This window comes from Vicia villosa, unplaced genomic scaffold, assembly GCF_029867415.1.
Source record: "Vicia villosa cultivar HV-30 ecotype Madison, WI unplaced genomic scaffold, Vvil1.0 ctg.000073F_1_1, whole genome shotgun sequence".
NCBI classification, from domain to species: domain Eukaryota; kingdom Viridiplantae; phylum Streptophyta; class Magnoliopsida; order Fabales; family Fabaceae; genus Vicia; species Vicia villosa.
Window position 1 is genome coordinate 1,524,061 of NW_026704997.1, and position 72,089 is coordinate 1,596,149.

The 72,089-nt window shown below is 33.4% G+C and overlaps 3 protein-coding genes, 2 long non-coding RNA genes and 1 pseudogene across 8 annotated transcripts; 3 read left to right on the top strand and 3 right to left on the bottom strand.

The window, feature by feature from the left end:
• The first annotated feature begins 8,515 nt into the window (after window positions 1-8,515).
• LOC131623501 (dolichyl-diphosphooligosaccharide--protein glycosyltransferase 48 kDa subunit-like) lies at window positions 8,516-12,384 on the top strand. The gene is made up of 13 exons (XM_058894508.1): window positions 8,516-8,831; window positions 9,013-9,149; window positions 9,319-9,444; window positions 9,666-9,719; window positions 9,827-9,940; window positions 10,321-10,376; window positions 10,478-10,519; window positions 10,734-10,809; window positions 10,924-10,995; window positions 11,090-11,215; window positions 11,305-11,409; window positions 11,987-12,070; window positions 12,189-12,384. Exons 1-13 carry the CDS (start codon window positions 8,570-8,572, stop codon window positions 12,234-12,236), a joined length of 1,302 nt encoding a protein of 433 aa, XP_058750491.1. The 5' UTR covers window positions 8,516-8,569; the 3' UTR covers window positions 12,237-12,384.
• Window positions 12,385-30,305: 17,921 nt separating this feature from the next.
• LOC131623538 (uncharacterized) lies at window positions 30,306-33,594 on the top strand. 3 transcript variants are annotated; one of them, XR_009290253.1, is made up of 7 exons: window positions 30,306-30,712; window positions 31,192-31,337; window positions 31,440-31,632; window positions 31,735-31,797; window positions 32,232-32,311; window positions 32,431-32,506; window positions 33,147-33,591. It is a non-coding gene; the product is annotated as an uncharacterized LOC131623538 (long non-coding RNA). The 3 variants fall into 3 exon arrangements; XR_009290252.1 differs by having other exon boundaries at window positions 30,306-30,704; XR_009290251.1 differs by having other exon boundaries at window positions 30,308-30,447; window positions 30,545-31,337; window positions 33,147-33,594.
• Window positions 33,595-33,881: 287 nt separating this feature from the next.
• Window positions 33,882-34,673, bottom strand: LOC131623537 (putative lipid-transfer protein DIR1). Its single transcript, XM_058894550.1, has one exon. It carries the CDS (start codon window positions 34,603-34,605, stop codon window positions 34,291-34,293), a length of 315 nt encoding a protein of 104 aa, XP_058750533.1. The 5' UTR covers window positions 34,606-34,673; the 3' UTR covers window positions 33,882-34,290.
• Window positions 34,674-54,211: 19,538 nt separating this feature from the next.
• Window positions 54,212-54,535, bottom strand: LOC131623557 (putative lipid-transfer protein DIR1). The gene has a single exon (XM_058894570.1). The coding sequence runs from the start codon at window positions 54,533-54,535 to the stop codon at window positions 54,212-54,214; it is 324 nt and encodes a 107-aa protein (XP_058750553.1).
• Window positions 54,536-59,639: 5,104 nt separating this feature from the next.
• LOC131623539 (uncharacterized) lies at window positions 59,640-64,170 on the bottom strand. 2 transcript variants are annotated; one of them, XR_009290255.1, is made up of 9 exons: window positions 64,033-64,170; window positions 63,569-63,654; window positions 63,380-63,451; window positions 62,369-62,561; window positions 62,079-62,264; window positions 61,242-61,614; window positions 60,560-60,631; window positions 60,388-60,484; window positions 59,640-60,026 (listed from the first exon to the last, which is right to left on the bottom strand). It is a non-coding gene; the product is annotated as an uncharacterized LOC131623539 (long non-coding RNA). The 2 variants fall into 2 exon arrangements; XR_009290254.1 differs by having other exon boundaries at window positions 60,388-60,631.
• A 3,936-nt stretch (window positions 64,171-68,106) lies between these two features.
• LOC131623559 (UPF0496 protein At4g34320-like) overlaps window positions 68,107-72,089 on the top strand; it is a 9,336-nt pseudogene continuing 5,353 nt past the window's right edge.

Consider the following 72,089-nt stretch of genomic DNA (forward strand, 5'->3'; position numbering starts at 1 on the left):
TTGGAAGAAGGTGGGAGTTGGAAGGACCACTTACCATTGGTGGAGTTCGCATATAACAATAGTTACCATGCTAGTTTGGGCATGGCTCCCTATGAAGCCCTGTATGGGAGAAAATGTCGATCGCCGATATGTTGGGCCGAAGTAGGGGAGAGAAGTATTCTTGGACTAGAAATTATACAAGAGACCACTGAGAAAGTTAAGGTAATTCAAGATAACCTTAATAAAGCCCAAGACCGACAGAAGAACTATGCGGACAAGAGAAGGAGGCCTCTAGAATTTGAAGTGGGAGATCACGTGTATTTGAAGGTCACCCCGAGGTTAAAGTTGGGAGGACCATTCAAAACGCGTAAACTCAGTCCAAGATACATGGGACCGTATCAGATTATGAGTCGGGTAGGTGAAGTGGCCTATCAGTTGGCTTTACCACCTTCACTATCTGGACTGCACGATGTGTTTCTTGTATCTCAGCTCCGAAGGTTCGTGCCTGATGCTTTCCATCCTATCCTTCCGGATTCTGTTGCGGTAGAACTAGATCTTTCCTATGATCCACAACCTTGTCGTATCTTAAAGCATGCTAGCAAATCTCTACGGAGTAAGGAGATACCTCTTGTGAAAGTATTGTGGGATGAGACGCGTCCCGAGGAAGCTACGTGGGAGCTCGAGTCAGAGATGCGGGAATCTTAGCCTCACTTGTTCTGGTAAGTTTGAATTCGAGGATGAATTCTATTTAAGGGAGGGAAAATGTAATACCCGGTATCGTATTTCCATCCACTAATCGATATTAATTCATTTTAGTATAGAAAGTGGACAAATATGATACATGTTACTATCATGGGCTTATTTGGAGAATAAGTCAATTTGAAGTAATAAGAGGGCAATATGGTCTTTTCCCCACTTAAATAGACTTTAAGTCTTGTTTGGTTCCTTACCCTTTTACTTGGCACAACCAGATTTTTTTGAATAAAATTGGAGAAAGAAAGAAAACTTGAAAGTGAAAAGAGGAGGGTGAACCAAGAACATCTTCAAGCCTTGCATGAACCAAGATCCAACCTCAAGCTCTTATTTTCGTCCCCAATCTCCATCCAGCTTCATCATCTTCATCTTCTAGGTGAGTCCCTTAGATAGAGACTGTGGGAAAAAATTCTAAGGGTTTATGACATTTTGGGGTTAAGGGTTTTTGAGAGTACATGCACTATAATCCTTACTTATGTATGTTTTAGACTCTTTTCAGTAACTTTTTCGTGTATGCACTATTACCATCTCTTATTATTCAATCAAGGATGGTTGCATGTGGAGATTTGGGGTTTGGGGACCCTAAATGAGTTTCTGATTTTTCTGTGCGTAATAGAGTTCGCTGTAGCGAATAAGTCTGGGAGTTGACTTGATTTATTCGCTAGGGCTCGCTACTGTTCGTTGTAGCAAATCGGGGCTTCGCTAGCAGTTCGCCGTAGCGAACTCACTTGTGTTGAAGAAGGTTTGCTTTTGTTTGAGTTCGCTGTAGCGAACAGAAGTTCGTTGTAGCGAACTAGTCTGATACAGAATTTGTATTTCATCCCTAATGAGTGCAGTTTCTTTCCGTATCAGGAACCGAAAGCCTCTTATGATTCGTATGATATCCTGACATATGTCTTAAGTATTAGTTAAATTATTCATGAATACTTGCTCATGCCTAATGATATAGTTATGATGTGATACAATTATTATGTAGTGAATCATGAATGATTGTTTTGACCCATTGTTTCAGTTAAACATTCAAGATTGTTTCTTTGTGTGTTTAGACGCTTGCTATGCGTGTGGTATGCCAGAATCAAATTGGGCCACTACTAGGTGGTAAGACACCATTGTGTATGGACTAGTTTCCAATAATATCATTGCAAGTGTGCCCGTGAGAGTCTTTTGTGACGTGTCTCACCTGGAGAATACACCTGGCGTTCTTGGTATGATAACACACCTGAGCTACCATTGTGAGTGTGCCTTTGAGAGTCTTTATGGCGTGTCTCACTTGGAGAATACACCTGGCGTGCTTGATATGGTGGAGTTGTGATGCCAATTAGGCGAAATCACTTGGATAACTCACCTCTAGTGGTGCCACATAGGCTACACCACTAGGCTCCTAACCGGATGGGCTTGTACAGTCAATTAGGCGTATTCGCACTTGCGGGAACCATATTGCGTATGTATGGTGATAAGGCTGTGACACCATGTAGGCAATGTCACCGTTGTAACTCGTCTCGGATAGAACACCGTATAGGATCTGTCTGTTTCATCTAGCGATGGTCTTGTGCGAGTCTTCTTGACGACATGTACTTGGTGACTCACCGAGGGTGTGTGTGCAGCCTTGGTAGTTTGGTTGTTATCACTTCTGGATTCCCCGTACATTGGGTATGGGTTTGCATACGTGTTTGTGGCACTAATTATGTACTTGTGATATGATGACTCCTATGGTGGACGTATTGTCGCTACCGCGAAAAAATGGAATCAGAGTCGCCACTAATATATTTATCCCATCGAGGGAAAGGAATACCAGGAAACCTAACTCAGAATAAGAACAAAGGTCTTTCGACCAGAGAACAGGGCACGGGAGTCGGTTACGCAAGGGGAAGGTGCTAGCACCCCTCACGCCCATCGTACTCGATGGTATCCACCTATGTTTGTTTCTATCTAAAGGGTGTATCTATGTCTAAACCTAAATGCGAATGAATGCAAAAGAAACACAGGGAAAAAAGGAATTATTTACAAGTGTGCTCGCTTAGGCCCCGCGACCCAATGCCTACGTATCCCTTACAAGGAATCAGAGCGACCGTAGTTCGGCTCAAGATTTTCTATGTTTTGGTGTTTTTTAGGTGAACAGAGGTTAAAGTCGCACTCCACGATGCTCGACCTTTGGAGACTTACACGCCTAATTATGGAATGGATTCAACATGTTCTTAAGAATGCCACGAGGGCGAGAGATAGAAGAGAGTTTGAGCGTTTCGAGGAAATCCCTAAAGCAAGGGAAACTCGAGTTACTCTTTGGTTTGTGTCTTTTAGAATTTGGGAACTTACGCTCGAATGATTCCCTTAAGCAAGGGAGATCCAAGCACTCGAATGATTCCCTTAAGCAAGGGAGTTCAAGCTTCCATCCCCTACTTAATGATTTTCACTTTTTTATTAATGTTTTTTAAGTGTTTTCTTTGTATTTTTTAAAGGGATTTTATTTTGAATATTTTTAGATGTTTTAGTGTTGTAAAAGAAAAAGAACGAGAATGGGGGAGACTAGCCTAATTTCTAAGCCTAATTGTTATCCTAAGTCTAATTCTAATGTTAACATAGTGACTAAATTCTAAAGGGAGCATTAAAACGATATTAACAAAATAGGCCAAAAATATGGCCAAAAACAAGTAACAAAAATCACATGACAATTTCACAAAGATGACATGAAAGTGATACAAAAGCATAAAGAGAAGCAATTCAAGTATTAGTACAAAGTTAGTCTAAAAAATACTACTATTTTTATGGGTTTTTATTGTCAACAAGGGAAATCTAATTCGAACCTAAATATACTAAAATCTATTAATCCTAAAACTAACATTTTTATTGTTTTCTATGTCATTTTTTATTGCCTAAAAATCTAACAAAAATTATGACTCTAAATGTTATTATTACCTAAAAATCTAATGAGAAAATTATGATTTTATGTGCTTTTTATTATCTAAAAAAAAGTATTGTAAAAACTAATTAAAACCTAAAGTCTTGCATGAAAATAATAGGGATCCAGGGGGTGCATATTGAATTAGAGGCGTGACTAGAAATCTGGACGCAGGGCCCAATAGGTTGGCCCAAACAGACTGTTTTTGTTTGATTCAGTTTTTAGCAAGATAACATGGGCCAAAGGGGTGTGCTACAGTAGAATGGCCCAAGGTTATGGTATCAGATTTTTGTATCAGAAATGGGGGCGTGATAGGCCATTGGGAATGTGACTCGACCCAGGAGAATTGACTATGATCCAAACACTTATTCAATTGTTATCAAAATTTTTTTTATTTCACCAAAAAAAAGAATTAAATTAAAACTAAAAAAACAAAAAACAAAAAGGGGATTTAGGGTTCTACGTTAGTGACTATTGAACTTAAAACCTATCTCCTCCTCCTCTCTCATGTAACGGCGGCGGAGCCTCCCTCAAATCCTTCATCTCCGATCAGAAGTTCACAGCGCCGCCGTGATAAACGAACTCCGATGACCCCTCCTATCCGTCTCTATTCCCATACTCACCTTGCTCCCCTTAATTCCCTATCAATTCTTCTGATCAGAACCGAAAATAAAAACCCTAGGTCTAACAAAATGCGAAATCGAGAGGCAATGGGTGCAAATTCAATCTTGCGACCTTAGGATTTTCATTCAGCATGGCAAAATGCACATCATAGCATTGAAGGTTGAACAATGACGCGCGAGCATGAAGGAGAAGGAGACTTACCGGTACCAGAGTTTCTTGAATATGCTCAAATGGAAAAGAAAATACCAGGCAAATCCAGGTAATCGTCCCTTGCTCCTCTATTCTCCTTCTACGTCCTTCTTCTCCTTCTTTTTTTTGTAATTTCTGTGCTGTGATGTTTGTTTCGGCGGAGGATTGAGTGATTGTGAGGTCAAGCTCAAGCACATTGAAGCTCTGAGGATGAGCTTCAATGGCTCTGAGAATCGAGTGTATGGTGAGGTGAGGGATGAAGTTGCAGAGGTCGTATGGTGTGTGTGGAGATTGAGTGTGAACAAGAATGGTGGAGAGAAGGATGACGAGGATGAATGGAGTATGAAGAAGATGAAGGAGATGATTCAGAGAGTGTGAATTGGTGGAAGAAGATTGTTACTGAGTGAATTGGGGAGAGAGTGAAGATGAATGGTGAATGGAGGAAATGGTTGAAGAATCTGAATTATGGACGAAGAAGAGATTATATAGGTGAAGGTGATCGAATCTGGTGCGTAGGATTGGTGAGAAACGGTTAGAGAATCTAAGGGTGGAGATTGAGCGGTTATAAGTTTGTTAAAGGCTGTTATGGGGTTTTTTTCTGTTAGCAAGTTATAGGAGTGTCTCAAAGTTAGTTAGGGGAGGGAAATTCTGTTTTGGAAGTTTGAGTCAGTTTGGTAGTTATGAAAGTCAGTTATGTTGTGAAACTGAATTAGTTAGGTGGTTGGTTAGGTTTTTGTAACTGAATTTTCTCCTCTGTTTCTTATATGCAGGGTTTTGTTTGGTTCAGCTGAGTTAGTTTGAATTTCTGAACTGGTTTCTTGTTGATGCAGAATTTTTGGTATGTGAATGTTTGGCTTTGTATGTGGATATATGTGCTGCTGACTTTATAGATTAAACCGAACCTGGATTGTCCTTTTTTCTTGAAGGGCTTGGTTTGACTTTGGTTATGCAAGTTGACTGGAAATGGTTTATGTGTAGGCGCGGGTCTGAACTGATACGATGATTCGAATCAAATGGCTCTATTGGAAGGGGAATATGGCTGCCAATTGTCATAACAGTTAGTCATTGCTACTTGAACTGTAATTTTCTGTTAGGAATGTCAGGGGTCAGAATGTTAGAACTTAGGTTTGAATTGGATTTGAACGTAATCGGATGAATGACTTGTTAGGACTACTACTGAACTGTATGTTGTTTGTTTTTTTTATATTGTATGTACAGGGCTTCAATAGGTTTTCTGATATGGCACACTGCAAGTGGCTAGATGTGATTGGTGGGACGAAACGAGCTGAATGAGGTATTGCCGGTATAACAAAGGTAATTTGTGTAGAACACAGCTTGGATATTGATTTATGTGGTTTATGAATGTGGTTAAATGGACTGTTAGGTTATTTTTGTATGATGGGAAAATACAGTTTGAATTTGAATGTGGCTTTTGTATATTGGCAAAGTCTGAATAAGTCTGAACTTGTAATTAAAATGTGAATAGTTGTCTTGAATTTTTGTGTTGGTGTGTGAGCTGACTTTATGTACATGTTATGTTACTGTAGGTATGCTGGTTATGGGTTTACCGTTGGGTTAGTGAAGTTGGGAAGTAGTTTATTAGGTGGTTAGAACTGTTAGTTTAAAGAAAAGGTTAGTGTATTGTGTATGTCTTGGTACGATCTTTTCGCAACAGGTTCCATCTTAATGAAATATGGTGGCAACAAGTGTATGTGATGTCTATGGACTAATTGAAATGTGTATGTGATTTAAACTGATGAGCTGAATGATGTAGTATCTATTTTTGAATAGTTTCTTTCTCATTTTCTGAACTGGTACAGGGCTTTAGGATGGTGTAAACTGAATGTGGTTTGGGATTCAGAAAGGTTACAGCATCGTGCTTCGTCTCTTTTTCGCTTTTAATTTTCTGTACATTGATGTGAATTGTTTTCTTCTTTTTTGACTGAGCTGCTGTTATATGGCTCTTTGTCTTTAGTTAAATGTCAGACCTGTCTTGCTTTTGGTAACACCCTGTAGGTGTATGAATTATGGATAGTCATCCTTTGATGTTGCTGAATGGTATGACTTATGGCGTGCACTTGATATGAATGGCCTTTGGTCTGAACTGCAGCTATGCTTTTCTTTTGAATGTATATAATGTTTGTGCGTGGGTTTGATGGTGGATTATTTGTAGATTTTCTTGTGCACTGCAGTGTGTTAAATGTTAGAATTCATGGCTGCTAGTTTAAGTATGTATGGGATGGCTAGTGATAAAAACTGAGCTCATTCATTTTCTTTGTATTTTGATGATGATGCAGGGATTTTTCTTTGTATTGCAGGCCATGATTCAGTTCGGTGATGATGGTTGAATTGGTTTGGAAGGCATATCGAGGGGCTGTTATGTATGTGTGTATGTTACAGGTGACATGAAGATGAGCAAAGATGAAAAAGGCTCTTGAAAGAAACAAATCCAATGGGATCGAATTGAGTTGGTTAATGTCTGAATTTGAGTCAAAAAGTGTATTTTTTGTGTGTAATTTTCATGGTTTTGTAATGTGTAATGAAGGATGATATGGTGTGAAACTTTGTAATGGATTTGGCTATGGAACTTTTGATGTTTTCATGTAAATGTTGACTCTTGTACTTTCCAAATGACATTTCTTAATTTCTTGCACTTGAAGTATCAATCCAATATCACAGTCAATCCAATATGCTTAGACACACATCTTTACCGTGAATTCCAACTTCTGCCTTGAACTCCATTAACTTGATCTATAAGAACTTTAATCCAAGTTCGAAGCTTTTGAATGGAGCCTGATTGAGCGATTTGAACCACAAGTGGTAATGCAACCACACCTCGGATGACAGACAACCCATATACTGAATAAGACCTCAATCCAAGAACCAAGAAAGCCTCAGTCGAACAAGTCGGCATGGTGCAGAAACCGAAACCACATGGAACCCTATATCCTTCCATAACCACTGATCCTATACCCAATTATTGGTGAATGATGCATGAGTGTTAAATGACCTAACGGAGGGATGTAAATGAAATGCAAAGCTTAAGCTAGTTAGGAATAAAATAGGTGGGCAAATTTTGGGGTGCAACACGTATCACGTGTTTTCTCCGTGCTTGTACCAGATGTGAGGATAAACCCCGAATCAATGGTGGATTCAGTTTTGCTATATATGTGCCCTTTTTGATCCGAGTGGACCTTTAGGATAGACGGACTCACTGAGATTTAGTAATCTTATCCCATTCCAATTCTTATTTTTTTCAGGTGGTTCGAGGCCAGATCGTGGTAAGGGCAAGATGAATTAGTCCTTTGGCGACTCTTAGATGGATGTTTATCTTTTGTTCTATCTTCGTGCCTTCTTATTAGCTATATTTTGGATATTGTACTATACTTGATGTAGTATTTTGGCCATGATACATTCGGCTTTTGTACCTTGTATTGATGATGTACTCTCATTTCCGCTTTGATATTTTGTTATGATGTCTTTATGTACCTTTAAAAACAGCTTCACGCATATTATTCTAGACATGTATGAGTGGGGTGTTACAACTATACCTTCTACTAAAATATAAAAGCACGACACCAATTCTAAATTGGTTCAGTATTGATTGACACTAGACTTGGTAGGGAAGACCACAATTTGATTCCCCGACAACTGCGGTCGGGAGAGACTGAAACCACTTAATGCTAAAACTGATCTCCGAATTGAATTAATTGGTCCAATAAACTAGATTCTGATAGTGAAAACAAAAACAAAATAAAAAATCATGACACTAAGGTAAATGTGTCATAGAGTGGAAGATCAAGCACTTCCATGAAAAATAAAATAAAATTTAAAGCTTGATAGAGATTTATTTATAAAATACACAATTTAGATTTACAATCTATTTCTAAATTTCAGGGTGTATAATCTAAATTACAGAGTCTAATTAACAATTTTCCAAAACCTAATAAATTAAATTGGGCCATAAACTAAGTCCAGCCCAAATCAAATAACAAACAGGGTTAAAACTGCAAATAATCATTTTTCAGGGTACAAAACCTAATTAAAGAAAATATCAAAAAACGAAGAAGAAGACTTTACTGATAAAATAGACTCTGAACCAGAGTCACAGTGTTGCATTGCTCTCAAATGGCGAAGCTCATCTTCCTCTTTCTCACTCTCATTCCAATTCTATGCTCTTCCTTCTCCCCTGATAAACCCTCAGATCGTCGCATCCTTGTCTTAGTCGATGATTTTGCAGTCAAATCTTCACATTCTCTATACTTCAAATCTCTCCAATCTCGCGGTTTCGATCTCGATTTCAAGCTCGCTGATGACCCCAAAATCGCACTCCAAAGATACGGACAGTATCTTTACGACGGATTAGTCTTGTTTTCCCCAACAATTGAACGTTAGTTTTGCAATTTTTAGTTTCCCCCATTTTTAACTGTTTGTTAGATCTTAATCTTTGGTACTGTTTTAGAAATGGGTCTTTGTTAATTTTTGGTTTTAGCTTGTTTATGTTTTGAATTTTTGATTTTCGATTTTTGTAATGGAAATGTGTTTTTTTTTTTTTTTTTTGGGATTTGTAGGTTTTGGTGGATCTATTGATGCTGCTGCTATTTTGGATTTTGTTGATTCCGGTCATGATTTGATAGTTGCTGCTGATAATAATGCATCTGATTTAATCAGGGAAATTGCTACTGAGTGTGGAGTGGATTTTGATGAGGTGATTGTAGTTGAATGAGTTTTTGTACATTGACATTTCTCAGTTTTGTGTTTATGTTATGGTTGTTCAGTGTGCTTGGATGCTATTATTTGCATGTTAGTTTTGGTCATATATCTAAATAAATACTATCTCATTTCTTGTGTATTGTTATTTATTTTATTTTTTCTAGGATTATACTGCTGTGGTTGTAGATCATGCTGGATATGCAGTCTCCTCTACCGAAGGGGATCATACATTGATTGCTAGCGATGATTTCATTAAGTCTGACGTGATCTTGGGAAGCAAAAAAATTGAGGCAAGTTTGTTGTTAATTTACTTGTTAACTGCATTTCGCTCAATTAAGGGTCAAGGCATAGACATTTAGCTGATTTTATGAAGTTATTTTTGTTTATTTCCTTTTTCAATTTTTGTTCTTTGTTTTAAAGGGGTGGGAAGTGGCTTGTTAGTCACAGGAAAATGCTTCTTATACACTGCAATGTTTTTTTAATGATTTTCTCATTACATGCAATGCAACAGGCTCCGGTGCTTTTCCAGGGAATTGGGCATTCATTGAATCCTTCTAATAGCCTGGTAATAATGATTCCTAGTTTTAGTTCACATGCAATCATAAGACTTAATGGGTTGATAAGTTTACATTATTTCGGTTGTACTTCTTTCCTTAATGTGTTTCAATTCAGGTGTTGAAAGTTTTATCAGCATCTCCTACAGCTTTTTCTGCCAACCCAAAATCTAAGTTGACAAGTCCTCCATCACTACTTGGATCTTCAATCTCATTAGTTTCAGTTATTCAGGTATATCTCATTCTCCTAATGTGTATGTGTCATTGTATTGTTGTTATTCTCTTTTGTACTTTTCTTACTTAGTTGCTTATTGCTTTTGGGATATGCATGGAAAGTTAGGTTCTCGATGTTTTTTTTTTATAATTTTGTTTGAAATTATCCATTTAAGTTGTGCAATAGTATAAATGCAAAAATAAATATGTTTTTGAGCATCTGGTTCTGGTGTTAAGTATGAATAGAATATTTTCACCTTTATCTTGTGTTTCCATTTATTGGACACACTTTAACTTTACACATTTTACTCTTCATTGCACACTGTTATGATTTTTGAAGTGTTTGATTCTGAAACTAAGTTCTGATTCCTCATTTATTATTCTCCTTTTAATTGTCAGGCAAGAAACAATGCTAGGATATTGATCTCTGGCTCATTGAGCATGTTCAGCAACCGGTATGAAAGACTCACATGACCTTGTTATCCTGGATTTGATGATGCTAAATGTGAAAGCTCTGAAGCTCATTTTACTTTCAAATACTATGATTTTTTTGCAGATTTTTCAATTCAGGTGTGCAGAAGGCTGGCAGTCCAATCAAGTGAGTAAAGTGTTAAGCTTTTTCTTTTGCTGTCAAATATTTGTTCACTCACTGCCGGAGTATCTACCTTCTCTCTTATAGCTATTGTGGGTGTACAGTGTACTTACACTGCATCCAACCTACACTAGGAATATGCTTCTTACAGTTTAGAATATGATTTTTAGTGAAACATACAAAAGTTAAGTAATTTCTGTTTTTTGTTTTTGAATAACAGACACGACATGTCAGGTAATGAGCAGTTCTTGACTGAACTTAGCAAATGGGTTTTGCATGAAAGAGGTCACCTCAAGGTAAGATCAAAGTACTTCAGCCAATTTTGTTCTCAATGTTCACTTTTTTGATATTTGACATCATCATCATCACTACTGTTATTTAATATGCTGGTGCTTCATGTTGACATTTAGGCGGTGAATGTGCAACACCATAAAGTCGGTGAAACTAATGAATCATCAATCTACAGGATTAATGATGATTTGGTAATTTGAATATTATTTCATTCTGATTTATGCCGTGTTTTCTTTAATTGAAAATTTACTTTTGCTGATGCTTTTTTCTCAAATCTTTTTAAAGGAATACTCTGTTGAAATTTATGAGTGGTCTGGGACAACATGGGAACCTTATGTAGCTGATGATGTTCAAGTTCAATTTTACATGATGAGCCCCTATGTCTTGAAGAATTTATCAAATGACAAGAAGGTTCTTTTGAAATTTCTCTTGAACATAGGCTTATTTGGTCTGTAATAAACTCTTGATTGAAACTCACAGGATTGCATGTCCTCTTTCAGGGTCGTTATTTCACATCGTTTAAGGTTCCTGATGTCTACGGGGTTTTCCAGTTCAAAGTTGAGTATAATAGACTTGGATATACAAGCTTATCTTTAGCAAAACAGGTAATTGCGGATCCTCTAATATTTCAATATTCTTAAGATGTTGACTTATGGTACATGCTATCTATGTAATGTAGCCTAGATACTTCAAAAATGAAGAAGTATCGGTGTCCAACATGTATCCAATACCCATACACGTCTAATACTTCCCGATACGTATTTATAAATTATACAATAATATTTTATTCTTTTCGGTAATATTTTCACCAATTCTTCTCAAATACATCTGTAGTGCTTCTCAGAAACATCTTTGATACTTAGTTCTTACCAACTAAAGACATATTTATCTTCTGGATATGATCCATTTTCAATTTGTCATACTAACTATCAATGGCATGCTTTCCGTGTCACATTCATATCTCATTCTAGAAATAATATATACATCCCGTAGCTCGGTCATATTGTACTATGTATCCGGACTTAGATAGCTATGCACTATTTAATTGATTTGTCTATACATCGAATTCCAATATTTGGCAACATGTAGTTCTTGAAACATTTTACTTTTCAGGATTATATAGATTATAATTGGAAAAACACTATACAATTCATGATGGGTATTGTTTAACTTGCCTTGTAGATTCCTGTTCGTCCTTTCAGACACAACGAATACGAGAGATTTATCCCATCCGCCTATCCTTATTATGGGGCAGCATTTTCTATGGTAAGGATAATTTCTCTCTCAGTGGGAAGGGATATAATCAATGAAGTGAAATATGATCCTGAATTTCATCTTAAATACATTTCAACCCTTATGTATTAACCTTTGAATTGTGATGCAGATGGCAGGTTTCTTTGTCTTCAGTGCTGTTCATCTTTACAACAAGTAGATCATTGCATTGCACTGCACGAAGTTAATGTAGTTTGTAACATGGGAGCTGTACTTATATTGAGATTGAAAATTTTGATTAGGCAATGATAGAAATCATAAAACAGGTGTTTTTAACATTAATATAGACTTGTTACTCTTTAATATTATTATTCTGTCATTTGATTTAGTATTTTAGTTGTGAGCATCAATCACTGTGTAGCATTGAGGAACTGCTACGTTGTGATGCTTGCCGTTACCATGAAACCAAAATAGTCCCAAACACACGATCTTTGAAATAAATTGAGTTTGGAAATCTTAGTTTGTTTCCTATCACTGCAGCATGTTTTTCTCCATACTCAAGCATTAGCAACTAAAATCAATAATCTAGGCATAAGTCGTCATGGTGGCTAATTGATTTCTCATTCAAGGTTGTAATTGTACACTCTCCGGTCACTATTATAGTGAATATATATTAGTTATTTAATAAATAAATTTAAATAAAGTATATTCTTCCATTTGTTAATTTGATCTTACATGATGCAGCCGTTTCCCCGGCTTTCCTCACAATTGCACCAAACCAATTCATAAAACATGAAATGACATGAAAAACCATACTATAAAAAATCAGCGTCATAAATCTACAAGGGCTTTTGGCAGGAGTATTAAAGCTTCTATATTAATCTTAAGAAACCAAAAATAAAAGTGAACCAGTTTAGTATGTGAAAAATGCATTGACTAATAGACCCTCTCTTAAGTTAGGCCTGAAACATGAGTTGACACTATAATTCATCTTAGGTCAAGAAATGGATGACTTCCATTACACAGATATCAAACTTAAAAGAGAACTCAACCTGTCACCCCTAAAATTAAATCAGGCACTTCTCATATTTTCGTATTGATAAAAATGCTTTTGTTATTATTATTTATTCTTACTATGGACATGTAGTAAAAACAAAATTTCTGGTATTCATTGTGACATTATTGTCGAAAATAGTGTGTAAATCTCAATTTTCAGAGACGATTCACCGAAAATTTTGAAAAAACTGCTGTTCTAGAAAACCACATAAACATACCGAAAATTTTTGAAATTTTCAGGTAGTAATAAAATCTTTCAGAAATTTTGGATTTTTTCGGTAAATCAGAAATTTTGGATTTTTCGGTAAATCAGAAATTTTGCATATGCTTGAAATTGCCGGTATGACTGCAGATAATTTTTTACTTGTCTGGTCTAGAACCGACAGCTTCTTCTACAAATTCCTGTACATATTTTATAAAGTTCTTTACCACGGATGCCGTATGTTTTCTATACAAATGCGATTTTTAATTGTTTTCCCGTCTTATATGAAATTGATAGGTTTAATATTTATATGTTGTAATTGACAGATATTTAAGTCTGGATATGAAGTTTTAGCATGAGTACAGGCTACTGGTAAACATCATGGTATTATTGTTGTCATTGTTCAATCTGATTTTGCTAATGGAATGCTAGGGAGGAAGGATAAATTAATTATGAATTGTGAGAGAGGAGAAAATTAAAAAAAAGAAGGAATGCATCTGAAAGCAATAATTCTTCAGAAAGCCTTTATTGTATGGAATTTAAATGTCCTTTTAGGTTGAGATCTGTTCTAAGTGGTATCGGTTGGAAGGTGATGGTTAGGTGCGGGATGCACAATCATAAACTATCTGAGGATTTGGAAGGCCATGACATATTGAACCGTCTAAAAGATCATAAAAAAACTTTGTGAATGACATAATGAAGTACAATATGACTCCAATGTACATAGTTGTTGCTTTGAAAGACAAAGATCCAAAAAACCTCACGAGTGTTATTCAGGTATTTAAAGCTAGAGCTACATACAAAACAAGCAAGAGAGGTACATTGACAGAAATGCAGAAGTTGTTGAGCTTTATTCATAAAGAGAAATACATGTGTTGGACTAGAAATATGGATAACTCAGATGTTGTAGCTGATATCTTTTGGACACATCCTGATTCTGTGAAATTGTTGAATATGTTTCATTTGATGTTTATTTTTGATTGCACATACAAGACAAATAGGTGAGGATTTTTGATTGACAAATATGGTAAATGTTTAGTTATCAGTTTGATTATGTGCATTTTGATTGTGCAAGTATCAGATACCACTACTTGAGATTGTTGGTGCTACATCAACAAAGTTGACATTTTCAATTATCTTTGCTAATTGGGAACATGAAAGGGAGGAGAATTTCATATGGGGACTAGAGAAGCTCAAAGAGTTGTTCTCTGCTGAGACATTGCTACCGAAGGTTGTGATAACGGACCGAGAACTTGTATTGATGAATACCATGGAATCTGTGTTCCCAAATGCAACTCATCTGTTGTGTTCGTTTCATATTTCAAAAAATGTTAGTATGAAATATAAAGAGTACGTTAAATCAGAAAGACAAGAACATGTCATGGATCTATAGAACAACATCGTGTATTTAAATACAGAAACTGAGTTTGTCAAACACTTCAAGCACTTTGAGAATATTTGTGTTGTTATTCCTTTATTTGTTAATCATGTGAATGAAACATGACTGACACCTTATAAAGAAAAGTTTGTTGATGCTTGGACTTACAGAGTCATTCATTTAGGGAACACTAATCATAATTTAACATAGAGTCATTCATTTAGGGAACACTAATCATAATTTAAAATATATTTCTATTTAGGGTTAAATATACAAACCCCCTGTAATGTTAGGGGGTTTAGGTTTTAGCCCTTGATAAAGTTTTCTTTTTTAAAACCCCCCTTACAATTCAAGGTATTTTTTATATTTTATTATTTTATTTTAAATTATATTTTATTAATTTTTTTAATTTACGTTTTTTAAATTATATTTTATTATTTATTTTTACTAATATTCTTTTATGAAATTATATTAATAAATTAGTTATTAAAATATATTTATTGGGCTTAATGTACAATAAGTCTTTAGAAAGCCCATTAATTAAAGTTTTGAAAAGTAACGTAGAAAATAGGTTTTATAAACTCTTCTACTTGGACAATTATTTTCGATGTGAGACTTTAAAATTTCAATAAGAGCTGGTAGCACAGTACACATGAAAGGTGGGATGAATTAGACTTTCTGGTGGTAGCTTAAGCTTGTAAGCTATTGGACCTATGCGTGCTATTACCGAGTTCCTTTTGTGAACTGAATGTAAATATTCCATTTATTAGCTTGTTGCATCATGTATTCCATACCAAGTGTTTTATGGTCATTTGCATGGTTGTACTCCACTTAATAATGAAAGGCCATATTTATATGGTTTATGATAAATTAGAATTTTCTTACACCATGTATCGTAGGAATAAGTTTAACACATATGGAAGTTAATTGCTTCTGCAATGTTGCATGTAAAAAGTGAATGATATAGTGATAACGTAATATCAAGCGAAGCATTGGAATTCATTCACCTCTTCAAGAATTTTCTCTAGAGTTCTCATCAACTGAACAAGAGTTCTTATCATTTTACAAATACAAATAAATATGGCTCATTTGTTGAGCTCAATACTTTCTCAAGAAATCCACAATCCCATACAAAGAAATATGGTAAAGTTTTCAGGAAGATTCACAAGGCTATCACTAATAGGATAAATAAATCTTTCAAGATTTTGCAAATGCAATATTGATAATGGAAGTCCATTCGCGCCACACTCTGGTAAAAACAAATTCAAACTATCAACAGAAATGACTGTGCTACTGCTACCAGCTCCTAGCCAACCATGCCCAAGTTATGACAATGACAAGTCGTCTGTGCTACCAGCTCTTAGTATTGTAGTGAAATCTTAAAGTCTCATATTTGAAATAATTGTCCACGTAGAAGAGTTTATAAACCTATTTTCTACATTATTTTTCCAAACTCTAATTAATAGGCTTTCTAAAGACATATTGTACATTAAGCCCAATAAATATATTTTAATAACTAATTTATTAATATAATTTCATAAAAGAATATTAATAAAAATAAATAAAGAAAATATAATTTAAAAAAAGGTAAATTAAAAAAGCTAATAAAATATAATTTAAAATAAAATAATAAAATATAATAAGATACAAAATATCCACGTGGATTAAAAAATTAATTAAAAAATAAACATATACCACGTGGACTATCACATATGCGGTTAAAGAGAATCTTTGTTGCAATGTGGCAGGCAGGGGGAATATTGAAGGAATCTGCAAATTGTAAGGGGTTTTTTTTAAAAAAACTTTACTAGGGGCTAAAACCTAAACTCGCTAACATTTCATGGGGTTTGTATATTTAACCCTTCTATTTATGGTTTTTAGGATGGAGTCTGCTCATTGAATATTAAAAAACATGTTGACTACAAGCAGGGGAGATTTATGTCGAAGTTGGGTTGCTGTGAACACCATGTTGAAGTTGCAGCTAGGTTCAATTAGAGTGTCGTTTCAAAAAAGTATTGTTAAAATTGAGTATCGGTATAACATTCCTTTCTATTTTGACTTGTATAGTTTTATATCAAGACAATGTATACAACTCATTGGAAATGAATTAAAAAAGGTAAAATTGGTTGGTGTAAGCAAAAAAAATGGCTGCTTCATTATAATAACACATGGGTTACTGGGTGCGTGTCAGTTTGCCGGTTTCCAAGTAATAGGCAATCCTATTTCTTTAGACTCAATTCATGTATATTGGATGAAATTGCACATTGCAGAGCATGATATAGTCATGATGAAAGTGGTACAAAGTGTGATTTAGAAGCAGAGTGTGAAGAGTTGAAGACATATTTCAGTACTTTGGATATTGTAGGCCAGAGAGTGTTGAAGAAAAATGTTCGAAAACTAATACAACCATCCACAACTTCTATGTGTCCTCCGTCAGTGAAGTACAAGCCAAAAATGAGAGTTAAAAAGATTAAAAAGAGTCAAGAGAGTGATGTGCATCGTGATCCTAGCCCGTGGGAGTATGCTAAGGGATCACAGGAGAGTCATACTACAAAGAGATCATGCACAAAACCACATAGAAGTCAGCCGTTAAGTATGTCGATTGGTAGTCAACCATCCGCCGAATCTTCAAGACATCATTAGTTGTCATCGTTTCCTGCTTTCTTACATCCATACACCGATGACATTATTAATGTTGGTGACGATGGAAATTGTGGTTTCCTTCTATTGCAACTTTACTTGGATGAGGTGAAGATTCATGGCTTTTGATACGAAAGCAATTGATGTTCAAGTTCATCGACACTCTCAATTGTTTTCCAAGTTATTCTATGAGACTGTCTCTATAGTTAGGAATGTGTTGTGAGTAGAAAATTTAGCAGTGTCATATTTGTTTTCCTTTCCATGAGACTTAACATCACATTTTTCCCCTTGCCTTATCTCCACCTATGTATACGAGCAGACATAAAATCATTGTTTTTGGTTTTGTCAACAACAATCGTTGGGTTTAGGTAAAGTTGAAACCAGATAGTCCATTGCTTTCCGTCATAGACTGTTGGAGACAAAATTGTAATGATGATGTAAAAGCATGAGAATTGACATATGTGGGTTGCTTTAGTCATTGGGAAGATGAAGTTAGGAAGTCATCCTAGTTTGTTTTGTATTATTGTATGTATGACAGTTCTTATATGTATATATTTAGTCGGGTAGTATTTATATTGATTCAGTTATTTGAGAAAAATCATGGAAAAAAGTGGAAAAAAACTTACTGATACTATACTGAAAATGTCAAATTTTTTGAATTCTTTTAATAAATACCGAAAATTTCAAAATTTTTGGAATTTTTTGCTAAACATCAGAAATTCCAAAAATTCTGGTAATTTATATCCTTTGATCGGAAATTTGAAATTTCTAATACAAAAAATTTCAAATTTCCAGTAATCTATCATCTGCCATGGTAAAAATTGGAAAATTATGGAAAATTTCCAATAATCTCACAAAATTTCTGGTAAAAAACTACTCTTCTGTCTCATATTATAAGCAAAATTTATCTTTTCAGATTCATTGAATAATTAATGTATTTGAACTATATAGAGTCCAAATACATAAATAATTCAATGAATTTGAAAAGATAAATTTTGTTTATAATATAGGACATATATATTTGTAAAAAATTTTGGTATTTAGAAGAGGATATTAACGTAAAAGCATTAGAAAAGGGGGTGGGGTGTCAGGTACCACTTGAGGGGTGACAAGTTAATTCCTCCAATTTAATGATTTTAGACTTAAAAGGATATTTTACCAGAGGTCTAAGTCGTGGGATCTTTGAGAGAAAAACTTACGAGTTAAAATAGTAATGGATTGTAACAATTTTCACATATCTCTTTGATTATTTATTAAAAAATAATTATTATTATTGGTTCTTTTCTGTTTTAGAATTTCTATTTTATATTATTTTGTTATGATTATGTTATTTTTATGATTGTTTTTTCAATAACTAGTATTAGAGCTCTTACATTTGGGTTAAGCTCAACACAATCATTTTCAACGGTAAGGTCTTTAGTTTCATCGATTTTATGATGGAGATTATTTTTATCTCGTGGAGGTGGTTATCTTCTTACTATAAGCTAGTAGACAATTGTAATTTTCATATTTGAAATATCCTTCCGCTCATTTGTTATGAGTAGTTGGAGTTTTCCGTTTGTTTCCGGGCAAATTATCACTACAAGAAATCTTGTCCCCAACGACATATATTAGCGACGTGGAAGTCACGTGGGTAATTATTGCCTGTAGCGACGTGATAACCACATCGCAACATGTTTTTAAATATTAAATAACTTTATAAACATAAAGTAATGAGGAGTCAGACGTTGGGTTACGTGAATAAAGTTGCGATGTGGGATACACGTCGCTACATTAAATGTATAAATTAAAATTTAAAAAGCTATAACGTTCAAATGGGGGGAAGATTCAAATTTTAAAAATATCAGTTGTGACGTTACAAACACGTCGCAACATTTAAAACGAAATTACAACGTTACACTGAAATGACTAGGTGACAGCAATTATGGCAGAGACATTAATTAAAAGTTACCGTTTGCTTGTTGCGACGTGTTTATCACGTGGCAAATAGCGAGGTTAAAACAACGTCGCTACATTGTGTATTAATGTAAGCAATTCACTTCACTCCACCACACCATTCATCAGAACTTAAGAAAACCATTTTCGTTTCAATACTCAGACCAAGAAGCTTCTCTCCCAAAACCAAAAATTCAAACCTTATCTCCCAAAATCGAACTGCAATACTAAGCCAATCCAAATATTTTTTTATATCAAAGGTAATTAAAGTTGCATCAGTATTGTCTTATAATTTCATTATATATTCTGTTTTTAATTTTTTATTTTTTTTGGTATAGATTTAGTAGATTGAAGAAGGTGGAGTAGATTGAAGAAGGAGGAGTAGATTGAAGAAGAGGTAAGTTATTTTTTTCTAATGTAGTATATTTTTAAAAGATTTATTAGGTTATTTGTGTATCGATTAATTTTAAAGAGATAAGTTTTATTGTATAGAATATAATGTGGTTTTTTTAATAGATTTATTAAGATATTTTTAATAGATTTTTGTTTTTTGTATAGATTAATAGATTTATTAGGTTATTTTTTAATTAGGTTATTTTATAAATAAAAACGAAATTATAAATTTAATAATTATTTATAAAATCTTAAAAAATAAAACAGAATATAGTAAATAAAATAAAAAAGAAAATTAAATATATTTTTTATTAATATTTTTAAAACTATTAGAAAAAAATTGATATATTAAAACTATTATTAAAATTATTATATATTATTATTATTATTAAAACGAATTTTTTGTTTAATATTTTACAATATATAAAATAGATTATTATAAATATTAATATAATTTTAAAACGAATATAATAGTTATATATATTATAAAGTTTTTATTTTTAAGAATATAATATATATACCAACGTTAAAAAGAATGTTTGCTTCAATGCACAGTGCAAGTCAAATGACATGGCATCACACAAATAAAACAAGTCCAGGCACTATGCGGCATCCATCTGACGGCGAGGCATGGAAGCACTTTGATCGAATACATCCTGATTTTGCCGCAGAACCTAGAAATGCCAGGTTTGGATTATACTCAGATGGTTTTACTCCTTATGTTCAAGCGTCGGGAAGTATGTATTCTTGTTGGCCAGTTATTTTCACCCCTTACAACCTCCCTCCTGAGATGTGCATGACAAAACCATACATGTTTTTGACGTGCGTCATTCCAGGACCTTCGAGTCCAAAAGTAGGAATTGATGTGTATTTACAATCTTTAATTGATGATTTGAAGAGATTGTGGATTGTAGAATGGACTTATGATGTATCACGTAAAGAAAACTTTACAATGCGAGCTTCCTTGATGTGGACCATCAACGACTTTCCAGCATATGGCATGTTGTCTGGTTGGGGTACGCATGGAAAAATGGGTTGTCCGCATTGCATGGGAAACAACAAAGGGTTCACGTTGGATAAAGGTGGGAAAAGCTCGTGGTTTGACTGTCACCGCAGATTCCTACCACGAAATCACTCCTATAGAAGAAACATGACAAACTTTAAAAAAGATGTATGAGTGAAAGATTTGCCTCCGCCTCGATTTCCACCATGGGCTATATGGGAACAAGTTAGTGAGCTACAGAAATTTACAGATAATGGCAAAGCATGCCGAATTGAAGGATACAGAGTCACGCACAATTGGACTAAAAGAAGTATATTTTGGGACCTCATGTAACATCACGATTTTTATTAATTATATTAGTAATTATATTATTTGGTGTTTTTAATAATTATTTGCTTAATTTAGTCGGTATTAGTTCGGGATAGCGGATCGATATTTAATTGAAAATTTTAATATTTTTAGTATTAGAAATATTAATGAGTTAATATTTAGCGTTTTGGGAATTTTTCGAGTAACTAAGATTTGACCGGAAATATGAGACATTGAGTTATTAGAGGATTTTAGCAGTATTTATTTTATTATTTATTTAATTAATTTGGTGTGTTAATTATTTATTTAATTAATTGGTGTGTTAATTGATATATATTAATTAACTTGGTGTGTATATTTGTGTCTATTTAATTATTGATGTTATTTGATTTAGTAACTAAAATAGAAATACTAAATAGTATATATTTTATTGGGCTTAATTATTGATGTTAGGAGTAAATAAGGGGTGTTATAATTAGGCCCATATGGTGTAGTTGGTAAGGGTTAAAGAGAGAGGTGCCACATTTTCTCTTCATTTTTTCCTTTTCAATTTTCGAGTAGAGAGAAAGAGAGGCAGAGAAGAAAAGAAGAAAGGAGAAAAAGAGAAAGGGGAAGAAAAGAAGAGCTAGGGTTTGGAGGAGACATTGAAGAGGTAAGGGGGAGAATCCTTATTATTATGGGTTAGTATGATTGGGTCAATGGGTAGATTAACATGATTAGGTTTAATTTTGTTGATTGAATGTGTATAAGTTATCTCGTATTTGATTATATGCAATGAAATTTGTGTTCATGCTGTTGTTAATTAGAACAGGAAATAGAGTTAATAAATAGTAGGAAATAACTGTGTGTGAATAATAAATACAATGATGGGAGGAATAGAGAGTGGAATTGAAATAATGACGCTGAGGGGAAACTGTAAGAAATTAGAGGAAAGTGAGGTTTTGACGTTGTGCCCGACGGTCGGCGTGATAGCCTTTGCCAGTCGGCAGAATTTACACGGCAAAAGAACCAACCAATCAAACACATTGGCTATGCACACCTTGACATCTCTAATTCAATTTATTTAGACATGTAGCATCAAATGTGTATATTTATTCAAGTGGATTAATTATTGTAACTATGTTATCATCTAGATGAGACTAAAAGTGACAGAACAATTATTTTATTAAGTGGGTTGTATACTTCAATATAATTTAGTTTAGTGTACCAAAGACTCATCAAATGAACCTTAAAAGATAAATAACTACATTTAAAGATATATAATACAAGAGCCTCATTTATATTTGCATACAGAGTATGAAGTTATAACTTTTATCGTTCAATTTAAGCAATTATCGAACATGTAATTAAAACAGTCCCGTTTGACCGAAATAGATCAATTAAGCGGTATAATTAGTTGTCCGGAATTTAATGAAAATTTACGTGGTAACTAAGTTTAATTAGTAGATTAACATGGTGGTGTTATTTTGTTGAAAATGTGATATTTACGAACCGACCAAAATAGTGTGGATTTAGATATCTTTTATATTAAATATTAGTTTTAGGAATAAAAAAATGAATTAGTAACTTAGAATAAATGAAGTGTAATCATTAATTAGTTGATTTAATTAATAGTTAAATTAATTGCAATGAGCTTAATTGATTGGAATATATTTGAAGTTGGATCAATTATTCGGTTTGTCGGTAAATTACGGTATTTTGAGGATTTGTCCGTAATTGTGTTTTGTCTTGAATATGTATGTTGAGAAATATATATTTCCATGCCAATGATGTTGTGCTAATATTGATTCTCTTTGAGTAGTTAGTTAATATTAATTCTAATGATTAATTGCTTGATGTTGAAAGTGTGTGTTCATGTATAATTGGCAAAATGAGAATTAACATGAGATAGTATGGTTACTAGTGTTAATTGGATTGTGTGAATCGTAATTGATTAATTGGCCTCTTATATGTTAATGATGTGTGTGTGTGTTGTGAATGTTGTATACAATTGGTGGATAATTCATAGAGTTGAATTATTGTGATATGCGGAAAGTTAAGATGGTAGAGATGATCTTAATTGCATATATTTGTGATATTGTACATACATTCATATCATAGTGTGCCTTGAAACACAAGTGGATTTGCTTTGAAACACAAGCGGGCTTGGATTCTAGAGTGAATCGGAAACCGTAAACTATATGTTTACAATTGGTGGACTTTGGTCTTGTCCAGATCGGAAGTGTGGCTTAGATTCTAGAGATATGAATCGGAGGCCGGTGAAACTTAGAATTTCACATTGGTACCACATGCATAGTGTCACATGTTTCATTGAGTCACATTAGAGTTATATGATAGTTGATTATGTGCATTATGTTGTCGTGATATGTGCATGATTGTGATAATTGATTATGTGCGTTATATTGTTGTGATAAGTGTACGAGTGAACAATTGATTATGTGCATTGATGTCGTAATGCTATGAGTATGAGTTTGGTAATTGATTATGTACACTTGGTGTTGTGGTGATATTGTATTAGTTGATAATTGAGAATGGGTGATGTTTGAATATGTAATTGGTTAAATGCGGGAATATGTGATAATCATGGCTATGTGCACAATTGAGAATATAGTATTGAGATATTATACTCTTATACTTGTTGTACGTTTGACGTATGTGATTATATTGATTAGTATTAATTTACATGATTAGGCAAGGTGTAATGTATTCCTATAATTGTTGATTTAACCATTGTATCTTATTATACTTTCTTCATAATGGTTCGTATTCTCACCCTTCTGTTTTAATGTTGCCCTCGTTTGGCGACATGCAGGTTCTGGAGTTAGTAACTCGCGTGTGATCTTATTCGGAGTTTCTTCCGAGTTATTTGGAGATTAGGTAGTGAGTCGATGCTCTGGTCATGTAACACTGGGTAGACTAGTTATTTGAACTCATGTTTCTATTCGGTTATGTATTACGTTTGATTTGAGAACCTGTTATGTTACTACTTGTTGTTTGATAGGCTCTTAATCCAAATATTCTGAATTATGTTTTAATTTACGTTGATATAATTATTGAGACTTGATCATGGTATAGGACATGGATCATTTTATGAAACACATGAGTATTTAGTAGTTTCCGCTGTGAATGCATATTCTGGATAAAATATGATTAATTGAGAAGTGTTATTTGAAATGACCAAGTGTATCATATATTGTAAGTAAATGCTGTCGGTTTTTAAAGGCTTTTAGTTTTTGAAAACATCGATGTGACGCCCTTTTGTTATATGCATGCTTATTCTCTGATTATATGCTTATTTATTTTGGGGTATAAAAGGGGTGTTACACCTCACGTATTGGAAAGATAACTTGTTGTGCCATAATCTAGATGTTATGCATATTGAGAAGAATTTTTTTGATAATGTATTTAACACAGTGATGGATGTGAAAGGCAAAACAAAATATAATGAGAAGGCCAGACAAGACATGGAACAATGGTGTAACAGAAGAGAGTTGGAGTTGAAGCCTCTACCGAATGGAAAGTTATTAAAACCCAAGGCTTGTTTCACTCTGACTTCCCAAGAAGCTAAAGCTGTTTGTCGATGGCTAAAAGATTTGAGAATGCCCGATGGGTATTCATCGAATTTATCAAGGTGTGCTGACCCTAACACTGGGAAGTTGCATGGAATGAAAAGTCACGATTGTCACATTTTTATGGAACAATTTCTACCAATTGCATTTGGCTCGCTACCTAAACATGTTCTTGATCCACTAACTGAAGTTAGTCAGTTTTTTAGAGATATTTGTGCGTCAGCTTTAAAAGTGGAAGACATCATGAAGTTGGACCAAAATATTGCAATCATTCTTTGTAAGTCGGAACAAGTATTTCTGCCTGGTCTCTTTGACTCCATGGAACATTTACCTGTGCATCTTGCATATGAAGCTTTTCTTGGTGGACCAGTTCAATATAGGTGGATGTATCCGTTTGAAAGGTTCATGGATGATTCAAAACGATCAGTGAAGAATAAAGCAAGAGTTGAAGGTTCTATATGTTCACATTACTTGCATCAAGAAACATCACATTTTTGCAATCATTATTTCAATCACTTGATGTTAACTCCTAGAACCATACGGAATCCGGTAAATGTCAACCAAAGGATTCAATTCACCTTATCAGTATTCAGTATTCCAGGTCGACCTTTTGGAAAGAAGAGTGTGCATTGGTTGACCCAGAAAGAAATGCAATCCGCACATGTCCATGTCTTGATTAACTGCGTTGAAGTTAAACAATATTTTGAGTAAGTTTACCCAAATTTTTTTACCTTTGTTGATAATGTCTGTATACCAACCTTATTAAATTTATGGTGTATATTTTGTAGGGAATTTCACAATGCCTATTTTCATAGTACCGGTGTACAGTCAACATCTGGCGTCATTCATGCTCAATTTCCTTTATGGTTCAAGCAAAGATTGTCTAGCGTGTTTCCACCAACTCCAGAAATACTCCATTTGAGAAACTTGGCAGAAGGCCCTATCCAAAGCGCAAATGATTGAAAATGGCGATCAAGTAGAAGATGTTGCCTATCAAGTTGATGATGTTAATCAAATTAATGAAGTGGTTGCAGCTGAAGACATTACAAGTTTGTCTGATACAACTGTTGAGGGACATCAAGTTGATGCATCTATATTGTTGGTTGAAAATAATGTGGATGAAGAGAATGATGAAGAGTTTGAATCCGATGACAATAATGAAGAGAATGACGAAGAGAATGATGAAGAGTTTGCTTCCGATGACAATAATGAAGAGAATGACGAAGAGAATGATGAAGAGAATGATATGGATAGGGAAGATGAAGAATAACTAAACATTGAATGTAATATCTATTTAATATCTATTTATGTGTTAATGAATATCTATTTATTATCTTTGTTGATGAATAATAAAATAGGTAAAATGCCACCTAAGAGTAAAGATAGTGGTAAGAAGAAGTCCCAACGTCCGAGGATAGTAGTATGTGACGCGCCTCACTCGGCCGTGTGTCCCCCTCCTCAGAGTCATGTTGATCCTATGTCTTTAGCCAGTACTCAGGCTTTTACCCCATTACTCTCCTCCCACACATTCTCGTCTGGGGTACCTGCATCTTTCCAGTACTCAGGATCCAGTTTGCCTTTCCCATCGACTCAGATGCCGCCATCCTTCCAATATCCTGGTGTGCCCTCGTCCTTCCAGCAGGCAGGAGGACCTAGCTTTCCATTCACACATACTGGTGTACCCCCGCCCAGCTTTCCATTCGCCCATACTGGTCTGCCTTCATCATTCCAGCAGACTCGAGGATTTGGTTTTTCATATCCCATCCAGATGACTTCATCCTTCCAGCAGACGGGAGGATCCAGCAGTTCACGTCCGACACAGGCTGGACGATCTCCTAGTCCACGTCCGACACATGCTGGACGATCTCCTAGTCCACGTCCGACACAGGCTGGACGATCTCCACATCCGACACAGGCTGAACGATCTCCCCGTCCACGCCCCAAATAGGCTGGAGGCTCACGCACCCCACATCCCACACATGTACCAGCACGTGAGGTTGATGAGGCAGTTGATGAGATAGATGGAGCTGATCTTCGTGGGAGGGATGATCCCGATGAGATTCATGTCGTTGACGGTAGATTTTGGATTTGGCCCGAAGGAAGCAAGTAAGTTTCCTATTTAAAAACTTTTATAGTATGTATACATTTTCATTTTATGTATAAATTTATATCTAACATTTTCATTTTTTTTGTTTTAGTTTTGCGCCAAGTCGGACTGCTGCTAGGATTGTTAATTATATAATTCAGCATATGTATAAATCATCTTTTAAGAGCTATGGCGAGGTCAAAAATAAAGCTGAATGGTTTAAAATGTTTAAGGTATTGTTATTTATTGTTATTTATTTAAGTTGTGCATTTAATTAATTTTTTTAGTTATGGTTATTTAAATGAAATTCTCATTATAATTACTTAACATTTTATTTTAATGTCATACAACATTGCAGGAGAAATGTGTGTGGGATCCGTTGAATGAAAAAATGGTTCAGAAAGTTTTCAATACTAGATGCTCTAAAAGAATGTCTGATATGCTGCGGCGAGTAAGGGAGAATTATGAGCTTCACGGCATCCGTCCTAGCTGGATAGGCGAGGAGGTTTTTCAGGAGCTTGTTATATATTGGAGGACTCCAGAATTCCGGGTTAAATCATAAACTTTTAAGAAGATGAGGGCATCTGAAAAGGGGGGTTGTGTCAATACTGTTGGAAGTATTAGTACCGCGGAGCATGCACGACGATTGGTAAAAATTTTAAAATTTTTAAGTTACATCTTTATTCATAATATATTTTACTAATTATTTTTAATTATATTATTTTAGGCTAAGGAGTTAGGGAGAAAACCATTGATGCCTGAGCTGCTTTCGAGGACCCGCACAAGGAGATCGGGAGGTTTTGTCGACGAGCGCACGAGGATGTATCTTGTAAGTGAAATTTACTTTGTTTATTTTTTTTTTAAATTAATAAAAAATTTGTGACGTAAATTTCATGTGGCAATTGATAAATTGCCACGTGAAAATCACGTGGCAAATCATAAGTTGTGGCGTGAAAATCACGTGGCAACTTTTTAATATATTTTAATTTATAGCATGTACATATTTATTTAGTATAATTAAATATGCATGTAAATATTTAACTTAATTTTTTTTATTGAATATGTGTGCAGGAAGAATATGATAGATTGCTTGTCATTTTTCTGGAAAATAATCCTCAATACATGCCAGCAGAGGGGGAGCCGCTTAACGCTGATGTTAATCACTATATTTGGTGTGAGGTTATTAAAGAAAAAGGGCCTAATGGTTGCTTTTTTGGGGGTGGAAATTTGGCGTCCAGCTATAAAGCTGGTGATCGCAATTTGTATCAAAGAGTTCAGGATGGAAAGGGTGGATCGCGTCAACCAAATCTGACACGGGAACAAACTGAATTAATAAGGCAATTGGCGAGACGCGAAAATGAGGCCCAGATGGAGATGATGCGGAAGAAGCAATCTGATATGGAGGAGGCAGGAGCAGCATGCGCGGCAAATTGATGGCATTCTGAAGAAGCAAGCTGAGATGGAGGAGCAGATGAGACGATTTATGCAAGGAGGTGGAAATTACAGTAATGTTCCTCCTCAAGAGCCGGAGGATGACGGAGTGGATGATGATTTTAATCCGAGTAATTATTTTCCGAATGATGATGATGCCTCTTAAAAACATTTTGTATTTTATTTGTTTTGAATTTATATTTATGTAACTTATTCTACATTTTAATTCATTAAAATATTAGTTTTAAATTTTTAGTTTCATTTAATTGAATTTATTATATAGAATTTATTATATGAATTTATTTTATAAAATTTTATTATATAAATTTTATTATATAAATTATATTTTATAGATTTTATTATATAAATTTTATTATATATAAATTTTATTATATATAAATTTTATTATATAAATTAATTAATTTATTATATAAAAATACAATTCATCCTGCGTGATTAATTTTTTTAAAAAAAATAGCATTCAAAGTAGCGACGTGAAATCCACGTCGCTATAAAAGTCAAAATCACACTTTCCCACATCTGCCACACCTGCTCTGCATGCAGGGAGATGTTTCCCATGTAACTTTATTGCAACGTTGGAGTCACGTCGCTACCTTCTGACGTGGTATCCACGTCGCTAATGAGTTGCCACACGTGCTCCTGCGACGTCGCTAGTTTTTGGCTGGGACGTGATGTTGCATGTTGCGACGTGGGATCCACGTCGCTGCAGAGCAATTTTTTTTAGTGTATCTCTTTTACTCCCTTTAATAGTATCATTGCCTATTAAAAAAAAATCAAAGCTCTTAGTTTGATCCAGTGAAACAAAAAGTATAAGAACTCTTGGTTCAATCCGGTGATGTAAACGGAAAGTAAGGTGGCGTTGGTGAAATACTCTTCTTGGAATGGTTTGTGTTGTGACATGAATGTGATGTTTTAGAGATGTTCTGATTAGAGAAAACCTTTACTTAGGTGTGTCCATGGTGACACCACCTCTTTTCAGTATGTTGAGCTAAAAAATTGATGGACACTACTAGAAATTTGGCCTACGGCCACGCTAAAATTGTCCACAGCTCAGAAACTGTGGCCACATATATGATTTGACCATGGTTATCAAAACGTAGACGTATGTTATAGAATATTAAATTCGTAGTATGAAACTGTGGCCTTTACTTCAATTGCTACGGTTATACAACTGCAGATATTTTAAGCCGCAAAGAAAAAACCGTGACCTTATAATTTTGACTAAAAATTATGGTCCAAGTCCAAAAAATTAGTGCCCGCCATGTTTTCCCCCTCTTCTTTTCGTTTCCCTCTCTTCTCTTGTTTTATATATTTTTTTTAATATTAAAAATAAAAACTAAAACAAATAAAACATTTCTCTTGTCCGCTCTCATTCCATCTGTTTCCTCTCTTCTCCGTCTCATCACTCGCCTCTCCTTCTTCAAACGAGAACTCTCACACGACATACTCTCTCCATCTTCAAACGAACGGTGGCCAGCCCCTCATTCTTCTCTTTCTCAGATGCGGCGGTGGTGGATACACTCCTCTTTAGACCCTCAAACCCTAATTTTATTACATTTACGGCGCTGCAGAACTCTCTTCACTCTCCGGTCGTCTTCCATTTCCGGTAACACCACTTCGTTTCGATCATGCTTCTGTTTTATTTAAATTCGTGTTACTTTTTTATTTGTAGTGTGAAAATGTCGTTTGGAGAAATTGCTTGCTCTTACGCCCTTCTCATCTTCATAAAATTGTCGTCACTGTATCCTTGTTTAATTTACTCAATTAGGGTTATTGAATTCATGTTATTTTTAATTTAGATTTACTCAATTAGGCTAGGGTTATTGAAGATGTTTGATTTGGGTTTTCAATTTGTGTGAAATAGTTGAATTTTGAATATGACGTATGAAGGGTTGTACCTTAACTGTTGGTTAATAGGCTGACAATATCACCACTTTGTTGAAAAGTGCAAAGGTTGAAGTTGAATCATACTGGCCCAGCCTTTTTGTTAAACTTGCTAAGAAGAAGAATATTAAGGATTTGATTGCTAGTGCTGCCGGTGCTGGAGCTCCAGGAGCTGTTGCCGCTACTCCACTTGCTGCTTCACGTGGTGGTGCTGCCGCTGCTCCAGTAGTCGAGGAGAAGAAGGTATCTTATAAGTGAAAACTTTGTTATTATGGTATTTTTAAATTCTGGCCTTATTTAGTTTTTCTAATTGAGTTTGTTTCAATTTTGCAGGAGGAACCAAAAGAAGAGAGTGATGATGACATGGGATTTAGCTTGTTTGATTAGGTTTTGTTTTAATATAATTCAGTCAATTTTTGAAGAGATATGTCGAGCCAACAAATAGATTGAATGGAGGAGCAGAATGGTTAGCAGAGGTACCGGAGCCGAGCCTATTCAGCCACTTTGGTGTATTAGGAATCCTGGTATGTGCAATACAGTACATCCAATTTAGTATGTGTTTGAAGTTGCATTCGTCTTTTGATTAATTCTATAGCGTTTAACTGTTGTGTGATCCTACAGATGACTTATTGTATTGTTGGGAGAGATTGTAGTTGGCAACCATATATGACATTACTTCTATAGACAATAACTCTGCTCCTACCCCTATTGATCAAAACTGGGTTCCTCCTCCGGGTGGTGCTTCAATGTAACAGTCTCAAGATCAAATGTGTACATTTGGGTATTCAAGTTATGGTTTCCGGATGTTAGCATTTATAATATCCTCATATGAAAAGGATCCAGATTTTCAAATTAGCATTTATATTTTCATTTGCAATTCAGAAGTATTATTTTCCTGTTTTGAGTTTTAATTATTGTTTATTGGTTTATTTATATTTGCTGTTGGTGGTGCAACTTGGAAAATAATATAGGGATCTAAAGTTAATCCTGAGGACACCTATTTTGCTGAACCTACTTTTACTTTGGAGCTTCCCCTTTTAGTTGTTGTATTACTTGTGTTTAACTCCTTACAAAAAGAGGGTAATATTTCATAGTGGAATTTGAACAATCCGCTATTGTTTTGCGATACGCTAATTAGTACAGAGTGTTGTCAAATAACAACTAAAGTGGCGCCATAGCACTCTCGCACAGCTCAACTTTAGCAATCCTGTATTTTCTGCTATTCACGATTGACAACATTGATGAGATATCTTTCATGGTTTTTGTAGGTATGTGATGAACTCGAGGATGATATGGAAGAGGAAGGGAACATCGTACACTATCATGGCTGTGATTTTTTTCCCGAGCGATGGTTTAATTATGTGGTTGTACTTCAAACTGATAACACCATTTTGTATGACTATTTGACCAAAAGGTATGGGACCACATGTTTACGTTGTCAAGTGTTGATTTTGTGATTCTGTTGTTTGTTTCAGCTTTTTAGAGCATTAACTTAATTTCTTCATCTCCGTGACAGAGGGTACAACGAATCGAAGCATTTCGTGGCACGCTTATTCAGTCGTATCCTGTGGTTTGCCATATTCAGTTGTTCAATATCATCAATTATGCTGACTTTTTCTTTTTCTTTTTCCTCTATTATTTTTTCAGCAATGGAGTTAGCTTTGTCTTTGGAGAAGTTATCAAATGAGAAACTTCTCAATGTGCATAGTGTAATGCCTCTTTGTCCCTTTAGCTTTGTGTTTGCAAACCATTTTAGAATTCAGATATTTTTGTTGTAGAAGCTAATCAATTTGAATATTTGAGAATTATAGGTGGCACGCAACAATGACATTGAAATTACACACTTCATCGAAGGCGAATATTTGAACGAACAGGTGGAATTTATTTAAATTTTAGCGTTACCTATTCATATTAACTTTTGAAATTTAGAAGAATGAGAAAAAGTTACTTAAACAATATTTTGGCCTTCGAGCGGTAGCTGGTTCTGTCAGGTAAATTGACAAATTAATGCTGCATCCTTGCACGTGAGCATCACGAATAAATGTTTCATTGTTTCTTTCCTGTCTAAATACGCAATCTATCTATTTATGGTGGCTACTTTAACGCACAGCCATTTGTCCCTCTTATACTAGAACCGTTACTTTATGCATGTTGGGCGCATGACAACTCAACTCTGATAATCGTATTTATGGTGATAATTTATGACCTGTGTACTTTAGAGTCTCTTTGTTTAGTGCTTGGTTTTGACTTTAAGCAGACAGTCCTTGTATGTTGAATGCTGAACTGATTTTTGATATGTCTTGTGTAGGGTTCGAATGCAATAAGAAGTGACGAATCGAATTTGAAGACTGAATAATGTATTATTCTTGTCAGCCTTATAGCTACAAGGTGGGCTTTCAATCATAGCCGGCTGGAAATCAAATTCTAATCAGCCTTATATCTACCCTATTATGTAGTATCCGCAACATAATATCTCAACATATCTTAACAGATACTAATCTGAACAGGCTCGTACATAATCATTAGGAGCTGAATAGACACTATGATGGAAAATTGATACTCTAGGCTACCGATAATCCACAGGTACTAACTCTATTTCCTAAGTAAATATACATTGCAATTGATGAACTATACTTTACTTCACCATTGGAATCTAGTGCACATGGATGGTATATGAGTGTTATAAATTCTATAGTACTGAGTGGTGAAGACAGAGGCATACCACTATAATGCAAAATAGACAGACCAACTGTTGTTAGTACTATTAGATTTAAAGTTTGTTAGTATAATGACATGGTTTTCAGTTACCTTTGTCTCTTATTTTTGTCTTACAAACGTGTTTCATTAATAATATGCATGAGATTATGGGTTCTCCTTAATATATAGAGATATCTGGTATAGCAAAGACTTCAAGATCTTGGTTATTATTAAATATGAATTTCAATTCTCATCACAGATTAAATTTGTGTCCTATACCACTATGCCATAAAGAGTCCACTTGAAATTTATATGAGCCATGTTGTGTTTGTCTAGAATATGGAAATATCAAGCTAAGGTATATTACTTGGATATATCAACTCCATTAACGATACATACCTATGATCTTATTTTCTTTTCACACTCCTAATGATTTGTTATACCGGTAGAAAGAGATTGGATGAGGGTGTTTTTCTTCCTTTATTTTGTTGTTGGAGTTATCTTTTAAAGTGAATGTTAACTGCAGTTAATAAATGAAGAGGATGGAGGAATACACAAGCGACATGCTTCACCTTCCATTCGTGATAGAGGTACACTAATGTCTTTACCCAGTCAAGCCTCTACTTCGTCTAATCCACCTGGTTATGGAACATCTGCAATTGTTGCCATGGATAGAAGTTCAAGTTTATCATCAGGGACATCTGTGTCATCTGGTGTACTTATATATATGAAGTATGATTTATAATTAACCACTTCTAGGGATGATGATCTGTTTGTAGTGTTTATAACAAGTCTTTGTCACTCAAGTTTTTATATTTAGTTTTGGTTCAGGTTTATTAGATATATAATGTACTTAGTCAATCATATACTGATGCTATTGTCATTGATGTGTAGACAGTAAAATAATTTGTATTCATAAAATTATAGTAATCAAATTTTAAATTCTTTAAAATTGGCGCAAGTGATTGGTGTGTTGGATTAATATAAGCCACTAAATTTATTTACATTAAATTTATATTAAACCGTGGAAAGATAAATGGTTTAGAATGCATAACATATAACCATGGTTTTAAATTTGTGGTCATAACCAAACCGTGGCTATATCTTGAACCAAAACTGTACGTTAAACATTAAATTGAAACCGTGGCTTTACCATATAGCCACAGTTTTGCAGTCATGGCAATTATAAATCGCGGCCTTAATCAAACTACCTAAACCGCGGCCTAAAAAAGCCACGGTTGTCAAAAAGGCGTGGTCGCGTTACGCCACGGTTATTTTGCATATAGCCTCGGTTTCTTGGGCGTGGCAGGAGACTTTTTTTTTTGTAGTGGGAAAAATATTTTTTTTGCATTGTGGAAAATTATATCAATGATGTTGATACAAGGCTAACATAGTACATCATAATCTTAATTACTTGAACACACAACTCAATCCATTCTACAACTGAAAAACACTTGATATATTGCAACAAAAAATCATCCACGACATTAGCATTAGCAACAAACACGTTAATCTTAAAAAAAAAAAAACATAGACATAGTTGAGCTAAGACTAAGAACTAAACACACACTAACAACTAACATTTTCTTATCAAAAAACATGAAAAAACAAGAACAAAGTGATGAATGATCACATCAATATTTTAGTAGCCCTTGCATGCATTTGCACTACTAGCAGTGGAAGGAGTCCACAACCTTACACTTAACAGGAAGTTCCATTGCTTGTTCTGGATCAACACCATAGAAAGAAAGCAACCCTGAATCCTTGTAACGGCAGAGGCATTGAAGATCTGCTTTAGCAATAGCAGAACAGCAAGGAGTGGATGGAGTTTGATCATCAGCAGAATTCTCACCATTCACATACGGCTCGCATGCTTTAAGCCCTTGTTTTGTCATGTGACATAAGGATTGGCCATTAACCAATATCATGGCATTGGCAATGGCCAGCAACAGCATCACACTCACAACCTTCTTGTATGCCTCCATCTATACTCTCTCTGCTTAAACTTTCACTATTAAGTTTCACTATATTATTGTTATGAGAACGATAACTATATGTATGTATATTTATATATATTGTGCACAGTGCTCCCGTGACCAAGTGTGTGCTGGCCAATTGGCAATACTATGGGCTACTGTATCACGGGTATGCAATTGGTACTTTCAAGGAATTGGGTTTAAAGAAGTTTTAGTCCTTTAGTTGTTTTAGGTTTATATTAAGGATAATAAGTTAAGTCTATGCCATACTCTATGCTCTATAATTGTGTGCACGAACCTCTTTACTTGTTAGATTCATGTGGGGGAAACTTGATAATGTTCATATGGATAGGAAAAGACAAATTGCACGTAGTATATGTGATATATCAAAGGTGCATGGATTAAATAATTGTTTTTACGGTTTGTTTGATGGTGATATAACACTGAAGGTGTGGTAAATTCAAGCAACTAGTTGTGGTTTTTGGTTGAATGTGAGTTGGCATTATTACTCAATACTAGTGATTTAGATTCTATAAATAGGTTAAAGAAGTCTTTTCAAATCAAGAAATTTAGAAAGTGTTGATGTATGTAAAATTGTAAACAAAAGATAATTAAAATAGATGAGCATCTCTGGAATGTTCTAGGAAGACAATTATGTGGGGATTAGCTCTAAACGAATCTCTTACTCTTTTTTATTTCTTTTATGAAGTGTTTATTTTGAAGTCTTCACTATCTTGGTCTATTGAACCTTCGGGATAATTTCTCTATCTATTACAAAAAGTTAGGTAATGAATCTTTAACCAATCACATGATATCATTTAATTTTAATATATTTAATTATTTATTAAATAGTACAATTATTTGTTGTTTTTAAAGCATTTTACATTGAAGGTAACCTTACGCAATATTTTGAGTTGGGTAGATAAGAATTCATCATAAGTTTTTCTTTCATGCCCAAGCCCATTAAGTTTTATCATTGACTTCCACACAACATGTTCGAACACGAGTGTGGAGTTGTACAAGCACATATTATGCCCCTCGCTCATACAAGAATGTGGATCTAAGCACACGCAATTTACGTCACTTGTCACTTATCTGTCCTTGGCTTGTGGCATGCAATGTAAGATATACCCTCCCTCCCCTTGAAGGACCACAAATTTGAGAAAGAGCTTATATTGAGAGGGAGTTCAAACGATTTGAATGACTAAATAATGTTAGACACACTTAATTAGGGTTGGTTAAAAAAAATCATAAACTGAAGCGTCGAACTGAACCGAACTGAAGTTAAAATAACCACACTGTTATGTTTGGTTAGTGAACCAAACCATATTGCACAAACAGTTCTATTATCGAACTGAAACTGAAACCGAACCGAAATTGAAAATGAAAAATAAAAAAAACAAGTTTTAATTTTAAAAAAATTAAAATAGCGTAACGGTTCAGTTCTTTAATAAATAGTTTGGTTTGGGAAAAATTAACTTATAATTTTTTAGTACAATTCAAAAATTTGAAATGGTATACCAAACCAATAATTATGGTTCGGTTCTAAGTAAATTGAAACTGTTCGGTTTAGTTTTTTTTAATAAACCATACCATGAACAACCCTATACTTAATGGACAAGCTTAACTAAGCACATTGAACACCAGAGTTGAGATAGGTCTTGACAAGCTTAACTAAGCACATGGAACACCAGAGTTGAGATAGGTCTTTCCTGCATGAATAAGAATGGCCAAGTGGAGTTAAACACGATGAATGGACAAGCTTAGATATAAAAGTTGAACATTGAAGTTAAGTTATATCATTCCTCCATGGATCTCAATGGCCAAGTTGAGCTAGGCAAGATGAATGGACAAGCTTAACTAAGCAAATTGAATGGTGAAGCTAAGCTAGGACAATCATGCATGGTCTAAGTATAAAGAAGTCCACACGACATTGTCATCCATGTTAGTCCATAATCCACCAATCATCAAATTTGTTAAGGTATAAACATTTTTTTCATGATATCGTTCCATGTCATTCCACAGTGCACCAAACGTCAAGTATATGTTTTTTCTTCATCAACTTTACCAATTCCATTCCAATTAGTTTATGTAAGAACAAGATTGGTTATGCATCTTGCCTTAAGTGTTGATGATAACTTTACATGTTATCCTAAAGAACAATTGTATACACTAACGATTTTTTTCTAGCGTGTGGTTATTGCCTTGTAGGTTCTGACTCTGGTAAGAAGGTGTGTGACGTAATCAGGTTTTGAAATCAACACTCTAGAAGAATACTAGTGATGTGTCACAATGGAAGTCAAGTATCTAGAATGCTACTTCTGCAATGGTTCTAAGGAACGTTAGTACAGGAGCTTTTGATCGTGAATTTGCAAGGAAAATTTGGAGGCCTTATAAAGCTTTGCTTCTATGTCCCATGGAAGATTCTAAAGACGAGGTTATGCTAAACAAGTTCTGAAGATCTGAACACATCACTTATGAAGACCAAGTGCTAAAGACTCTGAATACAAGGTTCTGAAGAATCAAAGACTTAGGTTCTAAAGACTCAAGTTCTGATCATCTATAACATGTTTCAATCAACATACAATCAGAAGCCTCTGAAGGCTTAGAAGATTAAGAACGGCTTGCGTGTGATGATAAGCATAAAAGTACTAACATAAACCGTGACCTCTACTCTTATAGGGTGGCGTAAGGACAGTCCAACGTATACTTGTTATCTACCATTCCCACCATGACCGTTGGGGACTTTACAACTGTACTTTGTATTTCCGATTCTTCCCTCCAATGGATCTATCTTTCTCTATAAAGGAAGCCATTGGAAGAATTTAAAATTAGTGAATCAGTTCTACAAACTACACCAAAGTGTTGCACAAACTCTGTTAGAGAAATTCTTTGTATAGTTTTGTATTTTTAGCAAGGAGCTTTTGTTCGTATCTTGCTTATCAACACTTTTGTGTTGTTGTACTTAAACATTGTGTAATCTGCTTATTAGAATCATCTTTGTAATACACACTGTCATACCCCAAAATTTGCCCATCATATATATTCACATTTCAGTCCATCTGACTTTCAAATGCTCAAAGATACACAAGAAGGAAGCATGCAGTCTCTCTCATAAACAACAGCCTCTAAATTAGGGTTTTGTATTTCTCAAAGAAAAATCAAGTTCTAAGACCTCAAATGGATACCATGGCCTCTCATATTCTTCAAAGGGTCCTCATGACAAGTTTCGAGCTCTGATTCATAGGACTGCTCAGTCAACTGCTCAAATGATCAATAGGCGACTAGTTTGACCTAAAAGTCAACTGTGGCCAAAGTACCGTCAAAATTCCTGATTTTTTGTCAACATCCTCATTCTGAAGTATCATTCATCATTTGATCAAGGAATGATCATGATTCATCAAGAAGAGTTCAGAAATCAACAAAATCCAAAGTTTCTAAATTAGGGTTTTTGGACTAAAAGTCAGCTGAACTTTGACCAGTCATAACTCCCACATGGAACATCAGAAATTTTCCATCCAAAGCTCATTTTGAAGTAAATTGAATTCTCTACAATTTTGTCTCTCACAAGCCAAGTCCAAAAATGCTTCATTTAAGAGATATGGATTAGGGGTGGCAAAACGGGCCGGGGCCCGCCGGGCCGCCCGCGCACCCGCCAAAAATTGGCGGGTTGGGTTGGGATTTTAGGCTCGCCGCTCGCCAAAGCCCGCCCCGCCAAAACCCGCCGCCCGCCATACCCGCCCCGCCAAAACCCGCTCCTCCTCCAAAACTCACTCTTTTTTTAGTTAATTCTAGTAATTGCAATTCTTGATAGTTTATTTTATACATTTATTTATAAATATATGTAATATTTTTTAGAGTAAATTTGTTAAAAAATTACTTTTATAAAAAATTGTTTTAAAAAATAAGTGAAAAGTTTAATTAAAAGGTAAAAAAATGCATATTAATCTATTAAAAAAATATAAATAAAAATAGGCGGGTAAGCCCGCCGCCCGCCAACCCGCCATCTTGGCGGGGCGGGCATGATTTTGATGCCCATTTTACTTGGCGGGCATGCCCCCCCGCTCATTTTTTGGCGGGCATAAGGCGGGGCGGGCGGCGGGCGTAGCGGGCGGCCCGTTTTGCCACCCCTAATATGGATCAAAAGATAACAGGTCATTTTTGAAAGTCAACAAAGACACCTTTTGGGTCAAAGCTCATAACTTGAACATGGTAAACTCAATTGAGATGAGACCAAAAGGAGGTTTTAGAAGACATATTGAGCTTTCTAAAATGGTCAAGAACACCTTTATAGGGTTAAAATTGAGAGAGATACACATGGTTAAAGTTAGGCAAAATTGAGAAAATGCATGAAGTGCAAAATGAATAATTTTGATCTTTTGAGCCCATGGGCCTAATTTTTGGATTCTAAACTTATCCATAGGTTAATTCAAGGCCCATAAATATATTATTTTATTTTTATGGATTTTATTTATATTTATGTGAATTTTCATTCATTTAAATGTTAAATAAAATAAATAAAATATAAGATGAATATATTTAAATCCAAGATTTATTTTCCAATCATCAAATCATCCAAATATGAATCAAATTTCGTGGTAAATGTGATTGGAAAGAGATGAATATAATTGGAGCCAAAAAGAGAAAGATTTTATGCAAAAATCATTGAAATCTCTTCAAAATTTTCTCTCACCAATCAACTTAACTTTCAAGCAATCTTTTGCCCTATTTCTGATCAATATATATACCCAATACACTCAGCATTAGGGGAGGACGAAAATTTGGTGAGGGGAGCTAGGGTTCTAGAGTTACCAAAATTCAAGAAAGTGAAGCAAACTTGCATACCTTGTTTCAGGCCAATCCCAAGGCAAATGACCATCCTAATCATCTCCTGGGCAATTATACAGCAAGTACAGGTATTTGGTAAGGCCCAATCATACATAGAATTCGTACGCTACATTCATCATCTTTGCATACATTCTTGATTCTTGTATTTTTGCGATTTGGCGTGTTTAAAGGAAATCTAACCCCATATCCAAGTTCCTGATGATGTTTAGAGCGTTATTGGACCATTGTTAGGGCACACTCATGAAGTGATTCGGATCTAAGGAACCAGGCCGTGATGGACCATAAAATCACCACCATTGAATCCCCAACTCTTCAATTAATGGATCTGGGAAGGCACTAGGATCATTTGACGTTAATTGTGGGAGTTTCCAAAGTGCAAGGTTGAAGAAGAAAGACCTGCGGAAAAATCCGCAGGTAAACTCGAAGCAGTTTCCGCAGAAAAATGCGCAGCAACCAAGGAAGAAGATGATGACTTGGAGCGTGGACTAGTGGACTGCACGCGTGTTAAGCATTCATTGGTCGGTCAAACGCTCTCTCCCTCTCTCCAAATGCTATTCGCCATTCAACCATTCCACATCCTCTCTCTTACAGCGATTGGACAGTCTTCACAACAGTGGGCCCAGGTTGACTCTTTCCTTGAATTTCCAAATCATTAGTTGTTTTTATATATTAATTCTCTTTTTCATCATAATATCAAAATAAATGAATGGTACATATGGCAAGGAGAGTATTACAGTAATTAAAGTATCCTGGATTCGAACCCCAGGTTCCTCAATTTATTTTTTTATAGGATTTTCCAACATATTCCATGCGCTCCCCTCCATGCACCTCAAGATACAGCCTCGCGTCAAGACCCCAGGATCTCCTCCATTCCAGATCCAACGACCCAGAATGCGTAGGTGTACCATGGACACTCAGATGCTAATCACACAAGATCATAGCTAAGTTTTTTAGCCGTTTTTTTATTTTATTTTATTTAATTATATAATTCCTCTTTTATTTATTTTCTTTTTAAAGAAACTTATTTTATTTAAAACTTTTATTTGTATTTATAAAATCATATTTTCATGACTCTTTAAATTATTTAATCGAACTTTCGATTTTTTAATTCGCAAATATATTAAATTATTCACTTTTTATATTTAAACCAGTTGCTTTAAACCCTGATTTTATTTTAATTATTTCTTTTCTTCATGATCACTAATCACTGTTGCTGGAAGGTATTGTCCATTAACTCAGCATGTCAATTTTTTCTCATAAAACCTTCATTCCCTAAAAAATCAGGGTTTACCCTGAGTGTTTTCAAAATCTTTTTCAGAACCTCTTTTATTTATTATCAATACCTTGTATTTGCCACAAAAAATTTTCTACCTTTCTCTTCTTCATTTTTCAGGGTTAGCCAAGATCCTCCGACTACGCGCCACGCCAATTGAAAAGTTAAGTTTCTGATTCTTTTCTTGTTTAAATATCATTTTAATTTTAATTTTTTATTTTGCCTTTTGCCCAAAATAGGGTTTACTTCAAATAGTCAATGAATCTCTCCTACACTCACCCTTATTTATTTTCTTTTTAATTTTCAGAGCTGATCAAGGGTTCGAGGACGATCAAGACATTCAAAGATGTTTAAAACTAATTATTGTTCCCTCTTATTTTTCCGCCTTTTATTCCCCTTCCCCGCAGGTGTTTATTGTAATAGCGTAGGACTTTTATATTTTTCTGCCTTTAATTTCTGCAATTTTAAACTGCGTGGTTAGTAAAATAGGGAGTGCAACCATGAATTGAACATAGCTCACTAATTTACAAGATAAATATCATCAAAGTTAACCACGTGATTGTGCACCCACACACCTTTAGGGTAATCCCTCTGGTTGCCTTGTTGCTTTATTACTTGCTGCCTTGTTGCCTTAATTTTGTTGCCTAATCATAGTCAAGTCCCTCGATTCCGAGGATACCTAAAGCAAATGTTGCCTTTAAAGTTATTGAAACTCCCTCGAGGTTGCCTTATAAATGATGATATGTCCCTGTTGCTAAGGTATCCTCGCATGATGCCTAAAAAGATTAATGACTATTATATTCTTCCCTTAGACTACTTTCCCTCTTTATGGCAGGGACAGTCTTATGGCGAACGATAATTCTTCGATGACCCACACATCCAATTGAAAGACTTCCTGCCCTCTCATGGTACGGATAGACCCTTTCGCCCGAAAAGCTAAAAGAACGATTTTTCAAACTTAGGGTAGTTGCTACCAATTGCTTGCTCTAAAATTCAAATTACTTTTCACACCTCTTTTCAAAATCAAGTTCAAAAAGACTATGCTTATTCACAAGCTAAAGTTCTTCTTCAAAGGTTTTTCTATCCACACCCTACTTTTCAAACAATTCAAATCTTTTGGAAACAAAGTGAGCTAAGCAATTAAGAGCCCATGGAAAACCATGGATACAAAGGGTGCCTTACACCTTCCCTTTGTATAATTCACCCTCCGAACTCAAAATCTTTCAAAGGTCTTTCCTGTTCTTTTAACCTTTCCAATTGGATAAAATAAAAGTCGGTGGCAACTCTTGCTATCTGCAACATTTTCAATAAAGTCGGTTCACCGTATTACACACACCTTGTAATCAACATTGGTTAATAGATTCCTTGGGGGACTAAGTGCTAGTCAGAAGCCTCGAGAAGACTGTGGTTGCAGTCATAGTGGTTTCATGATATGGATCAGTTGAACTTGTTGGGGTTGTCAGCAAGGTTGATCATTAACTTATTGTGGTTGTTTCCTTGAGAGACTAGTGTTAGTCAGGAGTCTCAAGAAGACAGTGGTTGTGGTCATTGTGGTTGTCTGTAATCAGTTTGGTTATAGTGGATTAAGTCCTTATTGAGAAGGTAAAATCAATTTGGTGGATGGACTGAAGTAAATTTGTTAATAGTGAATTAGGATAAAAATAACTGTGTCATTTGTTTTTATCCACTTGTTAACCTTGTGTTGTGTGTTGCGAACAAATTATATTTGGTGCAACCTAATTTAAACCCCCTTTCTTGTGTTTCTCACACCTTCAATTTATGTATGATCATGTTTTTTTTCTTTAAATACTTATTTCCTTTTCATTCTTCTCACTTGTATGCGTTGTTATCCCTTTCTTTCCTCTTCATATTACCAATCTTCATCAAAGCTAGTATCCACTATATCACGTAACATTCTTACCATTATTTATCTCTTTATGTCTTATACTATTTAAATTTTTTTCCAAGCATAGCATCCTAACACAAGATTCAAGGACGAACGTTTTAGTCGAGCTACGCTCAAGGACGAACTCCCTGAATAAGCTGCAAAATAAAAATAAAAATGAGAAAAATAATGGGTTGTCTTCCATTGTTCACGTTGTTTGACGTCATTATCTCGACATCTCATCATCAAAATTATGGTGAATACTTAATCATCTACACATCATTGATTTTTTTTTTGAGAGATGATGGTGGTGTTATTCCAAGCGAAGTGAGGCATTGTTTGTCTTAGGCTGAGCAATCTTTCCATAACTTGGATGTGGCTTTTCCTTTTTTCACTTGTTATTAAGAGTATTTTCTTGAACCTTTTTCATCGGCAAAACGAGTTGTTCATAAAATGAAATAACCTTAAGCATGTCTAAGGCCTCACCTTCTTTGTGATTCTCTTAGACAGATTCAGATGTTGTTTGACTCAAACTCTTTTTGGTCGCCTAACACTTTTTCAATTGCTTCATATTCTAATTTCTTTATTAATAGAGTCTCCTTTTGATTTGCACATGTTTTTTTTTATTTATGCGTTAAAAATAGTTCATATAATGAATGACCTTACATACAAGGTTAGACAATGTATTTTAACAAAAAATAACAAAAATAAAAGTAAAAGAAAGAATTTTATTTTGATATAGAGAAAAAATTCAAACCATAATAAAAACTAAATTCAATAAAAAAGTTAGTCTCCTATATTGATGCCAAAAATTTGATGGATGATTTGACAAGCGTACCAAATCATTTCAAGTAATAAAGATGAAGAGAATTTTTTTCAAGTGTCGATCACAAGAATTATTTATCATTCAATAATTTAGTATTGTTATAACTTGAACAAAATAGTTTTAAAGTTTTGGTTAAGAAAATTGTAAAATAAAGAGTTATAAAATTAATAATAAAAATGTGTTAGGGATAATGCTAATTTTGGACTTTCTCTTGTACTCCTTATTTGGCCTTACCATTCGACACCAGTACTATACTTTGTTTTTTATTCTCAAAATTATCTAATCTTAATCCCTTAGAAATTGAACCTTTATCCCTTTAGATGAACTATTTATAATTAATTATCAAGTTATGATCTAATAACAAACATTATTTATGAAAAGAATATAAGAGTTTTAAAGCCCACCCTTATCCCTAAGTGGAGGTCGACTAGAATATATATGCTGAACAAGATGTTTTATCTACTGCAATTGGTAGGACATGTCGAACAAGATGTCTTATGCATGATCATCCGACATCGTGACTGTGTGCAAAGCTGGACTTTTGGAATGTGTTTAAGTTGTTACAGATGCATAATATTTGGAGAATATTATGTAATCCATTGTGACGCTTAATTTAAGGATAAAATAGTGTATCTATTTTTAAAATGTATTCATAGGTTCTAAATATGGAGAATATTTTGGAAACTAATGATTGGTGACCTATTTTGTTGGAGAATCTTGTGTAAATTTTTAGCAGTCTTCTTGTTGTGCTTTGAAGCCTAAATCCAGACCAGAAGTGTGCTTTAAATATAAGACTATAAACCTAATTTTAGTAGAGCTTACGATGTAATGGGTTAGGGTTTGTGCGTTAATTGTGAGCCTCTCTAATATCATTCTTGATAGAAGAGTAGGACTGTTTTTTAGTTGTAAGTTCTGTCATGCATTCATAAGCGGTTAACTATTGAATGTATGTAAGTAACTTAGGTATCATTGATATAGGAATCTAAGTGTGCGTTGTTAGTGTCTCAAGCTATTGTTCTTGGTCGAAGATTTTAAGCAAGCTAAAGTATTCTTGTTGATTAAGAGGTTCTTAATCTAGTATCACTTGCAATTGAAGATTGAGGTAAAAGACCGTCAAAATCAGTAACTGAGATTGTTATTGTGTGACATCAGTGCAGTGATTGGAAGTGAGAGGGGCTTCTCATATCTAGGAGGTTTCTAGGTAGAAGTTTCATTGGGTAGGGATTAAGTGAGGAGTTGTAAACCGGAGGTTGTTTAGCTTCGATTTGATACTACTAATAGTAGATTTTCTTCATGGCTTGGTAGCCCCCAGAGTAGGTGTTGTTGTACATCGAACTAGGTTAACAATTTTATGTGTTCAGTTACTTTCAAGCCTTATTTTTATATCATGTTTACCTTGCCATTGTATATTGTTCAGAGATCAATGTCTCAACATCTATTAGGACATTTGAGAACTGTATACCATAATTTTAGGAAATATAAATACATTTAGAAAAACATTATACGTAAAAGGCCAGTGATAGAAGCTCCAACTTCATAGTTGAAGGGCAAATCCCCTCTTTGCCCCCAATGATGCTCTTCTTTTTACTCTAATATTCTTTTATTATTTTGGTTTCACACTTGGCCTTTACTTAAATAGTAGTAAAATAGATTCTATTATGGACATTACTGTAAACTTGGTTGAAAAAATAATTTCTAATCTCATAGTAACACATTGTGGTTTGAATGAACGAACTATCCTCTCACACGATAAAACAAATTTTGCCTTGTTGGAACGTAATATATTGTAGGGCTGACACACCTTCTCTAGGTTGGGCCAAGTGACAGATCCATATTTTTAATTAAAATGTAATTAAAATGATACCAAATACCATATACAATAGGGAGTCATAAAGATGTAAGAGAAACTTTATTTTCAAAGGGAGCGGGGGATGTAGACGACACCATAGACTTTTATGACACAAAATATTTGTTCCTTTATCCAATCCCTATGGTGAACATTAACCTTTCTAGACAACTTAACAAAGACAACCAACATGGCCTACTTCTTCCTACTGATCTTTGGAGCCTTCATATCTATAAAACTCAATACACATGTCAACATGGATCCAATACAAAATACATTCGAGAATTCCTCAAAAACATTTAATAGAGTTCTTCTTCAAATTATAGGGACAAGACTTGAATTTCAAAATTTTACAACAAAGCAACGGGTAATCGAGGATAATAAATCCTCATCCATAAACTTAATTCCTACTAGATTTTGATTCCAATAAAATGGAATTTAGGGTCACTAGATGCATCATGAAACAAGTATGGCTCTCCAAAAGTACCAAAAACCTTAAAGAAATGATTCTTGAAGGATTTTCAGGATGAATTAAAAAGTGAAAAGAAACTTCGTGATGGATGACCACTTGGGTATAAAAATATAAAATCACGATGGCAAAACAAGGTACCTTCTGGTAGTTGCATGCTAACTTAAAACATCTAGTGTACACCCATATATTGACATGGAGATACAACTTAGTGACTTCAACAAACACATCATATCACACTCAAACTTAGTAAAGGGGAGACAAACGCCAACCCTAATAAACAAAGATTTATGTTCATTGAAGAAATCAGGTTCTTCCTTATTACTCTTACAGAAGAAAACCTTGTCCTTTTCATTTCAAACAACCACATGAAAGCCATGAAATAAATATTCATTATTAAGGGTTTAATCACATGAGGTACAGGACGAAAAATAAAGCATAAACTAAGAAATGTTTAAAGTTTGATAGAAAGACCGACTCACAAAAATGGAAGATGAAAAGTATAAAATTTGATGATGACACGACTAAATCAACGATTAAGAACGATCCATATTTTACTTGTTATGATTAAACGACATTAATGCTCAAAATCATTATCCAACTAACCTAATTGCACTACTACGGATTACACATTTCACTACGGTTGTGAAAGACGTATAACCACAGTTGATGGTCTGTGGTAAAGTAGTGTGTGGTAGCAAGTGATTTACTTACAATCACGATCTATTGGTCGTGGTAATAAACTAGAAAGTGCGCTACATATCACCACAATTATTATAAACAACTGTAGTTATATGTAGTTAGCCCATTTTTCACCACAGTTGGAATTTTCAACCATAGTGATATGTAGTCAACCCAAATTTTCCTCCCCCCCCTATTTTTTGGCTGGCCACATTAAGAAATTCCATTACAATATAGAATATTAAATATTTCTAATACAACAACAAAAACAACAACAACAACAAAATTAACAAGAACAACAAATACAACAACAACACAACCACCACCACTAACAACAACAACAACACCAACAAAAAAATAAAATCACTATAATTGTTAAATATTAAATCTCAACAACAACAACAAAAACAACAACAAACAAAATCAATAAAATCGTTAAACATTAAATCTCAACAACAACAATAACAAAAACTAAGTCGATAATATTGTTAAACATTAAATCCCAACAACAACAATAAAAACAACAACAAGTGAAACAACAACAATAACAAAACATTGCTAAGTTGAATCCATGTTTTCCTTTCCTCGTTCAAGTAGGAGAAGAGATGATGGAGTTCCGAAACTTGTTAATGAAAGAAATGTTTTCGAGTTTCGTTTATGGAAGATGGAGTTGAAAAATAAAATTTCATAAATGGAAGATGAAGTTTGGAGAAAGAAGATAAAGTTCGTTTAAGTTGTCTAGGACAAAAGTGAATGAACATGAAGCATTATATATCTATGACAAAAGTGAAAAGGAGGGCGCCACTTTTCACCACATTTGGAATTCCAACTGTGTTGAAAAGTGACTTAAAAATAAATAAAAAATAAAATTGTTGTTGCTAGGATTTGAACCCATGATTATACGTCACTTTTCACCACAGTTGGAAATTTCAACCATGGTTAAAAGTAGATTAAAAAAAAAAAAAATTGTTGTTGTGGAGATTCGAACTCATGATAAGACACTATTTGTTATCAAGGTTGAAAATTTTAACCATAATAAAAAGTTGCTTAAAAATAAAAATGAAAGAAAAATACCTAAATAAAAATAATTTATCACGATTGACACTATTGCCGAAATGAAAGGGCATTACGATAGATATATTTTGTAGTAGTGGTGCACTTAAAAAAAATAATGGACACATCCTTACTCTAGTCACATAAATCAACACCCAGATGTGTCATGCCATGAATCACGGGCCCTTGCAATGAGGACTTTGTATTTCAACACAACTCTTAGACTTCTTCCTCATGACTGAGTTGGAAGTGTAAGGTGACATAAGTATTACATTGATACTTCACCTCAAATTTGTTTCATTACCTACTTAGTAAGGATCTAAGGAGTTTATGTAATGGTATAGTTCTAAGAAATTCAACCTAAATATATCACAAATCATCACCAAAAAAATTCAACATTAAAGTATAAAACATGTCCAATAATAAAACTTAAAGTCGCAATCTAATATGTTCACCTCAACATATCAAGACATAACGGGTTAATATACTCCCGAGTTTAGTGTTGTAAACTAACACACCTATCAATCAGACATCTAAACGCACTTGTGTATTCACACCACTTCAAATTATACATAACACATTCAAACCGATTAGATGCTACTACATACCTCATAATGAAATAGTAAAATGCTTCTAACAATTGGGCAATGGTAAAAGTCCTCTCAATTTCTCAAAATAAAATGAGAACTCTATTACTATAAATTTACGAATAAATGCACATAAAATAGAATAAATAACTTAACTATGCATTTACGCCCTTTTATAAATTAAGAAAATAAATGCCTTTATACATTTGTTATTATAATGCTCTCAATTTGATGAACATAAGATAAGAAAGATATTAGAGACACAATCGAATTTTCAATTAAAAAGTTAAACTATTGGACAAATGAATTGGCTAGAGATGAGCCATAAACGGTGATCATAAATTATAAGCAATATTATTATAAACCGATTTTGTGGGTCGAACATATGATATGTATTGGATTCTTGAATACAACAAACATATGATATGTCTCCACCTCCTTATGTTTCAATATACAAACATACATCAAAAAGTGTTCTACAAGCAAAGAATGTCGACAAAAACAAACAAGCATGCCATATCCATGACACAAGAAGTAGGTTAAGACTTTATACTTTATCTAATAGCATAACAAACTTGCATATCAAAAATAGAAACTACTATCATGATTTCAAATGCATGCATTCCACTACAAATTATTCGCAGTGGACAGAAACCTTAAGCTTACACTTTTGTGGGAGTTCCAAGGCTTGTTTAGGATCAATCCCATATAAATAAAGCAACCCTGAATCCTTGTAACTGCAGATGCATTCGAGATCAGCGTTAGCTGTTGCAGAGCAGCAAGCACGACTGGGTTTACGAAAATTACTTTCCCCGGTCACATATGGCTCACATGATTTCCTCTCTTCTCTTGTCATGTTACAAATTGTCATGCTATTAGCTAAAATAGCATTACCAATTATCAGCAACATTCCAACTACCATAAAGTTCTTGAATGCCTCCATCTCTATATATAAAGAGATAATTCTTAATTTCTATGATTTGAGTTTATGTAAATAAAACTTGGCGCTTATAAGTTGTAAAAATATAATATTAAGGATGCTAAGTAAGTTCAATGCTCTCTAACTATGTGCATGAATGTTTTTACTTGTTAGATTCCAGTGGGGCAAGGTTCATAATGTCGTTAATGAATTGGAAAAGACAACAAACATATATAATATAATAGGAATTAATATTATGTGATGTCTTAATCATTAAAAAAATATATGTGGATGTCTCACAGGAGCATCGATCAGACAATCATTTTAATTATTTTTACAGTTTATTTGATGGTTATAATAAGATTTACGAGAGTGATGAGAAGTAAGAAATTGACCATAATAAATTTATATTTCAATATAATGACGGAGTGTTACTTATACAGAGGAGAAGACACACATTAAGTGTGAAAAGAAGTATCAGGAATTGAGTCTTATTAAAGAGCAATGATATATATTGCCCTTGTATAATCACATACAAAAATATTGTTAATTTAATTGATCAGATAATTAAATTAATTCACATTTAAAATGATGGTTAATTTAATTATATATTTAAAAAATTCCGCTAGTAAAAAAAAAATTCAACAAAAGAATACTACGAAAACCCAACAAAACCTCCCATAACCCACTATCACCTAGAGATGACAATTTGGTCCATACCCTATGAATACCCGAAAAAAATCTACAACAAATAGAGTAAAAATCTGCAAAATGAGTATGAACACGGACACCGGTAATTACCCATTAAAATAAGCGGATATGGGTGTGGCACGCATATCTTACTATCCATCCCGCCCCATATCCGCATTACATATATTTATATAATTTCATTAATATTATTATATAAAATACATGTTTATCAATTTTTTTAAAAAATATATCACTATTACACATTTTAATAAAAGTGCTTATTTATTTCTTAACTTAACAATAACATTCATAATTTTTTTAATATTGTTAAAAAAAATTAAATTATATGATATTTTGTAACTAATTGATTTAATTTAACTACAAACGCGGGTAAACGGGAACATGTATTGAGGTACCCAGTGGGTACGGATATGAGTATGAATATGGGTACCCGCGCGGGTATGAACTCGGGTACGTGGATTTTTTTTCAAATTGCGGATATAGAGACGGGTACTATAGTACTCCGCCCATTGTCATCCCTACCATCACCAACCATATTACCCGTATCAAGCGGAGCAGGGAGGATCAACGACAACCTATCTAAGAGAAAGAGAAAACCTCATTAAACACCTTAGCGAGGTTTAAAACCTTGTTAAGAGCTAGTTTAGTGTGTGGGCCTAAAACTTTAACTCGCTCTACAAAAAATAAAAGCGGGACGGGAAATGTTCGTGGGCTTTGCACCTTTTTTGCCTAAAAAATATAAAATTTTATGTAAATGTTCATGCCCGCAGAAAATGAGGCGGGACAGGACTGGCATAATAAAGGTTGGGAGCCTAAAATCTTGGTTCGACTTTTAAAAAAGTGCGGGCAAAACGGGATGCCCACCAGACCGGACCTATTTTGTCACCCCTAGCTACCACACCATCCACCAACTGCATTCCCTTAACAACGAATGATTGCTCTAGAGAGGTAAGCTTCTCCATCACCCTTGCCAGCCTAGCAGATATGGGTGGAAATAGGTCAGGCTAATAACATGGGCCTACGAACTAGCCTAAATAGGCTCAGGTCAGGCTAAACTTTTTTTAATAGAAAAGGCTTACGCTTTTCTTTAAGTCTATTTAATTAAAAAAAACCTAGGTCACAAACCATAAAAAAAGCCTTTAATAATTTTATTATTATTATATTGTATTAGTATTTTGAATTAAAATACAAAAATAAAGCTTAGTTATCTTAAAAATTTTAGAAAAATAAATTGAAGAAATTTTATAAAATTATCAAAAGTTATTTTCATAAATTCTCTCAAACAAATAGTACCACAAAACTTATGTTAATAGGTAAATTTGAATAAGTCAATGCAAATAAGAATTTCACTACAAGATATACTCTCTCCAGCGACATAATGTAGCGACGTGGAAGTCACGTGGGTAATTATTGCCATTTGCGACGTGATAAACACATCGCAACGTGTTTTTAAATTTTAAATAACTTTATAAACATAAAGTAATCAGGAGTCAGACATTGGGGTATGTAAAAAATGTTGCGACGTGGGATACACGTCACTATATTAAGTTTATAAATTAAAATAGAAAAAGTTATAACATTCACGTAGGGGGAAGATTCAAATTTTAAAAAATTTAGTTGTGACGTTACAAACACGTCGCAACTTTTAGAGGGAAAATTCAACGTTCCATTGAAGTGACATGGTGGAAGCATTGCAGGCAGGAACATTAATTAATGTTACCGTTGTCATGTTGAGACGTGAGTCTCACGTGGCAAGGTTGCGACGTGATTCTCACGTCACTGCTTAGTTTATTTATTTACGCGTTTTGCTTCTTCCACTTCTATTCCTCCTTTACAATTTCTTGTTCTTCTATCCCAAAACAAAACCAGAAACGTCCCTCCTCTCCCAAGATCCCCAAATTTTCAATCCCCCCAATTCAATTTTTCATACCTTTCAATCCCAAATATTTTTCACAAATTTCACATATTGTTGTATTAAAGGTAAATTACATCAGCATTTTTTATAATTTTATTTTATATTCATACTGTATTATGTTGTTAATGCTTTAAAAATTTTTTGTTTCCATTTTGAAGAAAGAAGAAGGTGAAGGAGAAAAAGGTGAAGGAGAAGAAGGTGGAGTAGAAGAGGTAAGTAAGGTGGGGTTGAAGAAGAATGTCTGATATGCTGCGGCGAGTAAGGGAGAATTATGAGCGTCACGGCATCCGTCCTAGCTGGATAGGCGAGGAGGTTTTTCAGGAGCTTGTTACATATTGGAGGACTCTAGAATTCCAGGCTCAATCAGAAACTTTTAAGAAGATAAGGGAATCTGAAAAGGGGGGTTGTATCAATACAGTTGGAAGTATTAGTACCGCGGAGCATGCTCGACGATTGGTAAAAATTTTAAAATTTTTAAGTTACATATTTATTCATAATATATTTTACTAATTATTTTTAATTTTATTATTTAGGCTAAGGAGTTTGGGGAGAAAATCATTGATGCCTGAGTTGCTTTCAAGGACCCGGACAAGGAGATCGGGAGGTTTTGTCGACGAGCGCACGAGATTGTATCTTGTAAGTAATGAAATTTATGTTGTTTATTTTTTTTTAATTTAATAAAAAAATTGTGACGTTATTTTCACGTGGCAACCTATAAATTGTGGCGTGAATTTCATGTGGCAATTGATAAATTGCCACGTGAAAATCACGTGGCAAATCATAAGTTGTGGCGTGAAAATCACGTGGCAACTTTTTAATATATTTTAATTTAGTATAGTATGTACATATTTATTTAGTATAATTAAATATGCATGTAAATATTTAACTTAAATTTTTTTATTGAATATGTGTGCAGGATGATTATAATACATTGCTTGCAACTTTTTTGGAAAATAATCCTCAATACATGCCAGCAGAGGGGGAGCTGCTTAACGCTGATGTTGATCCTATATTTGGAGTGAGGTTATTAAAGAAAAAGGGCCTAAGGGTTGCTTTTTTGGGGCTGGAAATTTGGCGTCCAGCTATAGAGCTGGTGATCGCAATATGATATGGAGCAACAGCATGCGCGGCAGATAGAGGGCATTCTAAAGTAGCAATCTGAGATGGAGGAGCAGATGAGACGATTTATGCAAGGTGGTGGAAATTACCGTAATGTTCCTGATCCAGAGCCGAAGGATGACGGAGTGGATGATGATTTTAATCCTGATAATTATTTTTCGAATGATGATGATGCCTCATAAAAACATTTTGTATTTCATTTGTTTTAAATTTATATTTATGCAACTTATTTTACATTTTAATTTATTAAAATATTAGTTTTAAATTTTTAGTTTTATTTAATTAAATTTATTATATAAAATTTATTATATGAATTTATTTTATAAAATTTTATTATATAAATTTTATTATATAAATTATATTTTATAAATTTTATTATATAAATTTTATTATATAAATTAATTAATTTATTATATAAAAGTACAATTATATCCGCGTTATTTAATTTTTAAAAAAAGACATTCAATGTAGCGACGTGAGACCAACGTCGTTAATAAAGTCAATTTCACAGTCTCCCACACCTGCTCTGCGTGCAGGGACATGTTCCCCATATAAATTTATTGCGACGTGGGAATCACGTCGCAACCTTCTGACGTGTTTTCCACGTCGCTACTGCTTTGTCACACGTGCTCCTACGACATAGCAGCCCACGTCGCTATAGTTTGATTGTGACGTGATTTTTAATGTTGCGGCGTGACATCCACGTCGCTGTAGAGCATTTTTTTTTTTGTAGTGTTTAGACTCGTTCTTTGAATTTGTTAGTCTATTTAAACTTTAATTGAATTTCTTATTTAAAAATATTCAAATAAAATAGGCTTTTATGTAGGCTAATATATCAACCATACCTTTGAAAATGCCATGCTCAGGCTTAAAAATAAGTCAATGATAGGCCGCAAGCGAGACTTAGGCTTTAAAAGTTTAACAGGCTAGGCTCAGATTTGACAAAGCCTATCTCGGCCCAGCATATTTCCACCGCGCAGATAAGAATGAAGGGAGTAACAATTATTATTTTTTTCCGCTATTATACTTCTATTTATTAACTTTCATGTTTTTCAACTATTCCACTATCTATAATAAATAAGAGTATTTTAAAAAATATACTAATTTTATTATTAAAATCAACATATATAATCATTTTCTTAAAAACTGTGTAGATTTCAAATAAGACATTTATTATGAGACCGAAAAATATAAATTTAGTTTATTAATATGCATATTCTAGAAGTGATTTTTAAGCACAGGCAAAACATGGTTGACAGCAACTTTTAAGCACAGGCAAAACATGGTTGACAGCAACATACAACCATGACATATCCATGACATTAGCAATAACAACAAACACAAAAGAAATAAAAAGAAAACATAAATACCATCCTAAAGAATAATTAAAGTGGTTGAAGTGAGACATCTTAAAAAGTCACAATCGTAGATTAATTATACTATCAATTTATTGCATATACATGAGTTCCACTACTACACACAATCACTTGCAATGGAAAGAGTCCACAATCTTACACTTAACAGGAAGTTCCAAGGCTTGTTTAGGATTAATACCATATAAAGAAAGCAATCCTGAATCCTTATAACCACAGAAGCATTGAAGATCAGCATTGGCAGTAGCAGAACAGCAAGCATGGGATGGAACTTTATAGTTAACACGAGTGTAATTCTTCTCGTTACTCACATAAGGCTCGCATGCCTTTCGCTCGTCTCTTGTCATGTTACAAATTGTTACACCATTAGCAAACATAATATTAGCAATGGCTAACAACATTCCAACAATTAAAACCTTCTTGTATGCTTCCATCACTTTGCTTAAACTTTCACTCTTATTTTCCACTACTCTATTTTTATGAGAATGATGACTATATATATTGGATGTGAAAAAATTGAGAATTGTTGGCCAATTGGTAATACTTTAGGCTGTCCATGCTCTATAATCATGCGAATGAACGTTTTTACTCATTCGATACCTCATGGGGAACATTTAATAACATTGTTAATGGATTGGAAAAGGCAAGAATGTACTATAGTAACTATAATATATGTGATGTTTCAAAGATGCATCGATTAGGCAATCTATTTTGATCTTGTATATCTACTATCTAGGCATAAAAATTAAATAATTATTATATTTATGTTATCATTTATTTTACAGCAATGCTATGTGTACACCAAAGTGTACACCTACACCGTATTGATGTATGTACGGATGACACTGTTCATGTACGGACGGTACTATTCACCGTCCGTACATGAACAGTGTAATATTATATTAATATTTTTTTTACGTTTTTTATTTATTTTTTAAAATATTATTTTTTAAAATTTTTTTTATATTTTTAAAAAAAATATTTGACAATACCTGCATATTTACCTGCATTTGAAATTACCTGCGGATTTACCTAAATTCGTAGGTAAATTCGCAAGTAAATCCGCAAGTATTGTCAAATTCGTAGGTAAATCCGCAGGTATTGTCAAATCCGTAGGTAAATTCGCAATTAAAATCCGCAGGTATTATCAAATCCGTAGGTAAATCCGCAGGTATTGTCAAATATTTTTTTAAAAAATTTTAAAAAATAATATTTAAAAAAAATGTAAAAAAAAAATTTAATATAATATTGCATTGTTCATGTACGGACGGTGAATAGTACCATCCGTACATGAATAGTGACGTCCGTACATACGGTGTAGGTGTACACTTTGGTGTACAAATAGCATTATTGTTTATTTTAATAATAGATGTAAATTCTTTTTCGGGCTCAAAGGTCCAAAATTGTTTATATTTAGCTTCCATATGAACTTAATACTCTAATTTTACGATGAATATCCTTGGTTCTTCCCACTTATTTTAGGGTAGTCAAATGGACTACAGCTCCGGCACTAACAAAGACCATCCATTAATGTTTTAAAATTCTTCAAAAAAAAAAAATCCTAGCCTTAGAATTCCACACCCCGTCTCTGGGGAGATGGGAGAACCAACGGGCGCCTAATGCTCCAAGACCATGAGATACGTCACATCTCCATCTAAAACTTTATGACATTAGGAAATGAGTTATCTATAAATCTAATATTTCACTCATTCATAGTTGATGTGAGACTTAACCATTCACACTTACACTGAACACCGTCATCATAGATAAATGTACCTAATTTATAGATAAAAAATTGAAGAAACTCTTCCAAGATATTAGGGTCAAACACTAGTTTACAGTAGTGGAATACCCTGAAACTAATGGCCAACCAGGAGGCATTAATAGAGTAGACTAGAGGGATCCAAGAGCAACTAGGCACAAGAGATCCCTCAAGTTACCTTTGAGGCTTATATACGACGTTGAGGTTGTCATTCCAGTTAAAGTTGGTGAACTTAATTGGAGAACACACATCTGAAGTTCCATGTCTCTGATACCTCAAGGGTTATGGTTTTGTTGCTTGTCTTTTAAGCTTTTGATGTTAGTTTTTATGTCATTGAATCTCCTCATCATTATCAATCATGCATTTATGGATTGTGTTTTAGATTCATATTTTAGCATGCATAAATCAAAGTGTTTGATTATAGCTTAAGCACTATGATTGAAATAAATCTATTAAGTTTTTGAGTCAAGAACTATGATTGGGCATGATTCAAGTCAGGACAATTGTAGAATCTAAAAAATCCTTTGAAAATTTATGAAAATGAGATTTTGCTTGTGTGATTCAAATCACACGGTTAGTCTGAATCGAATCAGACTTACCGAGAGCTTAGGAATGCATTTTTAGTTTTCCTAATTCGATTGACAAGTATGTCTTATTCAAATCATCAGACAGACTAACACTCAAGATAATGATAAGATTAAGTAAAGACCGCCGCAGAACAATGTCTTTGGAGCAGGTTGTTTGGTCTAGAATATTAAAGATGATTTCTCATGAAGATTTTTCAAAGAATTTAGTTTAAGTGTTGCGTACGAATCAAGGGATCCAAATAGATTTTTTTTATAATTATTTTCAACATTAATTAGGTATTGTGAGGACGGTAGCTGAACCACTATAAATCTCGGTGTACGTTTCTCTCCCCCCCCCCCCCCCCCCCTCTCTCTCACACACACACACTTTCTCTCTCTCTCTCTCTCTCTCTCTCTCTCTCTCTCTCTCTCTCTCTCTCTCTCTCTCTCTCTCTCTCTCTCTCTCTCTCTCTCTCTCTCCTTTTCAATTCCGTAGAAATCTTATGTTAGGTTGTTCTTTAATGCTTTCATAGAAACGAATGTTGCTAGGTTCGTCTTTTGTAGCGATTTAGTTTATGGGTTTAGGTTTTGTTAGAATTGGAACTTTAATTTTGTCGTGTTGCTGATTAAGCTGCAAAAATGTGATTGTAGAATCTACGTGGTATTGATATTGTAAAATCACACATCTTGTAGAATTTTGGTATAAATTCAATACATTGCATTAGTTTTAATATTTTGGTGAATTCTGCAATTCGGTCTTCATTACTCTATGTACCGTCTAAGTGATTTTGTGCAAATTCTAATTTATAAGCATAATCTCTTCATACACCAAAATCTGCTTCCTTCATGAAAAGCATTTGTTTTTTAAACTCTAATAAAAGTTTTTCAAAACTATTTACAACTAAGGATTTAACTGGGAGGTCTATTCACCCCCTCTAGACCGTTGAATACTCCATATTCTCGACCAACAATATCTCTTTCACGACGAAGAGAACTTATAACTAATCGGAGAAGAGCTAAACTTCCTAGATAAAGTAGATGATTTGAGTCCCTTACTAATGATGCAATCAAATAGGCCATAACAACTTAGTAAAAACAGTTAAGCCCATGGAGTTCTACGTATCCTAGTGGTTTTATCCTTCAAATAGATAACATAAGAAGAATGAACGTCAGGGAAGGCAAGCTGATACCAAATTCGGAACACCCGTATCTTGTATGAACCAACACTGGAAAAGGAGCATATATGATATAAATCTCCACGGGGAACTCATCCTAAGGACATGGAATGATGCCAATTTGAAATGTTAATATAATGAAGTCTTTTTCCTACTTTCATTTTAATTTTGTGTAAATCTCCTAAATATAAGATTTTACCGAACAAGTTTGAACAAATGATATTTTCACCATTGATTTTGCTCAATTATTGTGTGAATAACAAGGTAAATTTACACCCTTCGTGTTGATACAAAAATTTGAATGCGAAGGAAGAGTTGCAGCACGAGAAAAAAAGCTAGAGACATTATAAACTTCAAATACATAGGTGGTGCACATTCGAAGACATAAAACATTCACACAAAGGTGATGCACCAAACAAAGACACCATAAACCTATAAGATATAAGTGGTACATTTGGATAATTGCCCCTTTGGAATCTAGCCACTCAAGAGAGAATGCGGTAACACCCTTACAAATATCGACTTCAAACCAAATTTTTACTTGGGGGTAGGGACAGGGGAAGGCCATTGGCTGGATGCATTAGAGATATCCAACAATAAACTAGATATAGCTCTCGACGACGAATTCTTAATAGGTTGGGATACCAATTCAGTAATAGGTTTCTTTGAAATATTTTATTTCCTCCAGATACTAATATTCAAGTTGCCATTCCCCTTCTTATCGAGTTCACCCTTCTTATCGGGTTGATCCTTCTTCTCGGGTTCACCCTTCTTATCGGGTTAATCCTTCTTCTTAGCGTCCACTACATCCAAGGTCTCATTCAAAGTCACATCCATCACACCTTTCTTCTGCATGACATCCCTGACATCAGCTTTAGTAAGTCTCTCTAGGGTCATAAATGGGGAAGGAGTGATTTTCCCTCCTTTATTCAAAACCATAATCACATCAAGATAGTTCAAAGTATATGCAAAGGAAATGATATGTATCAATTCACATGAAGAAAATGTATTTGGAAAAATTTAAAAACTACAAAATTCACAGTGGGGTAACTCCTTAACAAATATTTTTCTTTTTTTCCTTGGTGTCGCCTCAAGCATGGTGCAATTTTTAATATAACATTTTTCTTCTTGGATTATTTGAAACCCCCGTTGTCAACATCTTCAATACTCCCAAGTTTATGGCATAAAATTTTAATGGCCTTTTTCAATCTTTCCTCCTCGTTAGATAATTCACTTCCTTTGTAAATATACGTCATGGACCTTGAAGAAAATGGTTTCGTGTCGAGAACATTGGAAATTTATCTGCGCATGTTGCATTGGAAAGTGTATTGGGGAAGATGGGGAGTATCCTATAGTATAATCTACTTCTCTCTTCAGACTCAATAAGACCATTAAAGAATCTGTAGAAACTATGTGTTCACAACTTACGCATTGCCTTTCTCCTCCATCAAAATCCCTAGCTGGAATATTGTAGATACTTTCATGAGTGGTAAGATTGAGGGGGAGAGGGAAATAAACTATACTTATATTTGAATCCTTTAGATCTATCCATATATATTTCAAAAAAAATTGTGATATTTTTTCAAGGATATAAACCCTTGATGATGGTTGGGATCAACTAACTTTCTCAAAACTACACTACAAGAAAATTGACTTTTCGTGACACTCATAATCTGTCACTAAAAGTCAAATATCTGTAGGTAGAAGTATGAAAAACTTTTAGTGACACCTCTTTTTGGTGTCAACTTTAAGGGGGTGTGGTGTGATGCTAAACTGGATGTCACTATAACTTTTAGTTACAGCCAGTATAAAATGTTTGTCACTATATCTTATTTTAGTTTAATATGTAGCAAAAGTTATACCTACGACTTGGTGGGTGTCACTAAAGCTTATATAAATATAATTTTAATATTTTTAAATTTTATTATTTAAATACAATAAATTCTAAATTTTATTTTTTAATATTATTAATATTAAAATAAAATTATTCATTAAAAATACTTTATAATATATTTTCAACTATGACAAAACTAAATAACTTAATCTAAACATTTATGTAAATTTTTATTAAATTCAAACATTAAGTTTCATTTCATATTATGTAAATTAGAACTACTTACAAAAAAAAATATTATATACTTAAAATTTTACAATCGAACTTTTCATGTTCTTATTTATTAGATTCTTACAATCTAGACCTAGCAATTTCTATCATAGTCTCACTAAGCAATTCCCCATAACCAACAATTCTTGAAGTATGTCTCCAAAGCTCACTCAAAAATAATATTCTTTGTTGAAACAGAATGGACACCTAAATGTTGAGGCACGAGACCCTTGGCACTGTCAAAAATCTGAGGCTAAGGCTCCCTCTTAAAGTCAACTACTCCCCTACAAATCGCCAAAGCAACCTCTTGTTCAGTCTCTGAAATTAAAAACCAATCCAAAAATCTTAGCACACACAAATAACCAGTCAAGTAGTAAGTATGATTATATATGATTATCAGCACTCATAATTTATTGCAATTTCCATTAAAACCACTAGAAAATTAATATAACCATCTAACTAAATTGTGCTTCCCTTCCTTATAAGAACTTACAGTAACAATAGTATAAAGATATGATAAAATGTAGCAGTTGTAGATGAAACCAACTAAAGTGATTCTCGTAGACAACTTATGCTTAGGGAGAAAAACACAGCTTTCGTGATCGACATATATAAAAATATACAATAACTATCGGTACGTAAATTAGTCTAAATTTAAAAAGAAAAGATTGAGGAAAACCTCTACAATGGCAACAAGAGAAGCAACAATCATTGCGAAAATATCACCGGCGTTAAAAGAAAGGGTTTCCCATTGCAACTAATTCGGGAGACTTATCCTGCACAGATGTACAAAAACCTAATTAAAATGGTTACTAGCTACTGTAAGAGGTGCAAAACTATTAAGGACTGACCAACGAGCTGCAGTGATCAACCCAGACCGGTCAGTGCGGCAACTGAATTGATCCCATCATTTGTGGAATGTACTGCAAGGAGATTCGATAAACGAAAGTTTCGTTAAATGATCAATTTAAAAAAAACTCAATATTTTATTAATAGATTCATACTTAAACAACCAGAACTTCAAAAGATCGTAACTTTTCAAACCAAGTTTCATTATTTTCTTTAAAAAAATACACCAAACTATGAAACCAAGTGAATTTAAGGTTGAAGGATGTTCATCACTACTTCAGCTTTTTAACCACATGAGAAACTAAGAACCATAATAAGAGCATGAAACAATGTCAATTATTTTAGTAAGGGAATTTTGATAGTATTGATTTCACTTAAATTTGTTCATGAATCCATGTATTAAATCATATATTTCTTTGTCATGGCAGATACTGTCTTTGGACTCCCCATCAATTGCTATATTATTCATGAAAGTAGAGGGTGGATGAAATGGCCACTTTCATGATTTCTTCAAAATTAAGACTTAGTAAGTACCACTTATATATGATTCTTGGGTTGGGCGGACCTATATCGGACATAGACACAGGGGTGCATGCCTTATTATTAAAGAAAAATTATTTTAAAACAAATAATTAAAATGCAAATAAGACATTTTATACAAATATGATTGACGTTTTCATATACCTTGACATTTCTATAAGATCTTGTTGTAGATTTGATTGCACGATGTTGAAATCCAACTTAGCCGCTTCAAGCAACACCTTATTAGCATCCTTTCTTTTTCCATATAACACAATAAACCATCTAGCTTCAAGCCTTTGAAATCTACGATGCAGTGGAAGTTCCAATGAATGACTCACTTGTTCAAAAAGAAAATTGCTTATATTGCCATGAACTCCTCTAAGGTGGAAACTCGTGAAGGAATTTGCTTCATCCAAAATGTTTTCTCCTTCATAAGACATAAACGATGCCTCATACAAACTTAACATCCCTTGTACATCTTTCACAAGACATGCCTTAAAATTTCCAGTGTTGTCTTTAAACCTCTCAAAAACATCTATGTACCAAATATATAAAAATTAAAAAATGTCAATTTACCTGCTAATAATAGTGAACTATCAATGCTAACTAATAAGAATAAAATGACAATTTTTTAAAAATAAAATTTTATCTTTTTTTAATAAAATTATTTCAATTTTATCATTCTATAAATAATATACCCATATTCACACCAAAAATGTCACCAAATAATATGGTAAAAATATTAAGAATTCATGCATATATGTACCTACAGAAACATCATATCCAAATTCTCGGAGAACCTTAAATTTCAAGGCAGTGTCATGTAGACTTTTTCCAATAAATGCATCATGATATTCTTCCAACAATAGAAATCTCTAGAAAACTCTAAATGATTTTCAGACCTTCTAGAAAACTCTAAATGATTTATTTTAGATCATGAGTTCAATGAAAAATTGAGCATGGGGGCCTAGAAAAATGAATGATGACAAAGAAACTTACTGCATTCTTTTTAGTAGAAAGTGCAGCCATAACACAAGCAGCTGATACATTGGCGATGGTAGCTGTTTACTTTGTAGTTAGAGATGCCATTTTCTAGACTTGCAATATTCAGCCTGTTGAGAAGCCACCTAAAACCCTTTGCAATTTCAACCCCAAATGCGATGGAGACGACAACAAGAGATAAACCTGAGAATTTCCAATTGTAAAACTCAAAACTGAAGGAATTTTTTTGAATGAAATGGATATAAGCTTAAAATAATAGTACACCTTTATGAAATGAACTTACTAACCTACTATAAAGCCCAATGCACAGATGACTCAGTGACCGGAAGCACTGGGTTCAAGCATTTTTTGATTCCAACCACTGAAGGTTGTAAGGCTCCCCAAGTAACCAGTCATTATTCCTATGGCTAGATGCTCTGACACATGAGATATGTCTTTTTTGAATTCAACACCAAACCATCCCATAAGAAATGAACCAATCTGAAATGATATGAAAAAAAATAAACAAAACACATTAACATCATGTTACCTGAATCAGGTTCCTTTTTTGTGCACTTTAAAATGGACTTAACAAGTTTCACATTCATATAACAGCAATTTAAAACTTCTAAGTTGATTATATTAAACAATACATAACTAATTTACAACTGTGTTCTATTGGTAAACAAAGCATGTTTCGTGCAATGTGTTGGTCTGATTGATTCCGAAAGACTATTTTACAAAGATGCAAAACAAATCCTTTCTATTGCTTATCCTGTAGATCATGGATTTAAGTTGTGCAAATGCAGCCAAGATTTAACCCAACCAAGGCTTTATAAATTTGATTGAAAGATAAATATTTAACCCCCAGAAAGGTAACCCAACCAAGGCTGACTACTATTTGATTATAACTTGTAAGTCCATTGAAAGCTTTAACGCAGAAGGGAGACACATAATGCACTTCAACTAGCATCATACACCTGCCCTAACCTGTGAGTCTATTGAGTGATTGAAATAGGCAAAGCCATTCAACAAAACCCAAATTTGAATAGAAAAAGCTATACATTCTACAAAGTATCAGCAATAGCATGACGGTAAATGAGTATAAACATGAGAGGAAATATGGATATGAAATTTGGAGAAGAGAGTCCTATTATGTATGATTAAAAGAATATATGTGAAGGATCCTTAATCTATAAGTTTCCTCTAACATTAGAAACAAACAGAAAAGATTTGAGCATTGGATTTGAAATTGCGAATTCCCAATTTACATGTGATGTAAGCTATAGTATGATACAATAAGGATGAAGAAAGTTTACCTCTAAGCCATGGTTACCTAGTTTGACTCTTGGGACTTGCTCCATCTCACTCTTCTTCTCAATTCTTCAACTCTATTATTGTTGAAACAACAAATAATTAAATATTACAATTTGCATTATGATACAAAATGATTAGGTAGCTACTTCTTAAAATATGATAATATGAAATAGTTATTGGAAAATAATTACCTTACCAACCATAATTTTGATAAATTATATCATACCCATTGATGCATGTGAAAAAACGGGAGCACCGCCGCCGTTGAATACTCTTGCTTAATAATGGAAAATTCATTAACATGCGATTGTGAGAGATGTAATATGGAGAAAACAAATATGTAGAAGCTAATCCTACAAACTAGAACACACCTATGACCATGAAGCTGATTAACAAACTAGAACACACCCAATGACCCCCAATCACCTCAGAACCAAACACACACTAAGTTCAAAAAACCAAAATTATTTTCATTTGCAAATCATTTCTCCCCTATAATCAAAACGCATCCACACCATAATTCAAAATCCTATGTTCTTCTCTCTAATCAACAACACAACCCTTCAATTAAACTTCACATTCAATTAATACTTCAATTCGAACCCTAAATCATTGCATCAAAAATGAAAAATCGAAAATGAAAAAAAGAGATTACCTTCGGATCTTGTTACCCTGTCCAACCTGGTACCTTCCCCACGAGAAAGCACCAAACATGGTGAGAAAAATCGCAATGGCACTCGGACCAGTATTAGGGATAGGACGAGCGAACCGGACCGAAGCAAAACCGTCGGGAGGTGGACCGTCCTGAAGAACCGGCATGTCCTTCACGCTGGCCATTCCTGGCTTCTTCCTTATCATCGCTTCCGCCATTTTTAGCTACCTTGGTTATTCTCTCTCTGGTTCTTCTTTTGTTTTGCGTTCTAGAATGATGGTTGATTATGCTCTCGATTCTCGATTCTCGATTTCGATTTCTGGTTTGTGGAATTTTTGTGTTGTGTGAGCAATTGAATTGGTTCAGCTTCGTTTGGGTTTAAATTTTGGAATAGGATATAGTAATAAATAAAAATTGTTATGGGGAAAATAAATTAAAATAATTTTTTATCTATAATAATTGTTTCACAATTTATAATTTAGTTTTGTTAAAAATTATTATTTTTATAAATAAGGTTATATAAATAAAAGGGAAAAGAGTACAAGTATAAATATAAGGAAAAAGGGTATTAAATTGAAAGATATTCTAGTAATAAATAAAATTTGTTATGGTGAGAATAAATTATAATAATTTTTTATCTATAATAATTGTTTTACAATCTAAGATTTTTTTTTGTCAAAAATTATTTTTTGTTTAAATAAAAAAAGTTATTTTAATTTTTGTTATCATAAATAATTAAATTGTTTTTAATGAAAATAGTAATATTTTTTTAAAATATAAAGTTAATTTTGTTTGCTTAACGGTAAAAGTCAATTCTATGTTTTTTTTGTCTAATTGGACAATAGTGATAGAGTAAAGTTGAAAGTAAAAGTGGTATTTAATAATAAACATTAGTGATAGAGTAAAACTGTAGGTAAAAGTGGTGTTTATTTGTCTAGTAGGACAATAGTGATAGAGTAAAGCTGTAGGTAAAAGTAGTATTCAGTGACAAATACTAGAGTAAAACTGTAGCTAAAAGTAGTATTTAGTGACAAATATTGAACCATCACTGTAAATGAGTGTCACTATATGGCTTTTTTCTTGTAGTGCTAGGAACACATGGAAGAATAACGTCAATGTAGGAACATTTTTCGTATATTCACACCAATGTTGGAACACCCTCACATTGGCCCAAGTTATAACGTGAATGAGAATTCTTAAATGATTCATAACTTTAACTTTAAAATCATTAAAAGGGATAATGAATCTCATTCTATAAAATAAGCATTGTTACAGAGGAAATGCAGACATTTAATATCAACTACAAATATATCTACCACCTCATTGTGTAGAAGAAACTGCACCTGCACATGAGACAAACCAGAAGTGGCTGCACTAAATGGAGGTTGAACAACATAGGCAAGCCATGTGTTGTATGAGCTAAATGAGATGAAGAAGGACATGTTCAACTAACATGTTTCACAAGGGCACTTTCCTTCACATCCATGATTTGGGAGTTGTCTCCTTCCTTTTCTTTGATTATTTACATTGGAGACAATGTATTATTGAAACATGGGGGTCTTTTTTTTCATGTTTCTATTTTAATAGTTTCTGTGTTTGATTTTTTTATTTTGCATGAATAAAATTATCATACTTTCCCTTTATTGAAGTCATTTTGAATTAATACCATATGCACATGTATGGAAAAAATGAAACTTTCACTCGAAAACTTATCCTAAGTTTAGGAAATTTTAGTTTGGCCATTTGTTCTTATTCTAACAACCATTCGATCCTTCTAATTGGGTTATGTTTTTACTAGAACTTTTACTTGTAACCTTTGTTCTTACCAATTCTTTTTTGAAGCATGATTGTGTTCATAAAGAGAAATAATTGTGTTCATGATTGTGTTCATAAAAAGAAATAATTGCACCGAGAGGTTTATGGTAAGCCTATGGCAAAACCTTAGTCTTTGAGGAAGAATCTAATGAAAAGTTTAATAAGAACCTTTGACTTGAATCCTAGGATAGTGGCCTTGTGAATTTTGAATAAACTTTGTACTTGCATATGTGTCTAAATTCTTGAAAGAATTTGTGTGTCTCTATATTTCTTATTTAAGCAAATTGCTTGAAGACAAACAATGATTCAAGCATGAAAGAGTTTGATCAGCCTAATTTTTAGTGTTTTTAAACATGTTATCATTAGAATTTGCATATGTTATTTGATTTTATTTCTATTTTATTCCATGATGGTTGTTGCTTTCATATATTTAAGAAAACAATGAAAATTGAAAGACTATGACGTGTATCCAAGTGATCAAGGCTAAGATTGGAGATTCCCAAAGAAATTGAGGAACAATGAAGCAAGTAATGGCTATTACAGTCGTAATGGTCTCGGATCTTTAGGTGCAAAAATAACAAGATTTTTAATTAAAACGGCAAGAATGACGACCAACCTATAATGGACACTACGACCATAATAGCCCATGAGCCTCTCCAATGTAAAAAAAATTGGCACAAAATAAATAGCATAACAGCCTAACCACAATGGGAATTTCGACTGTAATGGCGTTAGGACCTTTGACCCAATGTAAATCTTATTTCCATACCTTGCCATGAGAACTTTAGTGATACTTTTGCTTTTAAGCTATTAGTGAACATCTCTACGAAAGTAGAGGTAATGTCAGATATCAATCGACGAACAAAAGGGGAATATCGATATTCGATACATAAAAGTCAAAAAGTTGAACCACGACTATTTTCAAGGACTGAGAAACGAAATCATCAAATACACGGGAGATATCTCACAACAAGGAATGAAGATCAAATAATACAAAAATATTTCTAGATTATGATGATTGTAAGGAAGACAAAATAATGGATAATACTCTAAAGCAAAGTAAGCGGAAAAGAACAACAAACTGCACTCCCTCAATTTATTGGAAAACAAGAGCATTGAGATCTATAGTCAAGAACAAAAATAATGGATAGTACTCTAAAGCAAAGAAAGCGGAAAAGAACAACAAACTGCACTCCCTCAATTTATACTGTTAGTGAAATTATAATCGTTAATTATTGTAGAAGTTTGACTTTTTCTTTAAATCAAATAAAGTATTTCTTTTTAAGTATTGTGATGCATTGACCGTGTAAACTAATCTCTTAATTTTTTTCTTCTGCTAGTATTTTAAAAATGAGACCGGTCATCAAATCAATGATGGTGAGTCATTGGTTTGTTAGTCAAATTACAAGGTCATTGGTCAAACTATATGACTAACTCATATTAAATTGAATAATTTTTGTTGAATAAATTGGATAATTCAATTGATTAAACCGGTCTTCCTAACAAAACTATATAGTTATTAAAACAGTCAAATCAACTGGCTCGATCTCTAAAAAATCATTACACTTACCAAACTGTAAAATTTCAAATTTTCAAAATTTTACAAGTTTATTCTTTAAATTCAAATTCTAAACATAATCATCACATATAACAAAATAGTATAAAATACAAATCTAAATAAATTTTGAACATAGTCTAATTGTATCATAAACCAAATAACAAAATAACTATAACTATGTGTCTAATAAATTTAATTTCAAAGAGGGAAAGTTGTTCCATATTAATTTTGAAGAAAGTCTACTTATATTTTGATTTTAATTTTTTTAATAAAAATTATCAAAACAATATCGCTTGTTCGAGGAAAAAATATTTAATGTGTTGGTTTTCTAAAATTGTTGGTTCGTCGGTATACTAGTTATGTTAGATTATGAACGACTCTCATTAATTTAATAGCTTATTCAATCTAACAATCAAATCAAATCAGACTTAAAACTCTTCTAATTCTCGGTTCGTCTGACTGGTCTTGCTTTTTTTTAAAACATTGTCATCCCCTCTCAAATTTATCTCTCACTTTTATATTAGCTAATCCTTCATATTTGGTAGACAATTCTTAGTACCTAATATTATTTCTTATTTTTAATATAATTTAATTCATATTTCTTTTATCCTTTATTCACACCAATATCAAATATATGAATCAGCCCCGGTTACAATGGGAAGTTATATGAGTAAAAAGATTCGGAAAACATTATCTACTGGAAAATGCATTATAAAAAGGAACTCAGATCCTACAAAGCTATCTACAAAACCGACTCAGATTTGCAGGCTTGATACAGCACTTCAAACAATAACAAATCAAGTGATCAACCCACTTTCTTTTGGTGGCGTCAAAGTTCGAGCTCTTTTCAAATTGCTGAAACAGATTATAAAGAGTCTTCTTGAGATGAATAAAGAAGTTTCCAGTTATCTTGGAGTGCAAGAAAGACATATGGAAATGTGAAGAACTGTTTAATTTAGGGGATGACATAAATCACGGGTGATTATTTATTTATTTTTTCTAACTTTTAATTGTTCTATATTAATAATATAGCATTTGTGAAACAATAAAAATGCAAATTACTAAAACTCTTAAAACTCATTTTCTTCACTTTCAATGCAAATTCAATTTTTGTTGTTCAATGCAATTAATCTGAAAGGTGACTCGGAGAGATGTGAAGTATTTTAATGCATATAATGAGACCTAATTTTTTGTGCTTTCAATTTTTTTCATTTTCTTAGATCTTAAAGTAATTAAATGTTAATTACAATAATAATGTTATAATTATTGAATTAAAAACTAAATAACACCTCATAATTATTATTTATTTCTTAATTTCATAATTTTGGAAGTCAAAAGTCTTTTTTTTAAGTAATTTCTTTAGATGATTTGGATTTTAAAGTTTTAAAAGGAATTGAGGAATAATAATTTAAAAAAAAAAGCAAAAGAATAAAGAATAAATTAAATAATGTTAGAATTTATAAAAATAAAAAAAATTCTTTTGAAAAGTCTTTTAAGGCATATACTGGGAAAGCAATTTTTTGAGATTTCAATTTAAAAATATTATTTTTTTTAAATCTTAAAGACAATTAAATGACAATTACAATAATAATGGTCAAATCATCATTTAATGAGCTTACGAAATTTTATTATTGAATTGAAAACTAAATAATTTCTCATAATTATTATTTATTTCTTAATTTCAGAATTTTGGAAGTCAAAAAGAATTTATTTTTTTTTGTAAATAATTTTTTTAGATGATTTCCATTCTAAAGTTTTAAAAGGATTGAGAAATATTAATTGAAAATAATAATAATAAAGAATAAATTAAATAATGTTAGAATTTATAAAAGAATTAAATATCTTTTGGAAAGTCTTTTAATGCATGTATTGTGAAGTATTAAACAATTATTTTTAACATGAAGTAATTAAAAATTGCTTTATAAATTGTCACACAAGTTCAGCACTTATAAACCGGAATATGTTATTGAAAATTGTAATGATATACTATATTTAAATTTTATTGAATTGTTTTTTATTATGTTTATTTTAATTTTAATTAAAATAATTTTAAGATAGATTTAAGCTTAATCAACATTTTAACATTTTAGATAATTATATTTTTAAAGAAAAAATTAAATATTACTTTTTAATAATGAAAAAAAAGTTAAAATAGTGTAATTTTAGATTTAGAATTTGGGTCAACATGTTACCCGAATGTATGTATAAATAGCACAAAAAATGATATTTATAAATAGCACCTTAGATTAAATGATAGTGTTTATATTAAATTTGTATGTGCCAATAATTTTTGCTTCAATTAAAATATATTTTTATTCTATAATTAGAGAAAGCCATAACTAATTGGATATTAGAATACCAATGTATTAAATCCTTATTATTGAATTGAAAACTAAATTATGTTATGATTTTATGATGATACAATAAATTAAATTTCATACGTTATGCTTATGTTATGATTTTATGATGGTACAATAAATTAAATTTCATACGTTATGCTTTTTTTATGCAAATCATTCCGTTTATGATGTTTGTACCTATATTTTATTATTAAAATAAATATTTTAGTGATTTACTAAAGTTTTATTTAAGTTTTTTAGTAAATTTAGTAATATATTAACTATAATTAAAATTACTATTAAAATATAATAAATTATATTAAAATTTCAATTTATCAAAAAAATATAATGATAGAAGAACTACTTATTAAAATTATAATCAAAACTATTAGAAAATGTTATAAATATTTGTGTATGATAAAAGAACATGTGACAATTATGATAGAAAAATACATAAATTTGTTATGAAAAAGATAAATTTATCATTCTTTTTATATTTCTACAATTATGTATTATCATTTTATTTAATTAGTACACATAACATAACGTTTTTTCACCGCATCAAAAGTAAGTTTTGTCTATTTATCAAAACGTAGAAAATAATATACATTATTTGTAATGATTGTAATTATTACAATAATATACATTAAACTTAGAAACTTTCAAGGAGAGTTGTCATACATTTTAGGTTTGTAAAAATGGGCTAATATCTCAAATAGGTTTAGTAAATTTTTAGAATTAACTCATTTGGATTCAACTGGAGTTTGTTAACTCATCTAAATTGACGAATAGATGTGAACGTATATATTTGAGATATTTGTTAACTCATCTGAATTAACAGGTAGATGTGAACGGATCTGAGATATCGACTATTGACTAGTCATTTTAATGACTATAACATTGTTGTTATGTGGTATAATTTAACCTACATTCTATTTTTAGCATTTCGTAGTTGACAAGACTAAGAAAAGATGTAAGCATAGATCCACGTGTAGATGTGGACGTTACCATTTAAGTTGAACCAGAGGTGATAGTGCTAAGGGAAACCATAATCAGTCCATGAATCTCTTAGGAATTCTAACTTCCTGCATAATATGCTCCAATGCTAACCAGTCAACCATGTCGTAAGCTTTTTACAAGTTAAGTTGGATCATGCAACGGGGAGCTCCATTACGTCTTGTGTATCCTTTAATAAGCTCATAAGCAAGGAGAATATGGTGGTGAATTTGTTAACCCGGAATGAAAGTTGCTTGGTTAGGACTAATAATGCTACTAATAACCACACCTAGCCTTTTAGTCATAATCTTCGAGATAATTTTGTAGAACGTAGAGCAAACAACAATTGGCCGATACTCCTTAATATTCTTTACATAAGAACTTTTAGGAATCAATGAAACAACTATACAGTTAAAATCATTGAGCAGACAGGATCTATCAAAAAATTCATGAACAACAGCAATCAAATCACTTTTTATTATGTCCCAAGTGCATTTGAAAAGGAAAGAATTGTAGCCATCGAAACCTGGGGCAGATAAATCATTAATCTCCTTCAAGGCTTCATAAATTTCACTATCGCTAACAAGACTGGTCAGGCTAGCTCTTTGGGCCACATTCAGCTGTTTACCACATCTCATAGCTGGTACATTGATACTAGGAAGAAGAGATAACCTAGTACCCATTAGCTTCTTATAATAATTCATAACAGTATCTTCAATGTCAGCAGGGGTATTAATACAAGTCCCATTATCTTTAAATAAAATCTTCAGAGTGTTAGAACTATGCTTATCTTTTACTAAAGCATGAAAAAACTGCTATTACTATCCCCCAACTTAAACCAATCAATTTTTTATCTCTGCTTTAGGATATCTTCATCAATGGAATGCCAATAAAGAAGCTCATTAGTGGAGTTCTTAACCTTCTCAATCAAATCTTTATTCAACCTATCTGCTTGTAAATCCCGCTGAGTCTAGTCAAGATTAGCTCTTGCATTTGTAATGTGGGTCTTAGCCTGCAGGAGAGGAGAGTGTAACTTATGAAGAATAGGTTGAAGCCTCTTTAACTTCTTCCAAAGAATCTCCATGGGTCTGCCATCAAAATTTACATTCCAACTCTTCTTAACTGCATCTAAAAAACTAGGAACCTTAGAAACAGAGTTTATAAATTTGAATCTTCTAGTTTTCCTGTAAAAAGGTTTCTGATTAGTAATATGGAGCAAAGCATGGTCAGATGTATGGGGAGGAAGAATGTGAAGAGTATTATTCAGATGATTTTGAAACCAATCTGCATTCCCAATTAATCTGTCTATTTTTTAGTAAATAATGCATGTTAACTGCTTATTAGACAAGGTG

Coding starts and splice junctions, on each gene's coding strand:
- LOC131623537 (XM_058894550.1), bottom strand. CDS start 34,605: ATGGAGGCATACAAGAAGGTTGTGAGTGTGATGCTGTTGCTGGCCATT.
- LOC131623501 (XM_058894508.1), top strand. CDS start 8,570: ATGGCGAAGCTCATCTTCCTCTTTCTCACTCTCATTCCAATTCTATGC. Junction 9,941..10,320: donor CATTAGTTTCAGTTATTCAG/GTATATCTCATT, acceptor TTTAATTGTCAG/GCAAGAAACAATGCTAGGAT. Junction 12,071..12,188: donor ATGGGGCAGCATTTTCTATG/GTAAGGATAATT, acceptor ATTGTGATGCAG/ATGGCAGGTTTCTTTGTCTT.
- LOC131623557 (XM_058894570.1), bottom strand. CDS start 54,535: ATGGAAGCATACAAGAAGGTTTTAATTGTTGGAATGTTGTTAGCCATT.